We start from the raw sequence: 72,089 nt of genomic DNA on the forward strand, positions 1-72,089 counted from the left end.
AATGAAAATCTCAATTGACCAACCCTTAAAACTATACAGAGGGTGGTATATATAGGGCAAAACTCTCTGCAGAGTTTCCTTTATTACATTTTGACCTAATTAGGTCATAAAAATGACTACTTGACCTAATCCTATCTAGAAATGAATGCAAAGAATGTCTCGGGCCGTGCTCAGGGCCGATGTGTCAAAACTGAATGAATAATGTTGTCCTCGGTGGCTTGCTGCAGTGCTTTCTGCAATAAATGGGTATGGGTCTCTGCTTCCTTGCTGTCCTGGTGTCTTGAATGTCTTGACGGTGATTTGAAAGCAAGGATGGGCTGATGCTTATCGATTTGATTTTTCTGGGGGCTTCATCAATGTTCAGGTGCCTCGAGCCCCTAAAAAATCATGACTGATTCTTTCTAGCGTCCTTTCTTCCACTGATACTCTCTCACAAAATATGGGCTGCTGATCTGCTGTGCTGCGTGTCTAATCACTAGTAAATGGCCGCTGTTCGGCCTCTGTATCATCTGGAATTGTCTTCTGATCATTTTGGTATGCTATGTGAAGAAAACGGATCATTTCTGCGCCTTTTCGGGCTTCCTGGGGCCGCATGGGGCGAAGATTCCTTAAAGATTCCCTGAAGATTCTCCATTCTGGCCCAAAAAATCCTGCGATGAGGTGCAAATCGCTCATCAAAAACTGCCTCAGAATTCGATTCCGGGGCTCTGAAGTGCGATTTTCGCGCCTCTGCGTCCAAAAAAGGCTGATGACGTCAGCATTGTACGGCGGGTGACGTCAGCATGGCGACGTGGCGGGATGACGTCAGCATGACGTCATCACATACAGACGATGACGTGGCATGTACGGTGGCGGGACACGTGGCAGTGACGTGGCAGGAGGCCACACAGGCGGGTGACTCATCTGATGACTGTACAGGGGGGTGACGTGGGCTGTTGACTGTGCAGGGGTGACGTGGGCTGGTGACGTCACCGGGCGGTAAGCGGTATGTGGCGCACCGCTTATGGGGGATGGCGGTTTAGGGGGAAGGGGCTCCGCCACAGCCCGGCGCTTGACGCGTGGCGGGAGTACGACGGCAAAACCGCCGAACTCCCGGACGTTAAAGGCCGGGCGCGTCGGGGATGAGGATGCCTGCCAGCCGTTGATCTGTGGGGCTGTTGATCGGACGGCTGGTGGCGAACGCGACGGGACAGGGGGTTAACGAGCGGGAATATTCGCAGGAATATTCCGAGTTTAATGTGCGCGGCGGGTGGGTTAGAACTTAGGGAAACGAGTTTCAAGGGGTTTTTACAGTGGTGGGGTGAAGTTTTACAAGGGGGAAGGTGAAAACATGGGTTTTTGGGGTTAAGGGAGAGGTTACTAGCTGACCAGATGTCGAACTAGCTCCTCAATGACGCGGATGGGCTAAAAACAGTCCCAGATGGACTGAGATTTCCCGGACTTAGTAGAAAGTATGGCTATAGTGCCAGGAAGGGGTATTTACATAGGGGGATTTATATACATGGTTTTAATAGGGGGAGGGAAAAACTAATAGGGAGTTACATAATAAAAAAGAAAGATGTTAGTGAACTCCAGCCTGAGTACCTCCAACTGAAAAACTGCCTCAAAGCAAAAATGGATTGCTTTATCAAAACTGGAACACAGCAGTGGCCTTTAGACCAGCCTACTCTCATGGATACTTTTTGGCCATCTGTAGCAAATATGGAGCATTGCAGCATGCATAGCACGACATATTTGGCATGTAAAACTGTCGATCATGAAAGATGATTAACCTGCTGCAGCAGGAGGCTAACAGTGGCTCCACTTGGGGATGGCTTTTCCTTGTGAAAAGTCAAGAACAACAGGTCAGACTGCCTTGTATTCAATTGTTACTGTGTTCTGCAAATTTCTCTTGGCTGGCTGCCTTATTAATCCTACCTACCTACCTACCCTAACCAGCACTTACTTTGCTGTTAGGTGAAGTGAAATAACCAATGCAACCACTTAAGTAATAATATCATGAGTGGGCTTTGCGGCTTATGCTTGCTAGTGACATCAACCGCGATTTTGTAATTTGCTATGGCTTTGTCAATCTTTGAGAAGATCAGGAAGCTACTGACCTCCTTTGCGGTGCTTAAATACTGTACAAAACTGTCCTGCAACATATATATACAATTTTTTGGCTGAATTAAAGAACTGTACAAAGGTTCAGGATCACTACCATGCCTTGGAGTCGGGAGATCATTGTCAACTCGATACTGAGCCTTGCAGCCTGCTGATGGCGATGTGCACTGATTCCTTTCATTATTCTGCCTGCCAGCGGATAGGTCATTCGGTACTTGCAGAGGTGCTTGTAATTTATTACAATCTGGCTCGAATAGGGCCGGACTGATCTGTGCGGGCTGCTGGTCTTCTTCTTCTTCGAATAGTTCAAACGACCGAAAACAAAGAGGCAGGGGATCCACTTGGATCATCTGGTCATATGCTTCTGCTTCTGGGTCCTCCTCAATCTGATATTCAATGGCTCTTTGGGGCTGCAAAACTAGAGGCGATACCTTTGGAACAGTATCTTGATTAACCTCCAGACGGTCAATAGCAACAGGTGGTGACACTTGATCATATATAGCATGATAGTTATCCTTAATAAATTGAAAAGATTCAAAACAAAACGGTAAAGTTCCTTCACTGAAATCGGCACACTCTGCGTCTTCCTTCTTTTCTTCATAGCTGAGATGGGCACGCTGATCATTAGGTTCAGGTTGCTGAACCTGAATACTACTTCCTGCCAAAATAGGATCTGATTCCTCTGCAAGGCTGATTTGACCATTAGGCTCATAATCCTCATCATACAGATCGTACTTGGGCAGACAGTTGAAAGAAGAGGAGCTGTTATATTCACACAGTATATCAGGAGACTGCTCCATCATGTATGGCTGGATGAATATGTCATCTGTTTTGTGGCAGGTTTGTTCGTGAATGTCACTACTTTCCTGTTGTGAAACAGATCTGTTCTGGTGCTCTGAACTTTCTATTTTCCTTGTGATCAGCTGCATCATTTCCTCTGTCTTTTGTAACACGCTATGAAATCTTTCTTCTTGTTGTGCTTTGCGCTGTTCCTCCCTTCTTTTTAGATTTGCCTCCACGTCCACAGCTATGTCCTGCATCTGTTTCAAAGTGGACGGGCATCTTTCTCTCAAACAGAATTCCATTTCTGTGTCAAATGCTCTAGGATATTGCAATAGAGCTAAATCAAGGGGAGGTCTTACATTTAGAGGCATGGCTTGATAAACTTGATTGAATCTGTCTGAAAACTGCTGAACAGATTCATCTGGATGCCTTTCTAAATGATTGTATTCTTCGATCAGCAAGAAGAGATTACCTCTGATCACCCATCTATCAAGGAAAATCTTGGCACACTGCTGAAACATAGAGATGCTCACCTCAGGCAACGCTTTAAACCAAGTCCTAGCTTCGCTTTGCAAAGAAAGGGCAAATAGTCTAAGACTGACATCTTCATCTTCCACTTCAAATGTATTAAGATAATCTTCAAAAGCCTGGATATGTTTCTGGGCAGTAGCGCCATTCTCTCCATCAAATCTAGGGAGATATTCAGGATGATTCGCCGGCAGGGGACCAAGCACAGGAGGAAAAATGAGTGGCTTATATCTTTCAGGAACTTTACGAGGCACGGGAGTATGTACAGGAACTAGAAGACTGGACTCTATTTTTGGTTCCTCCCTAACTGTATGATGATCTTCAACAGCATCTGAAAGCTGCTGCTCTGATGTGGAAGGATGCTTTTCAACAATCTCTTCCAAAGGAAAAACACAAAAATTTGACATAAATTCGCTTTTAAAATACAATATGCACAACAAAATTTGGTGCAAGAGAAAGAACATGGTCTCTTGGATGATCATCCAAGTCGAGAGCCTAATCTGCTTATACAATTCCTTCGGGTTCATTTCTCCAGTGGAGTCTTTATTATGGGGATGATGTGGAGTCGCCAGGTGGATGATGTGACCTTAAAATGCCTGATCTCTGTCCACCATCACAGATCAGAGCTGAACATGAAAAACCCTGAAGAAAAGGAACACTTTCTCCAGAAAACGAGGCGAATTGGTCAAAATTGAGGATTTGCACTAATATACACATGATTCATGTCCCCAGTGGAGTCGCCATTATGTTATCACTCAGGTTGTCCCTTTTGACTCCCAAAGGGATACGACTGAGGTAACCACAAACCAACTTTGGACTGCAGGCCCTAGCCTGCCTGCAGTCAGAGAGGGCTCTCTCTTTATGATTTAGCTTTGTTGAAAGGGGTGATTTAGGCTAGATATGATGCACAGGGTTTTGATTGAGTTTTGGCGGGAAAACTGACACTTTCAGGTAGAGAGGCTGGGTATAGTCTGAATGTTTCAAACCATTGGGCGTGGAGTCGAGGAGGGGAACTGCTGGTGTTTTTCTTTAATAACAGTGAGGGGAAAATGGAGCGAGATAACTGGGGCAGAAGCAACTTTCAGGTTCAAGGGATGGCAAGAATGCTAAAGAAAGAGAGGCAGTTAAGAATCTCTCCAACAGATTAGCAGAGGAAACAACAAGGCGCTACCTAGGAGCAGTTAAGAATCCCTAGATAATTGGCCAGCACAGGTGAATTGGGGTAAACATGAGCCAGAAGGAATTCAATGTTCATAACCAATTCGTTCAAAAGAAAACATCAAGAAACAACAGGAATTGAGCATAGAGAGTAGTTAACTAATTCTAGGCTATTCTTTCTTCCTGCTATTTAGATAATGGCAAACACATAAACAGAGATAAGAGGCACTTATTGCTTCAGGCCGTAGCGCAGGAATTCCATCTCCAACTATTCGACACATTCATCAACAACAGATAGGTCGCTCTCCAAGCTTTAAGCAATCTTTGATTACAGAAACGTTCAGGTATACACAGCAAGTCTCTAATGAAAATCTCAATTGACCAACCCTTAAAACTATACAGAGGGTGGTATATATAGGGCACAACTCTCTGCAAAGTTTCCTTTATTACATTTTGACCTAATTAGGTCATAAAAATGACTACTTGACCTAATCCTATCTAGAAATGAATGCAAAGAATGTCTCGGGCCGTGCTCAGGGCCGATGTGTCAAAACTGAATGAATAATGTTGTCCTCGGTGGCTTGCTGCAGTGCTTTCTGCAATAAATGGGTATGGGTCTCTGCTTCCTTGCTGTCCTGGTGTCTTGAATGTCTTGACGGTGATTTGAAAGCAAGGATGGGCTGATGCTTATCGATTTGATTTTTCTGGGGGCTTCATCAATGTTCAGGTGCCTCGAGCCCCTAAAAAATCATGACTGATTCTTTCTGGCATCCTTTCTTCCACTGATACTCTCTGACAAAATCTGGGCTGCTGATCTGCTGTGCTGCGTGTCTAATCACCAGTAAATGGCCGCTGTTCGGCCTCTGTATCATCTGGAATTGTCTTCTGATCATTTTGGTATGCTCTGTGAAGAAAACGGATCATTTATGCGCCTTTTCGGGCTTCCTGGGGCTGCATGGGGCGAAGATTCCTTAAAGATTCCCTGAAGATTCTCCATTCAGGCCCAAAAAATCCTGCGATGAGGCACAAATCGCTCATCAAAAACTGCCTCAGAATTCGATTCCGGGGCTCCGAAGTGCGATTTTCGCGCCTCTGCGTCAAAAAAAGGCTGATGACGTCAGCATTGTACGGCGGGTGACGTCAGCATGGCGATGTGGCGGGATGACGTCAACATGACATCATCACGTACGGACGATGACGTGGCAGGTACGGTGGTGGGACACGTGGCAGTGACGTGGCAGGAGGCCACGCAGGCGGGTGACTCATCGGATGACTGTACAAGGGGGTGACGTGGGCTGTTGACTGTGCAGGGGTGACGTGGGCTGGTGACGTCACCGGGCGGTAAGCGGTATGTGGCGCACCGCTTATGGGGGATGGCGGTTTCGGAGGAAGGGGCTCCGCCACAGCCCGGCGCTTGACGCGTGGCGGGAGTACGGCGGCAAAACCGCCGAACTCCCGGACGTTAAAGGCCAGGCGCGTCGGGGATGAGGATGCCCGCCAGCCGTTGATCTGCGGGGCTGTGGATCGGACGGCTGGCGGCGAACGCGACGGGACAGGGGGTTAACGGGCGGGAATATTCGCAGGAATATTCCGAGTTTAATGTGCGCGACAGGTGGGTTAGAACTTAGGGAAACGGGTTTCAAGGGGTTTTTACAGCGGTGGGGTGAAGTTTTACAAGGGGGAAGGTGAAAACATGGGTTTTTGGGGTTAAGGGAGAGGTTACTAGCTGACCAGATGTCGAACTAGCTCCTCAATGACGCGGATGGGCTAAAAACAGTCCCAGATGGACTGAGATTTCCCGGACTTAGTAGAAAGTATGGCTATAGTGCCAGGAAGGGGTATTTACATAGGGGGATTTATATACATGGTTTTAATAGGGGGAGGGAAAAACTAATAGGGAGTTACATAATAAAAAAGAGAGATGTTAGTGAACTCCAGCCTGATGAGTACCTCCAACTGAAAAAATGCCTCAAAGCAAAAATGGATTGCTTTATCAAAATTGGAACACAACAGTGGCCTTTAGACCAGCCTACTCTCATGGATACTGTTTGGCCATCTGTAGCAAATATGGAGCATTGCAGCATGCATAGCACGACATATTTGGCATGTAAAACTGTCGATCATGAAAGATGATTAACCTGCTGCAGCAGGAGGCTAACACATAGTACCAAGCTTGGCATCAGTACGTCACCGAGGAGCATCATGTGGAGGTTGTCGAGTTGGTCTTTCCCCAAAATATTGAGTCATAGTGTTTTGTCTTGTTAGGCTGTCTCTAGCCTATTTTGGCTCACACGTGTACATGTGGAAAATGTATATTATTTGTAAATATGTTGTAAGTGAAATTCCAAGTGTCATTAGTGGAATGTGAACAATGACTATGTAGTGTAATGAGTTATTTGTAAAGAAGTTGAAGAGCCACGAGGGTAGTCAAAGAGTCACAAAGGGGAATTCCAAGGGTCACCCCATCCTTTGTTATAAATAGAACTTCATACCTCATAGAAATAGCTTTTGGGAGCTAAGATTTTGGCTAGGCTTAGGCTTAGAGAAGGCTTGAGAGTATTGTGACGAGCCTTGGCTTCTCCACAATGTAAAGCGAGTATACTTCTTTGGAGGAGCAAGTGTTCTTGATTGTAATGCTCCACTATTGGGGCTAGTGGCTGTAAATGGTGTATGTATGGATGGAACTTTCACTTATAATAATAATAACAAAGCCATCATGCTTTTGATGCATATGTTGTTATTTTAGTTGGAATTTTCTATTTGCTTTAGCAATGTATGTTGTTTAACTCATGCATTTGCTTATGAACTACTTTGTACGCAATTGTATGAATCTTGTTGAATGTGTGTTGTTGGATTAACCTGTCACTTTGGTTTACGAACTATTATGCATTTTAGCTTTTGATGTCATTTCTCTCATGTGTTCATTTCAATATGCATACTATTACATGCTTCTAAGGGGCACACTTCCTTTTCCCCTTTGTGTGTTAGAACTCCCATGCATCTCACTTGACTCGCTGCAAGGTCACACACTTGCTTCCACCCAAAGTCATCATACTTATCTCTATATGCTACTGCGATCAACGCACTACATTACCACCCATTGCTAGGACTCCTACTCCAAACGGTCTGAGGTGTTGGGACTTCTTACTGGGGAGATCCCCTAAATGTTCGCAAGTCCAACGTCGTAAACACAACCGTAACCTTGAAGACAACACTCTGATACCAGCTTGTAGTATCATATATGATCCAAAGAGAGCACAAGCTACTCTGATACCACCCTATAACATCGCCTCCTCTCACATATACCCACTTTAACCGACTTACCGGGGGTAAAAATGAGATGAGGGGTTACTTCCTTAAGGTTCCATAGGACCTCCCGGAGTAACCCAACCCCTCTAGGTGTCCAACCCTTGAGACAACTCACCTTTTCCCTGACCTAGAGCCCCAATCACTCCCTTGACAAGGCCTCCATGTGACTATGGGTTCCCAGTCGCTCCCATAGGCTTGTATCGGTGCTTCTGTGGCCCTTTTTTTCCAGTGCTGTGCCAACGAATGCGGGAATTAAGGCTATTTTCCAGGGCTGGGGCTTAAGCTCTATCCATAAATCTATTAAACTTCTATAACTCATAAAATACATGAAGACAATGTTTGTAAACCAAAAACTGGAAACATGACTTGACTTGACCATTCCCACTGGGATTGATGTTTTGTCAAACACGTGGTAGATATGCCACCTATAGGTCATGAATGCAAGTCTAAACATAAGGGACTGAAAACTTATCTGAGGTTTAACAAAAAGGGTCTCTACCTTCTCACATTAGTTGTCATAACATCAATTAGGTATTGCATTCATTATTTATTCAGTTATGAGTGAAAACATGAAAAGAGCCATGACTGAGATCTGTCATAAAACCATGCTTATAACCAACATATAACTAGATAAATAACCATAAGAGAACAACCATTAAAGCCACATAATAACCAGTACATTTCCTTACCAAAAGCAAGAGAAACTTAGCTTTTATTAACCATAGGCAATTACCAACCGGGTTCGGGACTTCCACGTTCCACTCGACCATAGATTGGTTGAAATAGACCTTTCTTTAGCCAATCACCCTCCTACCATATTCCAAGCATGAATGTGGCATCTCATGGGATAAACCAATCCAAAGACAACCAAGGGAATCCAGAAGTTAAACCACCTCCACCCTCTCCATACTGTGATCACACCTAAACCGTCGCAAAGATCACAAAACATAACCAAGCTTGGATGCCTGAGAATTTCTTCACCATCCTTGAGGAATTTTCCAGTCTCCACCCTTAGGATTTACCGTGTATCCCAAAGTGACTGGTCAAGGGATTCCTAGGCCTTTGGAAATTTTTCTATCTCCACCCTCAGGCTTTACCATGTATCTCGCCATTATTGGTCAAGGGATTCCTAGGCCTTTGGAATTTTTCGAGACCACCTCACCTCGGATTCCAAAACCATATGACAATCCAAAGCTCAAATCGAGAACAATGCCATCACACCATGGCTACCCAGAAATGGCAAGGCTAGGATAAAATCCATTGCCAAATCCCGACAAAATCCATGCCAATGACAAAAAAAACCATATACCAACATGCAAATATCATGCATGTCAAAATCAGCTAGGAAATCACACATGCAATCTGTTACCTGCAAGTATTCCCGCTGAAGTTGCTTGATCCTTTCCTTCCTTTGATTTCCTTGTCCTTTCTTGCTTTTCCTTTCCTTTCCTTGTTTTTTTCCTTTCCTCTCATTAGTTGCTTGCTTTCTTTCTCCTCTTGGTGCTCTTCCTCTTTGAGACAAATTCTAACACTAAACTGATAAATGGTTGAAAAAGAGCTACCAAATGATGCTCTGAGGTATTTTTATTGATGAGGTCTCTAATTTCTTCAATTTTCCATCATTTTCCTTAATTTTCCTCCTCACTTGCAACTTGTGACCTTTCACCTTCCTTTTCTCCTAATTTCCATTATTTTCATAAATAATGTGCTAAAAATGCCTTGTTGCCTTTCCAAAGCCTTAGCCATTTCCTTTTCCAATTTCCCCTTAGCCATAAAACACAACAAGTAATGCCCAATAGAATAGTTTGCCTAACATTCAGCTTGGAATAAGTGTCCCTTGCCCGTGGTCTTATTTTACCTCTATTAACTTTTATTACATGAAATTTGAAGTTGAGGTTGTTATACTCTTCATTTTGACCCTCTTTAGGGGGAAGGTCCTGACAGACGACAATATTAGAAAGTGCAACATTTAGGGCCCTTCAAGATGCCCCTTCTGCATGAACGTTGAGGAAACAATCCATAGTTTGTTCCTCTCCTGAACCTTCTTTCAAATGCACTAGAAGGCTTTGTTCCATCCCCTCCCTGTTCATCCAAATTTTGAGTTGAACATTGCCGAATTATTTTCACAATGGAACTCAAGTTATCCCTACACCCTCAAAAACAAAAAACAAAAAATGTTAAAGCACTTCTAGCTAAGCACTCCAACATTTCTTTGCTGGTAGCTCTGGTTAGTAAGGAATAAAAGCATCTTTCACTCCAAGAAGCCAAAGCTAAGGAAGATTGTGGTCAAAGTGTGGGGACTCACAACCAAAACCATTATATCAAAGGCAACAACAAATTTGATCAATAGAGTTTGCAGGTGGACGAAACATCATGGTTTCGATCTGTCTTGGAAAATATCCTCATATCGCTCACAATCCTCCTAGAATCCTTCTTACTCTCAAATGGAAAATCAGGTTGAAAGATAGGGATTCTAAGATCTATTTAAAATAGAAAAATCGGGTCTATCTCTTCTTTGATGGTGCCTCAAAAAATAATCCAAGAAGAGCAGGGGAAGGGGGAGTCATAATAGATTCAGAAGAGAAAGAAAAAAATTCTTACGAATGGGGTCTTGACTATGAATACAACAATAAAGCATAATCTTATGGTCTTCTCTTGGGATTGATAACTCTTCGTGACCTTTGAATTCAGAATCCCATGGTGTTATGGGACTCTTCTTTGCTCATTCATTTGTTAGTCTAAGTTTCCCCCAAAAACATTGATATTTGTCAAATTATAACCCGTGTCTGACATCACCTAGCTCACTTGGGGATGTATCTTTCTACAATGTTTTAAGAGATAACAATGTAAGCAACATATCGCCTAGCAAAACAATCCTGCCACCGATCCCAAGGAGAGGCATGATTAAATGATGATCTCCAATTTATTCACATCCCCTAATTGTGTACTTAGATCACAACTTCCTTATGTATATAGTCTCATCCTCCTCTGAAGCTAAGACAGGTTCTCACATCAAATCTGGCATCGATAATACCTTTGATAATACAAGGTCCCTTCAACGTCGTATCTCATCCTTTTCTGCATATTTGAGCACCCTTATAAGGCGATTCATTCAGAGGATAATCCCTTCTACATCATTACTTTCGATATGATGCAGAGATACCAATCTCTCGATCCACTCATTGCTTTATGGTTGTATTCATTTAAATCCCCCATTACGATTGCATCTCACAATCAAATTCCCATCTACTCTCACATTCTTCTTACTTCTCTGATCCCCTACAATCCTTTTTTCCTCCCTGATAGTATCACAATGGCCTCCAATACGTCTTGCAAACAATACGCCTCCCTCAAAGCCGAGCTAGATCAAGTCAAGGAGTTACAATAGAAGTTGAATGAAGAGTGTCAAACTGATATCAATTGTTTTCATGCCGGAACAAACTCAATTAGAGAGGTGATCAATAGAACAAATCAACATTGTCTTCACATTGAGAAGGTGATACTCACCCTACACAAAGCCATCGATGCACATAACAATCACATCGAAAGTCTATAGCAACACATATCGATCTAGGAAAGAAAATTTGCAAAGAACTCATGCTCAAACAATCAGAACTTCAATCAATCCCCGACAGAGGAGGACTCCATCAACCAGGCTCAGTAAGACTGAGCAAAGATCCATTTTAAAGATGCACCAACAATCAACTAATTTTCATGTAATGACTAATAAAGTGCATATATAGTCTTCTAGTTTACCATTTTGTAAGAATTTACACAATTAGTGCAATAGGAATTAATGGATACAATATTCTCTCTATAGATGTTAGGAAGTATGTATTGGGAGCTCATGTAATAGAGTTTCCCCTTCTCTCTGCAACTATGTAAAAAGGCATTTTAGACACAAATTGTTTTGAATTAATACAAAAGATAACTGTCTCTGTGAAAAAGAACATGGAATCTTTAAAAGAGAAAAATTAATGAAGTTCATTGCTTTAAACAAAAAAGTTAGTCTTTAGTTGGTTATGATAACAACCATGGGGCTTGAGTTTTTCTATCACCCAATGTCTGTATACATGTGTTCATCATCTCTCTTGTAAATTAGCATTGCTTTATTGTCCATGGGCATCCATAGCCCCACGAAGATGCATTAGTATCATACAAGTATTGATCCACTACTAGCAAGACTCCATAGCCTTGATGGGTTTACTTGTACATTGTTTTTTCAACTTCCATATTTTTTTATAATTTTCACACTTTCTTATATGTGTCAAAATATTGCAAATGTAGTGGGTGTAATAGAAGTGGGGAGATATGTGAGTTATTTTGACTAGCATAAATTTGGTGTATAAAAACCTAGGCAATAGTTTTTTTCCCCTGCTTTCTTAACTATTACTAATGTTGACTTTAATAGTGTGAAGTGGATGGAGCTCTTATAAAAATAATAGATAAACATCTTTCCTTGCATTATATACTATAAGTATATCATATATCAAGTATATGAAAACTATTAACATTAGGAGCTACTACTTTAAGCAATTAAGATTTAAATAATTATCCACATGAGTCAAAACCCTTACTAATTTATAATATATTACAATATCTTCCAATAAGACGTTAGAATGAAATGAATACCAACTTTAGAAAGTTGGAAATATAAAAAGAAAAAGTATAAATATAAAGTCACTTATAAATTACCAATTACCAACATATCAAAGAAATATTAGAGAAAATAAATAAAATGAAAGAAATAAACAATATAAACATAATGAAATAAACAAAAATAATAAGGATAAAACAACATAGAATGAACAATATAATCTAGAACAATATTTACAACAATAAAAGTAATTCAAGGAAATTATTTCTTCAAAATCTGGCCATTCATGGGGAGGTTTTCAATCTCCCTTTCTGTTAGGCCCCTATACTACTAGTGTAACCCCTTATTGTTATTAATATAACCCACTTATTATATTGATGTACCCATGTAGTGCCCATATTGTTACTATTGTGCCCCACAGAAGCCCACTATTGTTATTATTGTGCCCTTACATTATTATTGTTATGTCGGCTCTAATTATGTTATGACCCCTTAGGCTCCTATATATAGAAAGGAGGTCTTTTCATTTGTATCATCCAAGAATTGTTCATTTATGTAATGTAAAGGAGGTTTCCCCCTCGAAGAGGCTAAATTCTAAGGCGTTGACCTATCTTTTCTATCTTTTCTTGAGCCGGTTTCATAACATTTGGTATCAGAGCTTTGGATTCTAGGGTTTCGCTGCTCCAAACATGTCATCGTGGAATTTTCGCTATAACTTTTTTTCTGCGATGTTTCAGAAGTTGAAAAAAAACCCATTTTAGAAGAAATGGTGCTGAACCTCGGGTCCAAATTTCAGAGCTTTTTGCGATATATTTGCGGAGATATGATCTGAGGAAGTTGGTCTTTTTGCAGACTCCTGAATTACATTCCAAACAGGTGACCTCGGGAAAATAGTCATAACTTTCTCTCTGAGCATTGGATTGAAATTTCGTAAGAAGGTACAGAAAGAGGACGGACTGTAGTTTCTTGTATATATTTTTCAGAGCCAAAGGTCGAAAAATTGACACGTGACACTTCATACAAGTTCGCTCTTCTAGAAAGGTCTATAATTAGGTCATCTTGGGAGATTGTGCATAACTTTTTTTTGGAGAATCCAATTTGGATCAGACTGGTGGCATTGGAAAGAGGACACAGAGGGCTACTACAGGTAGCAATTTCAGAACTTAAATATCCACAAGTACAGAGTTACAGTCATTTCAAGATCAAGGTCCTAAAATCAAGAAAAAGCAAGATGAGGAAGTTTGATGGCAAGGATCCGGTAAATTGGATACTTCAGGTGGAGCAATATTTTGATCTACATGGTGTACCACTGTTACAAAAGGTATGTATTGCATCTTCATATTTAGAACCAGATCAATTTTTATGGTATAAAGGGTTTTGTTCTCGTAAACAACTTGTTACGTGGTCAATTCTCACGGAGGAAATAATAGCACATTATGAGGATACAAAGAGCAACACCTTCTTTAGAGCAACACCACAACAATTGGAAAGAGTAAAAGGGCTTTGTGACATAGTGGAAAGCAAAATTATGGAAACCAGGAAGTGTACCCCTCACAACTATAAAGATGGAAGTGTTGTTTCTCCTAGCCTTCCACAACCTACAAGGGTTACACCACAACAATTGGAAGAAAAAAGAGAAAAAGGGCTTTGTTACAGTTGTGATAGCAAATGCACTAAAGGTCATAAGTGTGCTGAGAAGAAATTATTTTACATAGAATATGAAGAGGAGGAAGAAAAGGATCAAGAAACAACAAAAGAAGAAGATATACGCCAGGACCCCACCCCAGAGAAAGAAGAAATGAATAAGACCATATCTTGTAAAGCATTGGCAAGAATTACCACTCCTCAAACTCTCAAGATAGAAGGACATATCAAGAAGAAAAAGGTGCAAGAAGTGAAAGATCACATCGAGAAAGAAGAAATGAATCCAACCATATCTTGTAATTCATTGTTCGAAATTACCACTCCTCAAACTATCAAGATAGAAGGACATATAAAGAAGAAAAATGTTCAAGAAGTGAAAGATCACATCGAGCATCAAGAAATGAATCCGACCATATCTTGTAAAGGATTGGAAGAAATTACCACTCCTCAAACTCTAGAGATAGAAGGACATATCAAGAAGAAAAAGGTTCAAGCAGTGAAAGATCACATCGAGCATCAACAACAAGTTCTCCAACTTTTAAAGGATAACGCCACTTCGATGCAAAATCAAACAAAACCACAGGTAGATCAACATCGTAGTGAAAAATGTTTTGATGTAGGTGATTGGGTATTTTTACTGCTACATCTCAAGCAAGCTATTTATGAGAAGGAAATGTTGGCAATACTACATGCACTTAAAAAATGGCGACCTTACCGAATGAGAAGACTCTTCAAGGATGAGGATGTGGAAGCATTGTTTTGTGCTATTTATATTATCCAACCAGATTGGATAAACGAAGCAAGGGATGAATGGAAGAAGGACGAAGAAGTATGACCACTTATTCAAAAGTTGCAAAAGATCCCAATTCAAACAATATTGCCAGAAATTAAAGAGGAAGGGAAAATCATATTGGAACCTGGAGTAGTCACAGAAACAAGAACCCGACAGCTACGAAATCGATCAATTTCAGAGTATCTCATCAAGTGGAAGAACTTACCTGCTGAATATTCCACATGGGAGGACAAGAATTTTATACAGAAGCATCAAGAACTACTCAAGCGTTGAGGACAACGCTTTTTGAAGGAGAGGGGCATGATAGGCCCCTATACTACTAGTGTAACCCCTTATTGTTATTAGTATAACCCACTTATTATATTGATGTACCCATGTAGTGCCCATATTGTTACTATTGTGCCCCACAGAAGCCCACTATTGTTATTATTGTGCCCTTACATTATTATTGTTATGTCGGCTCTGATTATGTTATGACCCCTTAGACTCCTATATATAGAAAGGAGGTCTTTTCATTTGTATGATCCAAGAATTGTTCATTTATGTAATGTAAAGGAGGTTGCCCCCTCGAAGAGGCTGAATTCTAAGGTGTTGACCTATCTTTTCTATCTTTTCTTGAGCTGGTTTCATAACACTTTCCAATGATTGTAAAATATATGTTGAAGGGCCAAGTTTCTTAGAAACTTGAAATGGTCAAAGCTAAAGGTGTTGGAAGTTTGAGTGCTTCCTTTTCCTCATGGGCTTTGTCCCATTTCAATATTAGCCCACCAACTAAAATATCATACTTATCAAACCAGTGTTTGATACTTAGTTGATGTTTATGAAATTTAGACTTATTTTTTCTCATTCGTCTTCTAGGTTAAGTAATGTATCAATTCTTGTTTACATAATGGGAGATGAATTTTTCCTACTTGAGTAGGCTAGTTGTCAAGTTGGAAGAAAAAATTGGGAGGAGGAATGGCTTCCTTGCGATTAACAAGAAAGTGTGGGGATTTTCCTAATGGTTTCTTTCATTTTATTATATCTACCCATAAAGCATTATGAAGTTGGTCATGCCAATTTATCTAGTGTTAACAAGTCTTTTAAGAATATAGGTTTAAAAAAAATTGTTTATTTAGCTAAACCATTTCCCTAAGGATACTAGTTTGCAAAACATTCATTTGTGTTGAAATTCGATTACAAGTTGAATTTCAAATCATGATAATTACTCGTGAGATGCCATTAAGAAATTATACATTCAATTATGTAAGTACAAATAAAGTAGAGATCACAATGAAAAAGAGACAACACAAGTTTACCTTGGAAAATCCCACAAGAGAGATATCCAAGTCATAGACAAACTGAATAGTAGACGAATTATCCAAGTGCTAAGTCAGCCCTCCATGAACACATCCTTCAACACTCATAAGAAATATGCCATAAATCTACCCAAGATATGCCACATGTTTGTCTCAATAGGGTCGAAATTATGCATGTAGTCCAGGCTAAGTCCTCATCCTAGTGCCATAGAAAACTTATCCTTGATCACAAAAGAATATGCCTCAGGTAGCTGAAATTTCTTAGAATAATAGTGCCTCATGCATCTCTAAATTTCCTCACTGAAGATGAAGTGTGAATTGGTTGCGAAATGGTGGAGTAATGATGCCAATATATAATTGTTTCCTCATCCAAAAATGTGCCTATAAAGGTTGAGATTACTTGAATTTTGGAGGTCCAACTTGGTCAACTTGGAGACACAAAAACATACTTTCAAAAATTCAAATTTTCTTTCTTTTAAATGCCCAAATGAGACATGATAAAATAATTTTATTTTGACTCTTTATGTAATCATAATGGTAAAATATACATTATGAAGGATGAAACTAATTACAATTTCAACACTCCCTCTTAATTAGGGAGGTATTCATAATGACTCATCGAGATATTCTAAATTGAAATATTCTATAAGAAAAGATTTAGATTGATAAGCATCAACATGATAACATCATCATAACCAACATTTTCAAATTACCAAGGCCTTTCCAAGTATGCTCTATCTCTCCACTAGATCATAGCACAATGTTGGGAGGCATTCAACAGGGCACCACACACTGCCTCTCCAAGGCACATACTCCACCTAGGTTCCTTAGAGTATGTCCCCCACATGACTATTTTCAAATTCGGTGTCACAATACTTAACTTAGGGGTGCCACTCCTAACTAGTAACAGTACTTAACACAAGGAAATGTCGGTCCACCGAACCATTCTTAAATTGGGTCAATGTACTTGACTTACGGTGTTAATCCTAATCAGTAACAATACATGACATAAGAATGTCAGTCCATGATGCTTATCCAATCTACCATTCTCCTTATCCAGGTATATGTACTTGACTTAGGGTGTTAATCCTAATTAGTCATAATACATGGCATATAGAGAAACTAGGTGTCCATCCTTACTCCCTCTCAACCTGGGAGGATATATCCACAAGCCCAAATCTTGTCTCATTAGCTACCTATTCATCCAAGGAGATCTAAAGCAGTTTCTCAACACCTACCAACTCCATATCTCAAATAGTGGTACTTAATCATAATGTGCTTCGACCTTCCATGAAAAATCGGGTTTTCTGACAATATTCATATAGCTTATTACAAAGTATCATGGTCAAGTCATGCATGCCATCAAACGATTCATCAAACATTTTACGGAGCCAAAATGTTTCATAGCTAACTCCACAAGCTACCATATATTTTGTCTCTGTAGTGCCTAGTGCAACAAAATCCTACTTCCTGCTCTTCCAAGAAACCATAGTAGATCCTAAGCAGAAACAACCACTAGTAGTACTTTTTCTCATCATAAGCACTTCTAGCCTAGTAATTGAATCAAATACATCAGAGAACCAATGAACTACTGGTACAATGATGGATCAACAAGATTTGAATCAGAATTCCTCAACTTCTTCAAATTGGTTTGCCATGGGTTTATAATCCATCATCCAAACTCCATGGGGATCTTGATCACATGTTCCTCAAGTCCCAAGTAGTAGTGTATCAATCCAAGATCCTTCATGTCAAATTATGCTTCCAGCTCCCTCTGAACGCAATACTTTTTCCTCTTGCTTCACGAGTCCCCATTTCATTAGAATCAACTTATTGAGATCATTCTTGCTCTAATCAATCAATCTCAAAGTATAATATCTTCTTCAATCATGAGACTCCTTTTTCATGTCCTTCAAAAATATGGGGTAACTCTTCCAACTAAGGAAAATGTCTTATCATGAACCTCTTCCTTTTACTGGGAGAACCTTCTTGCTTCTATACTTCCATATTTTGCATACTAGATCTTGACTTCTCTTAGGCAACTAATCAAGGCATACTCTAAATTGCTCGCTCCCTCTGAACTTGATTCTTCTTCTAGTACTCATCAGAAAAGTCCTCATGCTTTTCTTCATTCTTCCAGTTCTTTCATCTACAACCAATGCCTAGGAAGCCCTAACCATTTTCCTACAATCCTCTACGAGAGGATATGAAAGAACGATTACAACTAAGTAAAGGATATATAGACAATATACTAAATAAAAATGAATAACAATAGCTTTAATCAAAGAGGAAAGTTATAGAATACTTATCTTTTGAGTAAAGTCAGCTCCCTCTTAACCTTGGAGCTTTATTAATTTTCACCATCTTTGTTATCACATCAACACGATGTCATTTTTTTCATTCCTAAGAGCTAGGGCTTCTTCTTCAACAAAACCCATTAGTTCTAGGTTTTTTTCTACAAACCCTACAATTTTCTTATTCAAACCTTTGCTAAGGTTTACAAACCCTAGATTCTTCAATATTTGAAGTCTTCAAAACAATTTTTTAGATTTTCAAGTTCTACAAGTATACATATGTGCTTTCTGCATACCCTATAATCGTCATTGACATACAATGCATACTTGATATGAAGTTTATCAATGTCTCGATCACTGATTGTCTACCTTTGATTGTACCACATAAACTTAAGAAAAAGGGTCCAAGCACCTATCACATCAATTGTGTATTTGCCCTCAAGAGAGAGGACACAACCTCTTATACAATGCATCTTTACATACCCTTTCATGGTACATCAGGTGTTAACAATTTCTTTCAATGGAGGATAAGATTGGTTGCTCACACTTCATGTTGTTTCCCATCTTGAAAATACGTATTGTGATTCCTTCATAACATAGTAGATCTAGTATTCCATGAGTTGAATTGATTCAACCTTCGAAGAGTACAAATCTTTGAAGAACTTAGGGGTCATTGTTTCAAGAGAACTTTGAAACTTACAATTTTAGACCTAGAATTTGAGATATAAGGACAAATGATTATACATACCTCAATATTTCACCCTTACTTATTTGGTGCCAAAACACAATTTATTTGGGCTGCTTCAAAGAGGTAATAGGTTGACGCTTAGCAATGTCTTTTGCCTTCACCAAGTTACCTTTAAATGCTATCTGGATGCTACGAAGATTTGCAAATTCTTTTGTTGTAGTTTTTGTCGGACCTTCTATAGACCTCAGATAGGCTATAGTCCGGACTTAAATATAGACCTCATGCTTGTCAATTTATAAATCACAGAGATGTAGCTTGGACTTTGATGGAAAACTTGTATTGTAATCAATAAAATTTTGATTTCTCTCACTAAGTCTCAGATTTGACCATTCTCCTTAAGCTTGGAATTTTTTTCAAAGGGAGGCACAATTAAGTTACTGTTGCACAAAGGTTCAGATTCATCACAGTTTCACAAAGGTATGAAATGGTTCCACATAGGCTCATATTCCTAAGGTCTGCGGACTTCCTGAATTTCTTGTAAGATAATTTGGACCTGATATAATAACTAATCTTAAACAACAATTTGTATAAGGACTTCAAGAGGCTTTGATCAACACCATAGTTTAGGCTTAGTACCACAAGGATAACTCACTTTCTCCTTTAGGATTATGTCACAAAAAATTGTATTTCTTTATAGATTAGAGTTGCTTAGAAATTCGACTATGCTACAAACATATGCCATAGAGAGTTTGGATGCTCTTCAATCCTTTTCTTATCCTTTTAGTTTATGGACCTTGGTCATCTTCAAAAGGTGATTTAGTGTTTCATATTTTCTCCAAAAGCTCTTTCAACCATAAGCTCTAATACCATGTTGAAATTCGATATATGTATTTTATTTTTAGCATTCACTTCATTCATTTATGTCATCAAGCATTTATACATTCAATTATGCAAGTATAAATAAAGTAGAGATCAAAATGACAAAGAGACAACACAAGTTTACCTTGGGAAAACCCATAGTGGGGAAAAACCCAACAATCCTTTCCTTATAGAATCATTGTCAACATGAGAGATATCCAAGTCATAGACAAACTGACCAGTAGACCAATTATCCAAGTGCCAAGTCAACCCTACATCAACAACAATAACCTTAAACAATCATAAGAAATATGCCATAATTCTGACCAAGATATGCCACATGTTTATTGTCAATAGGGCTAAAATTCTACCTATAGTCCAGGCTCATTCCTCGTCTTAGTGCCATAGAAAACTCGTCCTTGATCACAAAAGAATATGCCTTAGGTAGCTCACATTTCTTAGAAGAATAGTGCCTCAAACATCTCTGAATTTCCTCACCATAGATGAAGTGTGAATTGGTTGCCAAATGGTGGAGTAATGATGCCAATATATAGTTGTTTCCTCATCTAAAAAGGTGCCTCTAAAGGCTGGGCTGAATTGGCTTCTGGAGGGCCGACTTGGTCAACTTGGAGACATAAAAGCATACTTTTAAAATTTAAAATTTTGATTCTTTTAAATTTTCAAATGGGACATGATAAAATAATTTTCTTTTGACTCAAATAAATTATTTTTGACTCTTTACAAAATCATAATGATAAAATATACATTATGAAGGTTGAACCTAGTTACAATTTCAACAATTTGTGATCCCTTTCTCTAAAAAATATTCAATTAAATTCAAAAAGGAAAAGTAGGATGCATTATGTAAAACCAAGGAAGTGGGGATATTGAACCTAGAAATAATGAAATGGTCAAGGTAATAGACAACCTTATCATTATTGACCTTTTTGAGAGGAATGACCTTGCTCCACCTTGTGAAATGATCTGTGGCAATTAAGATGTAGTTATGGAGTTGTGAAGAGTTAGGATTAATTTCTCCAATAATATCCAACCCCTATTTTTCAAAAGGCCTCTCCACCTCAACTAGTTGTATTGGTAGGACAAGCGTTTTATGTTTTCCTAAAGAATCTGATACTGTGTAAATTTTTTGGCATAAACATAAGTGTCTATGACCAATGTAGACCAAAAATATCTAGCTATAATATTTTTTTGTGTAATTGTTTCTCCACCAAAATGTCCTTTAGTTGGTCCATCATGCAATTTAGCCAACACTCTATTTGCATCAAATTTTTGAAGACATCTAAATAAAATATTATCGTAATTTCTTTTGAATAATACTTCATTTATTCACTAATATTTAACAACTTATAATCTTAATGCTTTTCCCTTTTTAGGTTCTAGGTATTCAGAAGAAATACCATGGGTTAATTAATACTTGATTTCATTACACCATGAATTTACTTTGGTTGGAATATGTAAACATCAAAATTACTTACCTCTTGTTCATTTTTCCAACCTTCCTCATTACTTACTTGTGAACCTTCTCATTCCGCAATTAACTTACACAAACCTTGTCCTCTAATAATTTTAGCTAGCTTGATTTCAAGGTCGTACTCTTCGAGTGCAGTCATCCAATTAGATCTTTTATCCCCCAAGTTCTTATGAACCAACAAATTCCAAGTGGAAGCATGGGGTACAATGATTTTTGTAACTTAAGAAGAAACGGTTTGAAGTGTTTTACTATTTTAAAAATATCATAGGCATGTTTGTCTATTTAAATGTAATTAAACTCTACACCTTGAAGTCTTAAACTCATTAGTGATATTGGTACTTCAAAATCTTCAAAACATTTCTCTGGAAGCATAATGGATTAAGCCTAATGTTGAATGCAAAAGTATACAAGATAAACTCTTTCTCAAAATTATGACTCATTAAAGTAAGAGCTTGTGTTATTGATTCTTTGATGGACTTGAATGAATTCTTTTCTTTTTCATCCCACTTAAACAAATCAATCGTTAAATCATCTCCTACAATTATGTTATTATCTCAACAAAATTAGGGACAAATCTCCTTCCAAAATTCATTTTCCCTAGGAAAGATTGCATAGTTTTTTTATTACTTAGAAAATAAATTTGAGAAATAGATTTAATAAAGGACAAAAGATATTTCTCAAAATTTTCCTTTCAAAGAAATTTGAGAGGCTATTTATAATTCCCAACTTTGAAACAATAAATCCTAACAATTTTCCTTCAATAATAGCAAATATTGTCTTCTTTGGATTCAAATAGATCCCATATTTTCTACATTGTTCAAAAATTTATCGTAAATGCTCAACATTCTCAATTTTGTCTCATGAATAGGCCGTGATGTTATCAAAATAAACAACCATGGATTTATTTATTAGGCCTTTAAATGGATTATCCATTTCTCTTTTGAATCCCCCCTTGAATTGATTAATCCAAAAGGAATATTTCTGTATGTATAGGTGCCCCCTTTGGTTCTGAAAGTGGTTTCAATTTTATCTAGTTGTAAGACTAAGATTTGATTATAACTAAATAAGCCTCCAAAAGAGAAAACATTCCAAAACTAGATACACATTTGTTCCACATATGGAACATGGTAATTATCTTGTCTTGAACCTTGTTCAAATTATGAAATTCAATAGAAATTCGAATGTCCCCACTCTTTTTCCTAATTGGAACTAAATTTGAAACCTACTGGGAATGCTTGGTGGGAAAACAAAAACTTAGCCTTTAATAATTTGTTTAGCTCTTTCTCAATTTGAGGCTCAAATTTAGATTGAATTTTCCTTAACTTTTGCTATACATGCTTGCCATCTCTTTTAATTGAATGACGCGTATAATTTTAATGTCATAGGATTTCAGGTCATCATAAGTCCATGCAAAAATGTCTTTAAGTCCCTTTAAAAGCTTGATACAAGCATAATGTGAGAGGAAAAACAATTAATTCCCAAAGTAACGTTTTGAGGATTTTGAGCAGTTGCTAAATTAATTACCTCATATTGCATAGAGGAATTGTTGGACTTACAATTGTGTTATAGACAATTTTGTGCCTTACAGCAACAAGCATGAATTGTCAATAATCCAAGGGATCCAAAGTTCCCTAAACATGATGTTCCTACCCCTAGAGGAACAAGGTCAGCAAACCAACAGCTCTCAGATCAGTTCTCCACCTGAAAACACTCAAAAACAAGCAATCCTGAAATCAAAGCAGGTGCTCCACTAGGCTTCTGCGCTGAAACACAACTGCTCCATGGTGTACCTACGTTGCAAAGCAGGTAGAACAAAGCCCACCTGCGTTGAGCGAGTTTGGACATGTGGCACACTGAGTCATTGCTCTGGAATCTTCCAAAAATGACACTTGGATCAGGGATTTCGCCTTGTGATGAGTCAGAGGCTTTGTTTCTCCAAGTGGAAGCAAGGTTCACCAAGTGGACTCAAGAACTGAAGATCAACTAAAGATTAACTGAAGAGAGAGAGGACACAAGGCAGCTACACATCAGTTGCAAGCTGACTCATCCTTTCTCAATTCATCTATATATTGAGCTCTCTCCTATGAGCTCAGGAGGCTGGAATTTTGTGCAAAGTAATGATATGCTGTTGGTTTCACTATTGAGTTATTGGGTGATTGTTTGAGAGAGGTGAAGAAGAGCAATTCTTTCTGCTGGTAGGTGTTGCTGGGTTGGAGCCTTCAATGGTTGTAATACTCTCAGAACCTTTATTTCTTCATTAATAAAAGCTATTGAGGTTCTTCTATGTGCTCTTGTTTCAATTATATATTGTGGTGATTGCATGTTTGGTTTACACTAATCCATGAACCAGTTATGATTGCATGCCTCTTGTAGTTTCCTTCTTTGTTATTTTGCAGGATCTCATCGTAGCTGGGCGAGCAGAAGAACAAAGAGCTAGGAGCAAGCGGCCAAAGATAAGAGTTTGGATTCGACATTAAGCGCAAGGCAACGGTTAGTGCTTTCTCCATTCTCTTTTGCTTTCATAAAGAAGTAAACCTTAAGTAGTTTGTTTTACAGTTGTTGCTAAGGAACTGTCACCCTTAGAGTGGGATAGGGTCATCCGAGTCGGATACTTTTCCCTACAACAAACTGGCGACTCCGCTGGGGATCGTATCCATTTGATTGTGTTTGTAGTATTTTGCTATTCATTTCCTGAACAAAAGAGTACCAAATCGAAAAGCTTTTGACTATATCAAAAGCGAAGTAGAGGGCAGCTACTCTAGCTCATTTCTGAGCAAGTTCATGATTTGAAGAGCTGATCTACAAGGATCCTTGTAAGCTCTTAGTGATAGCTTTTCACCTTCCTAATCATCCCTTTGAGTATGCTTGACTGATTGTTTCTGATTTGAGCAAAAACTGTGCATTTTTGAGAAAATTATGACCCGGAAACTGTGAAAACGCAAGTTTCGTTTTCCAAAGCAGGTAGTACACAGGCTACCTGCTTTGCAACGCAGGTCCCGAAGGGGCTACCTGCGCTGAGAGCCAGACTGGCTGTGCAGCACCTGCATTGGCCCAATTTTGCCTAGTGCTGTTGGGGTTTCCTCTTTTTCTCTTGCCTGTTTTCACTATTGATTTGGCTGCCAGTTACCAGTCTTGCACCTGTTCTGAAACCAATATTACTTGCCATCATTCTGCCTCTGTTATATAACGAAATTGTACTTGTTCTTTGTATTTCTTACTCATTTACAATTTCCCATAACGAAGAGTAAACTAGTCTTGCTTTTGGCCTCTTAGATCTGAACCTGTGTTAGGCGTTTTGCTGGTCTAAAGAGTTAGCTTGTTTGCTGTCCATAGCTGATTAGTCATTTTTACTTTCGTCAGTATGGTTTGATTTCATGTATTTCCAGTGATTAAGCAAGTAAATCTTAAGGTGTCTTTTGATTTTGGACAAACTTGTTTGTTTTCGCTCTAAATCGAAATCAAAGTTATATAACCACTTTCTTTTTGTAATCCATCAACATTAAGAAAGGGAAAAGAAAATACATGCATTGTGCATTTTGCATTTGAAAAAGTTTGCATGATGATTTAGGAGAAAGTGCATTAGTTTGTGCTGTAAGAACTGTGTGAAAAGAATTTGCCTTTCTTCTCTCTCAGTAGTTAAGATTTTCATCAGTCAAAAAGATTTGAAAAAGCTTGCTTCTCATCTTAGGCTGCATTTAGGAATTTGTCATATACATCTCGTGGTGAACCTTGAAAGGCAAACTTTTAAAAAGATCAACTTAAAATATACTGAATGAACCTAACAATGCATTTGAAACATAACGCAAACATCTAGAGGTCTAGGTAGAGACGTGTTCCGGCGTCGTTAAACATAGTGACTATCGATCTCTACGAAGGTGGGTGATTCCTCCTGAGAGTCGGTGGCACTAATACGGATTTGTGCTCCCACGTACCGTCGCGTATATATTGGGAGACCCCTATAGGCAATTATCCTTTATCCATAGGAAGCTGTGTCGGCCGCCCTACTGATCGCGATGCAGTGAACACAGCATTCACGAAGATCGACCACCCGTACCGTAAAACGTATTCTGTGGTTTCGCGAAAAGTTTGGCACACCCTCTGCCTAGATCTCCAGAGTAGTTTCTTTTGGCCTTTTTCAAACTCTATAACTGAAAAGGTCCATCCGAGCATTTGTCACTTCGGGCTCGTTAATACATCGAAGGAGACTAGAGTCATCTTTCGCTTTTTCTCGACTCTTAAAACATGAAAAAGCAAAGTTATGTTTAAAAGCGTCTAATAAAATTCATTCAAATCGGAAACACAAATTTTCCCCTTTATATTTTAGTTGATCGAGTAATCCGCAATCGTGGAAGAAAGTCAATTGAATATCCGCCGTTCTCGGAGGCTTGCGAGTCAACCGTCTTTGTCTCCGGAATCGAAAACAATCCGGACAAAGCGAGCTCGTCGAACTAGTTCAAAATCTCCTTTAAAAGTTAGAACAAGTGTTCCAACAACATCTGAGATTCTGGTCACTCCAAACATTTCCGGAAACCCTGCCTCCATAGAAGAAGTTCAACCGCCACAGAGGGACAGTAACACTGATCCTAGTCTGGGGGCAAATACTTGTATGACTGAACCAGTTCCATCTGTAACCGGTCCAGAGAGTTTTGTTCCTCAAACATCTGTCGCTGTCGATACAACCCCTTCTTCGGCACCGGAAATCTTTTACGGACCTGACGGTCTTCCTCTTCCACCTGGTCTGATTGCGATAGAGGAAATTATAGAGGAACCGCAAGTATCCACTCCGATTCAATTTGGAGTAGGGGTCACTCTATTTCCTGCTACAACAGAAGTTTGTCCATCACCAGTGGAAGTTCCTGTAGAATCACTAAACGATCAATTGGATAGACTAAAAATGACTGAACAACCGTCGACATCTAGGACTGTGTCAAATGACACGGCGACGGCAGAATTACCTGCTGCAAATCCAACAATGTTCGCCGGCATACCATCTGTCCCAACTAGCTCTCAGTCGCTAGAAGGAGTCCACCAAGAGACTATCTCGACAGTATGGTCTGTTCCTGTTTGTTCCGGAGTAATGTCTGGTAACTCTCATGGTGAGACTCATCAAATTGACCCTTTTGGGAATCTAATTAGGCCATCCAGTCCTCCAGGACAATCAATTGCCTTGAGTTCTGGATTGCTACCGTATGGGGGGCAGTATGCCCTTTCATTACCCCCTCCGGGAGGGTACCCATACGGGAGTTCTCAACCTTATTCAAGTTATGGCGGAATTGCAACGAGTAGTTGGGTACCTATGCTATCCCAGCCACCAAGAGTTGTATATTCTATGCAACAGTGTGTACCTGTGACAAACATCCCAACTACACCGGCTATTGTGACCGTGTCGCAAGTTCAAACAATGCCTGTTGTGTGTCAACCTCAGATTTCTCAGGTTCTCATGCAACAGCCCCTTGACCCTGCGACCCAACCACAATCGCCTACTGGTGGGGCAACACAAGTACAGTCGGGTACAACTACCCCACATCTTGGTCCAATGGTTAGTATAGCGCAACAACCCATGGTGTCGCAACCGTGGATAGTGCAATACCAACAGCCGCAATTCCAACAAGTGTACCAGGGTTCTGAACAGCAAATCTTTGCGAATACGGGACAGCCATATATTCAAAATGGTCAAAATCAACCACTTTATAGTGGTCAAGTCCATCAACCGTATCAATCATACCAACATCAACTCCATTATGCTGGTATGCAAAGACCAACTGTTCAGGCGATTCCATCGTATCCTGGTTACGCTTCACCTAACTTGAATCAACAGTTACCATTCGTGGCGACTTTAGAGTTGCCTGATTTACATCGGTTAACCAATGATCCAATTGCTTACGCCCCATGGTGGCCAGTGATTCCGCACAAACTTCCATCCGACATTCCTAAATTCAATGGAAATCCAGGTGAAGACCCGTCGAATCATGTGATGACATTTCATCTATGGTGTTCGTCGAACACTTTGAATGACGATTCGATAAGGCTTTGCCTCTTTCAGAGGACATTGACAGGTCCAGCGACAAAATGGTATATAGAATTGCCTAGAGCTTCGTTCGACAATTTTAGCTCCCTTGCCACGACATTCTTAACCCACTTTCAATTACCAATAAGGTATGAAACGGGAACAGAACTCCTTACCAACTTCAAACAGACAACGGCCACTCACATATCTGATCATATACATGAGTGGCGACGTCGTCGTAGGATGGTGAAAACTTACGTTCCCGATCAGCTGTTAGCTGAATGGTTTATAAAGTCGTTACTTCCGGCTATAACGGAAGATGTGGCCAAGGGAGGAGTCGTAACAGAGGAGCAAGTCATTGCTCGTGCTCAATACTTAGACTTAGTATATACTTAGTCGGGCACGCTCTACGACAAAATACCTGACGCCCCTAGACCTGAATTTTCAATTCCTCCCCCTCCTGAATCAAATACTAACTCTCACGCCAGTAATGGCGTGACTGGCAAACGCAAAATTTCTAGTCAAAATGCAAATGAGGAACTTCTTGCCTCAGAAGTAAATGCCATGTCGACCGACAAGGGCAAACAACTGAAGCAACCAGGGGGCAAGAAGATAAAGAAAAGGAAAGGGAGACCCCCGACAGGGTGTCATATATGCGATGAGGATCATTGGACGAAAGATTGTCCACATATACCTGAAGTTAAGAAACTCTTCAAGAGTTCAAAAACCCCAGCAGTATTGACTGATCCATTCCCTAATCCAAGCCAAAATCTGGTTGCCAATCAAAATGCTTCCCGATCCCAAGTGCTTATGTTGTCCACCTCAAAGCAGCAGAATAATGCTTTGACAAGGAATAAAGGTTACCGGAATCCACATCGGTCGAATAACAAGGCTGATAAACAACCTAGTAGTTCGACAACAACTTTGAACGAAGTTGTGCCGCCCATCGTTCCTAAGCCAATAATAAACTCGCCAAAGGGAGTAGTACATAAATCGACATTTAATCCTCGTGCAAAAGTAACACAGGATTATAATATAATAGAGGACCTGGCTCAATCATCGTCCGCTATGTCGACACCTGAGGTAGTGCAAAATTGCACCTCCCAAGAGCAAGCTTTATTATCAGCTATAGGTGAGATTGGCCCAATGGATTCCAATCTTGTGGCCTTTGATCATAAAGGATATGACCCTAAGTTACCAGCTCAACAAGCTTTCCTTATTAAAGTGAAAGCCCTCAACAAAACTGTTCATCGAACAATTATTGATGAGGGGGCATCTACATGTCTTATGTCGATGAGTTGCTGGAAAAATTTAGGCTCACCACCCTTGTCGAAATCGTCAACGACGTTAAAAGCATTTGATGGACGATCATACACTCCTTACGGGATTTTAACTAACTTGCAAGTTGAACTGGGGGGCAAAACAGTAGAAGTTGATGTTGAAGTAATCGACGGAAATCTCGATTACAACATCCTACTGGGAAGGCCGTGGATATATGCCATGGCCGCAGTTGTGTCGACCTACTACAGGAGAATTGTATTTCCTTTTCAAGGAAAAATTACAATCGTCGACCAACAAACATTTCTCCCCAACAGTTCGCAAGTTACGGGAAGCAGCACAATGATCCATGAAAGTAATCAATCACTCCAAAATATTGGAGTAGGTCTCCCAAAAGACCCCGCCTTAATGGGTACTTTTGCCCTACCGCAGGCAGGTAATCTGGCGGAAGTAGCCACAGTGGAAACCTACGATATGAAATCTTCTATATCCAACGGATTCAGAAGATTCCTAAATATTTTGTCAGCATGGATCGTCGCCCTAATGGAAATACTGTAAATACAGTGGGCTCCGAGGACGGTTCTTATCTCGTGTCAACCTCGTTAAAAAATGAAACAAGGAATCATGAGGATAGTTCTTTTACTGTGTCAACCTCATAAAAAATGAAGCAAATCCCCTTTTCAAAATTCAAAGGTAAACCTTCATTCCAACCACCAAGTTGAATGCAATGAAGCTTGGGGGGCACCCTCCTTTGACATGCGTTATTATGATGCTGGGGGCATGCAAAATCGAGCAGTTTTTGTGCAAAGTTCATGCTCGTTAAAAAATAAACATAATTTGTGAGCAATCTTTCCCTGGCAGTTCAAGCTCACCCAGAAAAAATGAACCGGTAAACAACCTCGAGAAATGTAACCTTTGAAAGCCATATTAAAAGCCCTTGGTCGTGTTTATATGCCATCACCTCCATCCGTTCATTTGGCCAATCGTTCACCTCCATATGTTTGTTTACCCATTTTGAGGAACAGCTGCGAAGAGTGATTTCACTTAGCCATCCTTGTGACACTGCCGTGATTGGAGAATTCCAACCTGTACCTGGAATCTGCTGCTATCCCTGTTCATCACTCGTTCCTCAAAAGACGAGTCTTCTTTGAGCTCTTTTCACTGACTCGTAAAATATGAAAAGTTTGCCGAGTTTTGGCCTTCCAGCTCGTTAAAGCGACCGGAAAGCTATCCCTCCTCTAGATTTTAATCTTTTTGGACCTGAGGGATTATTGCACAAAAAGATCGAGTGCTTGTTTTGTTCGGCTCGTTAAAGCAACCGAAAATTCATCCCTTCTGTATTGTTTTATACTTTTTCGGACTTAAGGGATTAGATGACGAAAAAGGAATTTTGGAGTTAACTTTTCGTACCTTTTCAGACTCTCTAAAAATGAAAAGGACCGAGTTTTCTTTGTCGTTAGACTCGTTAAAATGATTAAATAGCGACAAACTTGTCTTTAGACGAGAACGAGTTTCCCTATCGCTAGGCTCGTTAAAACATAGCGATGGGCTTGCCCGAAGGGCAAGTTATAGAACAAGCATATGTTATCCTCCTCAAGCTTGACAAAAATAAAGAGGTACTGGTCAGCAATGACTGGGGAAAAATTGGGAGAACCTCACAGCATTAATGGTAGCAAGTCGCTCTTGAACATGACACTTTGTCCTCCGTACCGCATCGGGTTGGGTTGTTTCATTCACCGGTCGCAGAACCATGGTCCTCGCCACACCGTCCACAATTGGGGTAATGCTACCAATCCATCACATCAGTGTCGTTATATGTTCAAGAGATGTGGTTCTGTAAAGAGTCAACCGTGTTCCACCCACTGCCATACATTATCCTTCATCCACTTCATGACCGCCACCCTGAATCATACATCACAGTTTGTTTTCACCTCATCACAATCACTAGCTCCGTTCCGTGTCACTGATGTGGGATTCATTAAGGCCCTCCTTTGACGGATCGCTCCTTGTCGACATCAGCTCATTATCCAAGGAGTTGATCTAGGAACACCCCCCTCAGTACTTTGAAGCTTGCATGCTTCAATGGCAAGTTTCTCACTTCCGGCGACAGGTATACATCAATGACCTTCGACCAGAAGATTTTGCATGGTGGTCGACGCCAAGTCCTTTATTCCCACCATGTGGATTGTACTGCCGTACCTTGAGGGTCATCATCCTTATCGGTGATTCCTCTCGTGCTTGTTAACGGTTTACATCATTGATCGGTAATCAAGCGATGTCTTTCCATGTTCGACTTCAAGAAATTCTCACATGGATCGACTTGTACATCGAGTGAAGATCGGAAGAGATTGAAGACCCCGGATCTAGTTTCATCCATCCGGGCTGCGATATATATTCAGGACATAAAGACATTTGATATGTACATCATTACAGCAGATGATCATCCTTTTCAAAGGATGATAAATTCGGCAGAGAATTATCAGTCTACAATCAGACGATCGTCTGTTCTATGTACCAAAATGTATTTATAAAGCTGAGCATGGGAATGCCCGCCTCAGCTAGATCATGAAAAATGTATGAAAAATAATGTATTGTATTGTATCTTATTACAGGACACTTCTCAGCAGATTGAATGAACTTCGGATCCTCTCAATAAAGCATTTCACCCGATGAACGACCTCATACTTTAGGGGGCCTCTGTTATAGACAATTTTGTGCCTTACAACAACAAGCATGAATTGTCAATAATCCAAGGGATCCAAAGTTCCCTAAACATGATGTTCCTACCCCTAGAGGAACAAGGTCAGCAAACCAACAGCTCTCAGATCAGTTCTCCACCTGAAAACACTCAAAAACAAGCAATCCTGAAATCAAAGCAGGTGCTCCACTAGGCTTCTGCGCTGAAACACAACTGCTCCATGGTGTACCTGCGTTGCAAAGCAGGTAGAACAAAGCCCACCTGCGTTGAGCGAGTTTGGACATGTGGCACACTGAGTCATTGCTCTGGAATCTTCCAAAAATGACACTTGGATCAGGGATTTCGCCTTGTGATGAGTCAGAGGCTTTGTTTCTCCAAGTGGAAGCAAGGTTCACCAAGTGGACTCAAGAACTGAAGATCAACTAAAGATTAACTGAAGAGAGAGAGGACACAAGGCAGCTACACATCAGTTGCAAGCTGACTCATCCTTTCTCAATTCATCTATATATTGAGCTCTCTCCTATGAGCTCAGGAGGCTGGAATTTTGTGCAAAGTAATGATATGCTGTTGGTTTCACTATTGAGTTATTGGGTGATTGTTTGAGAGAGGTGAAGAAGAGCAATTCTTTCTGCTGGGAGGTGTTGCTGGGTTGGAGCCTTCAATGGTTGTAATACTCTCAGAACCTTTATTTCTTCATTAATAAAAGCTATTGAGGTTCTTCTATGTGCTCTTGTTTCAATTATATATTGTGATGATTGCATGTTTGGTTTACACTAATCCATGAACCAGTTATGATTGCATGCCTCTTGTAGTTTCCTTCTTTGTTATTTTGCAGGATCTCATCGTAGTTGGGCGAGCAGAAGAACAAAGAGCTAGGAGCAAGCGGCCAAAGAGAAGAGTTTGGATTCGACATTAAGCGCAAGGCAATGGTTAGTGCTTTCTCCATTCTCTTTTGCTTTCATAAAGAAGTAAACCTTAAGTAGTTTGTTTTACAGTTGTTGCTAAGGAACTGTCACCCTTAGAGTGGGATAGGGTCATCCGAGTCGGATACTTTTCCCTACAACAAATTGGTCAAACTTTTGAACTTATGTTGTAAATCATAATATTTTTAGAATTGAACAACTAACTTAGGAATATAATTTTATATATCAAGTTGAACTTCTAGAGAGGAGTCATGAATTTCATTTATCATGATGATATTCATGAATGACAAACTATTTAAAAGTGTTAGCATGAGTGAGGAAGTTAAAAATTTGGTCATCATCATTTAAAAAAAGACCGATTTATAACATTTAAGGGATTGTGGGTCTAAATATTAATTTCACAGAAAATTTGTCATGAGAATTTTTTTCTATAAGAACTAACTTGGAAGCAACATTTTCTAACAAAACAACATTTGAATTTTTGTAGTGAGGTGTAGAAACAATTTCAAAATTATGTAGTAAGTTCCAAATCTCAAATTGCAAACTCATTTAACAATTATTTATGAGTCACCAATTGTTTTCAAATTTATGACTTTTAATTCAATTACTTTTTTTAATCCCTGCAACAAGGCCTCTTACTCAACAATATTATTTGTACACTGAGATTCTAATCTACATGATAACATTATTTTATTATCATGTGGGATTTTAAGTATGCATCCAACACTTGCAACCTCGTTGGATTTAGAACAATTAAAAATAAAAACAAAAATAAAAACCACATTGTTTTTTCCCAAGTAAGGTTAATCTATTGATATAATACAAAAAGTAGTTACAAAGTTTCCCGGCCACAGATGGACTCGGCCTTAATCAGCACGCAACCATGAAAATTGTCTGAGACTGCCCCAACAAAGGGGAAACTAGTCCAAATGAGAAATGTCCAAAATACAACCAAAGTTAACCCACAGTTTTCCTAATGAGACCACCCAGAAAGCAACATCAAAAACCACCATCAAAACCAACATAAAAAACCACCCAGAAAGCAACAGTTTGTCCTAACTGGACCAACCAACCAGCAAGTTACCCTGAGGACACATAAGCAAGATAGAACGAGACCAAGAACTAAAAGAAATGCCACCTGGTAGATGTGACACACGCCTCAAAGTCATCCGGAGCAGGTTCCTCCACAATTGGACACACCCAATCATCCGGGTTGTTTGCCTCGCCACGTCCCGCTGCCTGATGTCCTCCCTCCCTGCTTCCAGCCTCAACCGGCGGGCCTGACGTGTCCTCCAGACGGCTTTCCACGGCCCGCGTGTCACTTTGAACGCCCAAGTCATCATGCGAGCTGCCAGCAATGGCTTTCCCATGCCTTCTGTTCCGACTGCCATTACCTTCCTGCTCATCATTGTTGCCCCTGTTCTGACTTGGGCCAGCACCGTGCGTCTCCTCCATGGAAATGGTCATGGGGATGTGCTGCTCAGGCTCTTCAGTAATGGAGATGGAGACGGTAGCAACAATTACCAGGCAATTCAATGAGCTACAGAACCGAAACTGCATCGTGTGAGGAACCTGATGCGGAGGCAGAGGAGAGGTTGCAGTGTGTACTGCCGCTTCTTCGCGTCTTGAGCAGTAGAGGCAGGCTCTGCCTCTGCCACTTCTGGTATTCGGATATTGACCTGCAAGACTATACTGGCGGGGATTTTCAGCAGAGGAGGCAGGGGAAGCCGAATTATGGCTATGCATAGCAGGGGAGCGAGAGCTTCCGCCTCGCGTGCCACCGTGTTGGCTACGCATACGGTGGCGGACCATGGTGGAAATAGGAGCAGTTGCAGAGTAAGGGGGGGCGGAAAAAGAATTGACAGAAGAAATTTGCGTAGAGGTTACAGAGTTCTGGGGGACAAGAGTCGAATTGCAGAGGTTTGTTTGGGAGTGGTGGAAGCCATTACTTGAGTCAAGACAACACACAATCCAGCATCTGCGCCCAGTACTGGTTCGCTCAGTCGGCTCTCCCGCCTGTGGAGGGCAAGCACAGTGAAACAGGGGCAGAATGACTGAAATGTTCTCCGGCTCCATGGTTATGCAAGTAATGGCCTTACCTCGACTGGAGCAGGCATTAAATGCCGCCTGCGAGGTGCCATGAATATCAGTCAGATTGATCTTGGGATGGTTGCAGAGGGCCATGTGGCCGCCCCACCCGCCGTTGCCCCGTCTTATCATCATAATCACCTTAATTAACACCCGCATCCGGGGAAAAACCACAATTTATTATTTACAAGACTATATTCTAAATATATGCAGTTTAGTGAAGATATTTATGTACATTGAAGAACTTCACATTTTAAACTTGAATCTAAAAATGGTGTAGAATCAACAGTAAAGTTACCAAAATATGAGTCAAAAGAAGAATTTCCAAGAATAGAATTGTTGAACATAATTGGTACATTGTAGTCATTCAAATTAATCATAGTATGTTTCATATGCTTCTCACATTCAATTTTAATCTTATTTGGTTGTCCATTATGTGACAACCACAAATGTTACCAATAAGTGGAAAAGTATCCATTCAATTTTTCTGACTATTTCTACTCAAAAGCAATCCATAAGCCTCAGGGATGTCAACACCAACAATGTCAATTATCTAATGAATTCTTGGATTCAAACCTAATATTATTAATACATATTTTACTTCTGACAAACCTTTGAAATTTGACCTATCCAAATGTACAATCTATGTAGTAGATTTTGAGGTTCCATGTTCAGTATTTTACAAATAGAATATGGCATCATGTTAAATGATGCACATGAATAACCAAACAATTATGAACATTTTTTTTTTTTCAAAAGTCAAGAGAAAAGGGGGTGTGTGGGAACTGGACTTCACTCCTATTAAAAGTACAATTTTGAATATTTTTCCCTTTATCTTTTCCCCTATAGAGGTTGATCGATTCTTAGGAGAAGTTGCTTCTAAACCTTTAATAAAATTTTCTCTCCGACATTTTAAGTTAGATAACTCATATATCAAGATATTCTTCTTTTTGTCTTTTTCATATCTTTCACCAAGTTTTAGCCCAAAATATCTGAATTAACCACAAGTTTATTGGAACTAGAAGACAATCTATCTATGGATGAAGATTTATTTGCTAGGGTAGGAATAATGGGTCCTGTAGAAGTATACAGGTGTGATTTGATTTTAATTTTTACAACATTTATTTCTTCAACTTATTCTTCCTCATTGACATCAATATTTCCTAAATAAATATACCATATTATATTAATTGATTATTTAGAATATTCTTCACCTTCTAGTTCATTTTCATTAGCCTATGTCTCTTCTTCCTTAACCTAAATTTTCTCATTAGAAGGTTTATTAGGAGGGGGTGATTTATTTATGCTAAAGGATTGTCTCCAATTTTTTTAAAAGATGTAGCGTCCCCTAAATATTTCTTGAGGTCTGTGATATCCTTAGAAAGTTTTTTAGTGACTCTCTCAAGACTCTCCATATCAATAATTTTTTATTCTTTTTTGTCAATTATCTAATGAATTCTTGGATTCAAAGCTAATATGATTAATACATATTTTACTTCTCCCAAACCTTTTAAATTTGACCTATCCAAATGTACAATCTATGTAGTAGATTTTGAGGTTCCATGTTCACTTTTTTACAAATAGAATTTGGCATCATGTTAAATGATGCAACTAAATAACCAAACAATTATGAACATTTTTTTTGAAATTTCAAAAGTCAAGAGAAATGGGGGTGTATGGGAACTTGATTCCTATTAAAAGCAAAATTTTGAATATTTTTCCCTCTAGTTTTTTCTCCTATAGAGGTTGATCAATTCTTAGGAGAAGTTGCTTCTAAAGCTTTAATCAAATTTTCTCTCAGCCGTTTTAATTTAGATAACTCATATAACAAGATTTTTTGTTTGTTTGTTTGTCTTTTTCATATCTTTCACCAGGTTTTAGCCCAAAATATATGAATTAACCACAAGTTTATTTGAACTAGAAGACAATCTATCTATGGATGAAGATTTATGTGCCAGGGTAGGAATAATGGGTCCTGTAGAAGTATACAGGTGTGGTTTGCTTTTGATTTTTACAACATTTATTTCTTCAACTTCTTCTTCCTCCTTGACATCAATATTTCCTAAATAAATATCCCATATTATATTAATTGATTATTTATAATGTTATTCACCTTCTCGTTCATTTTCGTTAGCTTATGTCTCTTCTTCCTTAATCTAATTTTTCTCATTAGAAGGTTGATTAGGAGGGGGTGAGTTATTTCTGCTAAAGGGTCATCTCCAATTTTTATTAAAATATGTAGCCTCCCCTAAATATTTCTTGAGGTCTATGATATCCTTAGAATTTTTTTTAGTGACTCTTTGGAGACTCTCCATATCAATATATTTTTTTTTGATTACTTGTCTTCTAATAAGAAGAGAAGCTCTATTTTCTTCAGATGATGACTTGATTGCTATACTCCTCATCTCCTTTTCTATGTTTAATGTTTCCTCAAAAGTTTTAGGTGAGGTAGTTTTACAAGCCCATTTTACAAAAAACACGATAGAATATGGGAGGATTGTGGTAGAAAACTTAGTCATGACATTGTCAACTTGTTTGGAATCAACATGTATCTTATTCATTAGAGTAAAACATATCTAATTAAAATCTCCAATCTTCTCTTTATGATTCATTTTAATCCTAGATAACTCTAACACTAAAATTGTTGGAGACTTATCATCACCAAATTTATTGAGAAATGTAGTTTCTAAAGTTTTCTAACTAGTAATAGACCTTGTTGGTAATGCAAAATACTAGGTTAAAACTATATTTTCAAATGTAGAGAGGGAAAACCTACAAACCACATCTTCATGCTCAAACATTCATCAGGTTTATAGAAAGCATGAATTTACTAATATGATACTTTGGGGATTCTTGTTATCGGGGTCAAAGTCGGGCATAAGTTTCTTTATATGCCTAGGTAAATCATGTTGGATTCAATGAACATAAAGTACTCCTAATGAAAACAATGGTATTATATGGTTCTAAAATCTAATCATATGTACAGACATAGGCTTTCCAGGAGTTCCTTGAGAGGAAGATAACTTTGAATGAGACCCTAAGAGGTCGTGAGGAGGAATACCTGGAGGTGCAGGTGATTTACGAGAGGCTAAAAGGGATTCAATCTCAATGTTATCACCTTCTTGCTAATAATATACCCAATTAAATACTTCATTAGTTTCAGTAGAAAAATGGGAACCAATTGGATCTTCAATTTGATTTATTTTCCCTTTTGCAGGTATATAATACACTCAATTGGCTATTGGGTAATATAGTACTATGTGCTCTAGTTGACACTCCCAGATATTGAAATTGAGGAGGAATATCTAGAACAAATTTCCTAGTAATGCCATAATATAATATTTCTTGTTTTAAAATTAGATTTGGTTAAAAGATTATGTCAGTGAAGGTTGTTTAGGTAAATCTAAAACTTGAGATTCTTCAACAAGAACAAGGGATGGATAAACTAAGTCTAGTGATGTTTGAGTATACTGAGAAGCTTCACTAGGAAATGTATCTACAAGTTGTGATGGGGGTGACTCTGATCTATATGAATGAGTTGGATTAGATTTACGTGAAGCTTTTCCTACCATTCATTTTCCAAGTCCCTCCTTTTAGCGCCAAATTATTGATAGCTGGGAATACCCCTCCATCAACTAGAGGAAAACTACCCAATGGTAGGTCCCAATCAGACTTGCTATCATTTGGGATAGTAGTTTTCTACTAACATGTTGGATGGGTTAGTAGGTGAAAATAAGTGGAAATAAATCCAAATCCTTTGAATAGGAGAAAATTTGATCTAATATTCTACTTAAAACTCTTAAAACTAATTAGAAACAACCTATATTAATTACTTATCCCAACCATATGCATAACACTATTTTAATAAGCAAATATAAGAGAAAAATAGGATATTGAAGCTATAGAAAAAGTTCATAAACTCGACAACATGCTAGGTGCATAAATGTTATCTATTAACCATAAAGAATTATTTAGATAGAATGCATGTAATACCATATCTTACTCATGCACTATTGATAAATCAGAATAGACTTATGGAAAATAATTTTTCATAAAAATGAATAAATGAAAGTCTCATACAACTCACAAAAAAAATGTTACATAATGTATCATTCAAGCATGTATAGATTCACTAGAAAGGGCTTGGTATTCTGAAATTATATTCAAAGCCAATTGTAGTATACAATCTTGAGTACAAAATTTTCCATCCATTTCAACTAATGAAAAGGTTCTTGATGTACTAATTACAACTAAAAATAAGGCTTGTCTTTAGTTTTTCTTCAACTAACATGTAAAAATAAAAAATAAACTCATACATGTTAATCATGAAGAAATACCTTCCATTACTTCATTGGATTCACTATTGAAATTTCTCTCCTTTTATTCCAAATATGATTATCATAAAGAGATAATGTTCAATGATTGAGTGATGAGTGGAGGTCTCAGAATTTCCATATTGATTTGACACTGATATAAGCTTGGAGATATTTTAACATACCCTTTTTTAACCTTGCTAATAAAGGAAGTAATTGAGATTGAACATTCCTCAGGGTTGGAGATGAGTTTTTGAATCAAGTTGTTGTCTTGTGTCTTGAGCTTATTAATTTTCTCCATTCTATCATCCTTTAATTGTTTAACATTACTAAGACAAGTTGCTAATGGAACTGTTTGTCCCATAAATTACACATTTGGCATCATATATTCCTTAATGATATCCGGTGCACCAACCCATGCTTTTGTGCAATTTTTGTTTGTATTCATAATTATTTCCTGTGAATATTCACAATTACCCAACCAATTATCCAAGGGGACCTAGTAATGAATCTTATCTTCATTAGTTCACCATGGAACATTTTTAGGAACATCTTTATTATACCTCCCAAACCTTGCAGTTTTCAAAATATATTTTAGATTCTTTCTATTCTATTAATTAAGACTTAATTCGATCAAAGAATTCACTTAACTTATCATGTTGTTATTCAATCTCATTTAGACTTTTGTAAAAATCCTACTTAAATCAAAGAATTTGTTATTAATTGTTAGAGTCTTGGCTTTCAAGAACTCAAAATTTCGTTGCTTTGCCTTTAAGTCTTTAACCCGTGTTTCTAGAGTATTAATTTGCTCTTCGTATTTACCTAATGTCCCTTTTAGTTGTGCATCTAATTTTATTTGGAGGTCAATGAGCCTTTTAGAATGCTCTTCTTTGCTAGAATGTATCTCCATTCCATGGATATCCTTTTCCATTATAACATCTGCATTGTATTTTTCAATGAGTTGACCCACTTGTTGCTTATATCCTTCATATAATTCCATTTCTTTGTTCTTGAATTAAATTTTTATCTCCAAGACTTATTATTTCTCCTTCTTCATTTTAGTCGTAAGTTTGCTTATTGAACATTTGTTTGCATTTGCAAAAGAACCTGAGGCATCAATTGTTTCTTCAAAAAACTCCTAGTCTTTTAGATCTGCAACATTCCATAGCATGATTGACTCCTAGGATAATTCTTCAAGTTGTTCCATTTTATTTTCTTACTTCTTTCCTTAGAAATGGTTTTATTTTTAATATTGAACACATAACTACTTAGAGGAATCATAATATCCTATACATGTGGTAGATTGTCTAAGCCCAAAATAGTAGATAATAACTTATTATGGATAACACTGATCAGGGTAATATCAACTACGGAGGATGTAATTAGAGTTGTTGAACTTGTAATTCCTATACATGGAGTAGACTCCCTTGTAATATCTATTTGAGTTGGTTTAAAATAAGTATGTTGACTTGCATCCTTTTGAATATCATTAGATATATCTTTACTTTATTTGTTCTGTTAACCTTGGTTCACATCCTTTGTGTTTTTATCCTATGCATGTTCATTATGCACCTACTCATTCTCTTTCTCTACATTTTCCTTTTCTTACTTTTCCCGCTCTTTCTTTTGTACTTGGTCTTTATCTTATTACTCCTTACTTATCCCACTTTTTCTTAAGCTCCTATTCCTCTTCTTGTTGTTGCTCTGTTGTTTATTGTTTCCATTTTTTTCTTTATTTTGCTTACCATTTATTTGTTGATCTGTTTGTTTTCTTTGAGAGGCAATTGTTAGGATATTCCGACACATAGGAAATAGTTAAGTACAACTTGGTCTAGTTTAGAGTTAGGTAAAGTGTGTTTCTTTACCGTTGTACATATTGTAACTTACAATCTGACGGTCACGATATGTAGTGATCCGACGGTTCATTCTCTCCTCGGTATTACCGACACTTGATCCGTGGCTTGACACCCGATTGGTCCATGAGTTCTATTTAAAGCGCATGGAGGGTCATTGTTCGGGTAATCCGTGCATGAGAGAAGCTTATGTAAATTTTCATTCTTTGATTAATAAATTGCCTGTAGTAGCCACGTTGGCGCAGGCCGTGGATTGTTTCCCTCTTTGAGGGTTTTAACTACGTCAAAAATACTGGTGTATTGATCTGTGATCTGGTTGTGAGCGGTGTCCTTTTGGTGTTCTTTCTGAGGAACTTACCCTGTAAATTCCTACATGGTATCAGAGCTATTTGAGGGCCGCGTCCGTTGGTGATCCAAATCTGAAGCCGGTAGAACTGCATGCGGCTGTCGTTTCCTAGATCTGCTGTTTCTGACTGCTTTCGGGCCAAGAGGACTGCTCTGTTGCGTTCGAAGCATCTGTTCCAGTGAGGAACCCCTTTCGTTTCACGCGAAAAGGTTTCCGGTAGCCCTAGCTGCGTCATTTTTCAGATCGGGAGGTATACAGTGTTTTTGCAGTTTAATGTTATTTTCTCTTTGCTTATTTCGGTTTCGGTTTATTTACCCCTTTTTTTTAACCGGATCTATACCTTTCATTTCTGCGTATGCTCTTTGCCCTGCGACTCTGTGCGATCTGGGCAAATCAGAAACAGAAAGGAAGGATTTTTCTCATGCGTATGCTCTTTTCCCTGCACCTTAGTGTGATCTCGGAAAATCAGAAACATTGAGAAAAATATTTAGTTTTTCGGCTAAAGCTAACTTTGAGATTTTTTTTAAAAAATATCTAGTTTTTTGGCTAAAGCTAACTTCGAGCCGCAAGGTTCGTTTTTCTTTGCATATTCGTGCTGGGTTTTGGTGTTTTGTGTTTTGTAGGGAAAAAGAGCTTTCTCAAGGCAAGCACGCAAACCGAGCCCCCCCCCCCCCTCTCTCTCTCTCTCTCTCTCTCTCAAATTTTTTGTATAGATCAATTGGTTCAAAGCTATTTTAAGAGAGTAGAGGTCTTGGGTTCAAGTCTCCATTTTGTGGGGGCGGATTTTTTTCATTCCCGCTCATTCGCGCACTTTGCCGGCAACTTCAACAATTTTTTTTCAAAAAGCCATAACTTCTTCATCCGGAAGCCTTTTTCAGAGCCGTTTTTTTAAAACAGCCTAATTTTTCGAGATCTATCCATTGGAACACTTACTTTCAGCATCTTCAGCTTCAATTTAAAAAAAAAAAAAAAGGAAAGTCCATGCCAAGTCATTCTTGACAGCACTAACTACTTCCAATGGATAGCCTACATGGAAGATTTACTTAGAAGTAAAGGTCTCTACAGAATAGCCACAGACCAAGAGAAGAAACCAAAAGATGAAGACAAGGCTGCAAAATGGGAAAATAGACAAGATCAAGCACGTGGTTTGATAGGGATGTCTATTTCTCCTGATCTTAGATTCCATATTGCAGAACTTGAGACTCCTCATGAAGCATTGGAAAAAATCGCTAAAGTCTTTGGGATTAAAAATGAAATTAGAGCCCATCAACTTGAAAATGAGTTGCTTACTTTGGATACTAATAATTTTTCTTGCATTGAAGATTTCTTGTCCAAATTCAAGACCCTTAGATATCTCTTGGAAGGTGTTAAGGTTAAGAAAGAAGATGGTAACCTTATTTATTCCATCCTTACTAAGTTGGGACCAGCCTACTCTGTATTTGTTTCCACTTTCCATTCTACAAGGGAAGCTTTCATTTGTCAAGGAAAAGACTACAAGGCCCCTTCCTTTGACTCCTTTTGTGATTCCTTAATAAGAGAACAAGAAAAACTCTTACACCTTGGTCTTCTTAATCTTGGAAACTCTTCCACGAAAGCGTTAGCCGCCCAGCAGCAACCAAATTCAAAGAATCCTAAGAAGTCATATCCTCAAAAGAATGGTCCTAAACCAACTCAGCCTCAAAATGAAAGATCATTTCAGCAAAATGATAAGACCAATAAAAACAAATGGAAGAAGACTGATAGACATTGTAACTTTTGTAATCGAGATGGCCACTTAGAATCTAAATGCTTTAAGAAGATGGAAGCCTTGGAAGCCGCAATGAAGAAACATAACATCCATGTGGAGCCTACTTCAACTTCAACTTCCGGAATGGCACTTTCTGCATGTCGTTGTCAATCATCTCAGTCTGGTTATGCATTAAATGTATCTTCTGTTATAGACAATTTTGTGCCTTACAGCAACAGGCATGAATTGTCAATAATCCAAGGGATCCAAAGTCCCTAAACATGATGTTCCTACCCCTAGAGGAACAAGGTCAGCAAACCAACAGCTCTCAGATCAGTTCTCCACCTGAAAACACTCAAAAACAAGCAATCCTGAAATCAAAGCAGGTGCTCCACTAGGCTTCTGCGCTGAAACTCAACTCCTCCATGGTGTACCTGCGTTGCAAAGCAAGTGGAACAAAGGCCACCTGCGCTGAGCGAGATGGGACAAGTGGCACACTGAGTCATTGCTCTGGAATCTTCCAAAAATGACACTTGGATCAGGGATTTCGCCTTGTGATGAGTCAGAGGCTCTGTTTCTCCAAGTGGAAGCAAGGTTCTCCAAGTGGACTCAAGAACTGAAGATCAACTGAAGAGAGAGAGGACACAAGGCAGCTACACATCAGTTGCAAGCTGACTCATCCTTTCTCAATTCATCTATATATTGAGCTCTCTCCTATGAGCTCAGGAGGCTGGAATTTTGTGCAAAGTGATTATATGCTGTTGGTTTCACTATAGAGCTATTGGGTGATTGCTTGAAGGAGGTGAAGAGGAGAAATTCTTTCTGCTGGGAGGTGTTGCTGGATTGGGGCCTTCAATGGTTGTAACCTTCTCAGAACTTTACTTCTTCATTAATAAAAGCTATTGAGGTTCTTCTATATGCACTTGTTTCAATGATATATTGTGATAATTGTATATTTGATTTATGCTAATCCTTGAATCAGTTATGATTGCATGCTTCTTGTAGTTTCCTTCTTTGTTATTTTGCAGGATCTCATTGTAGCTGGGCCAGCAAAAGAGCAAGGAGCTGGGAGCAAGCAAGCAAAGAGAAGAGTTTGGGTTTGACATTAAGCGCAAGGCAACGGTTAGTGCATTTCTTCATTCTCCTTTGCTTTCATAAAGAAGTAAACCTTAAGTAGTTTTCTTTACAGTTGTTGTTGAGGTACTATCACCCTTAGAGTGGGATAGGGTCATCCGAATCGGATACTTTTCCCTACAACAAAATGGCGACTCCGCTGGGGATCGTATCTGTTTGATTGTTTGTAGTATTTTGCTATTCATTTCCTGAACAAAGAGTACCAAATCGAAAAGCTTTTGACTATATCAAAAGCGAAGTAGAGGGCAGCTACTCTGGCTCATTTCTGAGCATGTTCATGATTTGAAGAGCTGATCTACAAGGATCCTTGTAAGCTCTTAGTGATAGCTTTTCATCCTCCTAATCATCCCTTTGTGTGTGCTTGACTGATTGCTTCTGATTTGAGCAAAAACTGTGCATTTTTGAGAAAATTGTGACCCGGAAACTGTGAAAACGCAACTTTCGTTTTCCAATGCAGGTAGTACACAGGCTACCTGCTTTGCAACGCAGGTCCCGAAGGGGCTACCTGCGCTGAGAGCCAGACTGGCTGAGCAGCACCTGCGTTGGCCCAATTTTGCCTAGTGCAGTTGGGGTTTCCTCCCTTTTTCTTGCCTGTTTTCACTATAGTTTTTGCAGCAAGTTGTCTTTCTTGTACCTGTTCTGAAACCAACCTTACTTGCCATCATTCCGCCTCTGTTATATAACGAAATTGTATTTGTTCTTTTGTATTTCTTACTTCATTTACAATTTCCCATAACGAAGAGTAAACTAGTCTTGCTTTGGCCTCTTAGATCTGAACCTGTGTTAGGCATTTTGCTGGTCTAAAGAGTTAGCTTGTTTGCTGTCCATAGCTGATTAGTCTTTTTTACTTTCGTCATTATGGTTTGATTTCATGTATTTCCAGTGATTAAACAAGTAAATCTTAAGGTGTCTTTTGATTTTGGACTAGCTTGTTTACTTTCGCTTTAAATCGAAATCAAAGTTATATAACAACTTTCTTTTTGTAACACATCAACATTAAGAAAGGGAAAAGAAAATACATGCATTGTGCATTTTGCATTTGACTGTTTGCATGATGATTTAGGAAATTTTGCATTAGTGTGTGCTCTATGATCTGTGTGAAAAGATTTGCCTTTCTTCTCCTCAGTAGTTAAGATTTTCAAAGTTGAAAGATTGAAAAGTTTGCTTCTCATCTTAGACTGCATTCAGGAATTTGTTACATACATCTCGTGGTGATCCTTAAAGGCAAACTGCTAAGCAAGATCAACATTAAAATAAATTCAATTTACATAACAACTCTTTGTAACATAACGCAAACACATAGAGGTCTAGGTAGAGACGTGTTCCGGCGTCGTTAAACGTAGTGACTGTCGATCTCTACGAAGGTGGGTGATTCCTCTTGAGAGTCGGTGGCACTAATACGGACTTGTGCTCCCACGTACCGTCGCGTATATATTGGGAGACCCCTATAGGAACAAAGCCTTTATCCATGGGAAGCCGTGTCGGCCGCCCTACTGATCGCGATGCAGTGAACACAGCATTCACGAAGATCGACCACCCGTACCGTAAAACGTATTCTGTGGTTTCGCGAAAAGTTTGGCACACCCTCTGCCTAGAACTCCAGAGTAGTTTGTTTTGGCCTTTTTCAAACTCTATAACTGAAAAAGTCCATCCGAGCATTTGTCACTTCGGGCTCGTTAAAACATCGAAGGAGACTAGAGTCATCTTTAGCTTTTTCTCGACTCTTAAAACATGAAAAAGCAAAGTTGTGTCTAAAGTGTCGTTAATAAAATTTATTTTAATCGGAACATAATCACCTATTATTCCCGCGTTGATCTTTCAGTTGAAAAGTATGGAGCCCACCAACCAAGGAAGTCACCTTGGCGGAAGTCCCAATCCCTTCTCCTCTTGGGGAGATGTTGGTGCGCCTCATATGGCCACATTGTCACTTCCAGGATTGACAATTGGCCTACCTGTATGGCTCTTTTCAACTAATGTAGTTCAAATCACCACTAATCCTGAGCAGTCGAATCAACAGTCAGACCAGTCTAGAGCTACCCACCAGCCTTCCACTTCTTACAATTCTTCCTCTGATCCTTCATCTTCGCAAGGTAGAGCCGGCAAAAGTCAGCCTCCCACGGAGAAGAAGGAAAAGAAGAAGAAAGAAAAGAAGCAGAAGGGGCCTATGGCGAAGGCGACTGGGGGCAAGCAAAAGACATCTGACAAAAATCCACACACTGCACCGACCGGGCCTAAATCGCCATGTGTCATTTGCAAAGGGACCCACTTCCATCGTGATTGTCCTTGTATTCCCCGGATACTAAGGGACTGGTCCCCCAGGTTGCACAATCCGGTAGCATCAACCTCTGGTAGTCATGTTGATTGCAGTTCGTCAACTAGCGAGAGTGAAGGACGAAAAGGGAGACCAAGATCACCCTGTATGTTGTGTGAAGGCGATCACGCCATCCACCGATGTCCATTCTTAGATGAGGCGAAGAGAGTTTTGGAAGATCGTCCGGTATCACCGTTACGACTTCCTCTTGGATACCAAAAACTCGTGCCTAATCCCTCGATAGTTGAAAATCCAGCTGGCCCGCTCAAGTGGTCAGCTGAAGTGTCAGTCATTGAGAATGAACCTGCTGAATCCAGACCAGACGAAAGTCTAAAGGTCGAAACGGCAGTTGACCCGGTTCTTCCTTCAGAGGTCTCATCCTCAAATGACGCCGTCATTGAAGATTCATCTTCAAATGACACCCTCACTGAAGAGGATAAGGATGACACCGTCCATATTCTTTTCATCAACACAGACTCTGATGAGCATCAGGGCAATGCGCCCATTCCTTTATCGCAGGAAGGAACATCGTCAGGGTCGTATCCGGCCGTGTATTCGGTCCCACCACCAAGCAACCTGGTTGTGTCCTTTGATTGGAATCAACTAGGCAGACCCCGATTACCAGCCGGTATCCCATTCAGAATCATCGTCCAAATCTACAGAATGGTGATGGCTGGAACTATCATTGATGAAGGGGCATCTGTGAGTATCCTTTCCTCTATTGCTTGGAAAGCTCTGGGTTCCCCGGCGCTTTTACCTGAGATGAGAAATCTATCAGGTTTTGATAAAGGAACCAGTCACCCGTTAGGGATTCTCCCCAATGTTCCAGTTACATTGAAAGGGAAGACAGTTCATATGAACATCATGGTCGTCCAGGGACCCTTGGTTTATAACTTACTCCTTGGACGAGACTATATATATTGCATGGAGGCGATAGTGTCCTCACTCTTTAGAGTTATGTGTTTTCCACACGAAGGAAGAATGGTCAAGCTCGTAGACCAACTTTCATTTCCAGGATCACGCATCGCAAATAGTCAAATACCATCCCTTAACGGTTTATTCACTCAAGGAATGCCTCCACCCCCGGTTCTACTTCCCGATGAATGCGAGTGATTCGGAAGAAAGAACTGGGACCCAGGGGGCATGCACCCTGGCCTGCCTTGGGCAGAGGAAACCTTGGGTATAAAGTTAATTTCCGCAGAAGAATATGACTAGTCCGTACCCCGTCCGAAAGAAGGAAAAGAGGGTTGTTCTAGGATAAAATTCTTTTGTCAAAGTTATGTGAGCAAAATAATCGGCTCCCTTTGTCTAGAAATTAGGCTCTCCTGAGGAAGGAGATCCATTTGTGGCGGCAAGTAGCCACCATCTTTAGAGTTCAAGCCTCACCCATTAAAACATATGTTTTAAAGGATAAGTAGGGGCAGCCTCCAAAGAAAGAGATGAAATTGCTGCAACAAGTAGTCACCATCCTTAGCAACCTAGTAATAGACATCGCCGGAAAAAGAGTTTAGTTTGCGGCAGCAAATAAAACCATTTTTCGGATAATAAGTAAGAGGCAAACCTCCGTCCGTAACGCCAATGTTTTATCTGTTGCGATCTTGCAAAAATCAAAAAGTGAACTGATGGGAAGACAAGTACCGTCGGCACCGAAAAATAACGAGAAGACAAGTATCGTTAAAAATATAGCAAGACGACAAGTAGAAAAACAGAAGTGGGACAGAGGAGGGGCAGCCTTGAAATTATACTTTATACCTGGGGGCATGCGAACCTTTTGGAATGCAAGCACGGGACGACTATTTATTTTTTAAATTTTTAGGTCCTCCCTTTAAACCTGTAGGTCTAACCCGTTAAACTCGTAGGATTAGCCGTTTCCAGCTTGCATAAAGAAGGGATGTGGGGCAAAAGTTAAAACTTGCCAAATCGGAGTAACTAGTGAGGTATAGCTCCTTAAATATAACTACCTCACCTGAGGCGTTCCTTGTATTATGACTGGTATAATCGAGCAGTTTTAGCAATGTTCATGCTCGTTAAAAAATAAACGCAAGATCCGAGCAGTTTTAATACATAATTCATGCTCGTTAAAAAATAAACATAAGTTGTGAGCAATCTTCCCCTAGAGTTCAAGCTCACCCAGAAAAAATGAACCGGTAAATAACCTTGAGAAATGTAACCTTTGACTGCCATATTAAAAGCCGTTGGTCGTGTTTATATGCCATCACCTCCATCCGTTCATTTGGCCAATCGTTCATCTCCATATGTTTGTTTACCCATTTTGAGGAACAGCTGCGAAGAGTGATTTCACTTAGCCATCCTTGTGACACTGCCGTGATTGGAAAATTCCAACCTGTACCTGGAATCTGCTGCTATCCCTGTTTATCACTCGTTCCTCAAAAGACGAGTCTTCTTTGAGCTCTTTTCTCTTGACTCGTAAAATATGAAAAGTTTGCCGAGTTTTGGCCTTCCAGCTCGTTAAACGACCGGAAGAGCTATCCCTCCTCTAGATTTTAATCTTTTTGGACCTGAGGGATTATTGCACAAAAAGATCGAGCGCTTGTTTTGTTCGGCTCGTTAAAGCAATCGAAAATTCATCCCTTCTGTATTGTTTTATACTTTTTCGGACTTAAGGGATTAGATGACGAAAAAGGAATTTTGGAGTTGACTTTATGTACCTTTTCAGACTCTCTAAAAATGAAAAGGACCGAGTTATCCTTGTCGTTAGACTCGTTAAATTCATTAAATAGCGACAAACTTGTCTTTAGACGAGAACGAGTTTCCCTATCGCTAGGCTCGTTAAAACATAGCGATGGGCTTGCCCGAAGGGCAGGTTATAGAACAAGCATATGTTATCCTCCTCAAGCTTGATAAAAATAAAGAGGTACTGGTCAGCAATGACTGGGGAAAAATTGGGAGAACCTCACAGCTTTAATGGTAGCAAGTCGCTCTTGAACATGACACTTTGTCCTCCGTATCACATCGGGTTGGGTTGTTTCATTCACCGGTCTCATCACCATGGTCCTCGCCACACCATCCACATTTGGGGTAATGCTACCAATTCATCACATCAGTGTCGTTATATGTTCAAGAGATGTTGTTCTGCAAAGAGTCAACCGTGTCCCATCCACTGCCATACATTGTCCTTCATCCATTTCATGACCGCCACCCTGAATCATACATCACAGTTTGTTTTCACCTCATCACAATCACTAGCTCCGTTCCGTGTCACTGATGTGGGATTCATTAAGGCCCTCCTTTGACGGATCGCTCCTTGTCGACATCAGCTCATTATCCAAGGAGTTGATCTAGGAACAACCCCTTCAGTACTTTGAAGCTTGCATGCCTCAATGGCAAGTTTCTCACTTCCGGCGACAGGTATACATCAATGACCTTCGACCAGAAGATTTTGCATGTTGGTCGACGCCAAGTCCTTTATTCGCACTATGTGAATTGTACTGCCGTACCTTGAGGGTCATCATCCTTATCGGTGATTCCTCTCGCGCTTGTTAACGGTTTACATCATTGACCGGTAATCAAGCGATGTCTTTCCGTGTTCGACTTCAAGAAATTCTCACATGGATTGACTTGTACATCGAGTGAAGATCGGAAGAGATTGAAGACCCCGGATCTAGTTTCATCCATCTGGGCTGCGATATATATTCAGGACATAAAGACATTTGATATGTACATCATTGCAGCAGATGATCATCCTTCTCAAAGGATGATAATTTCAGCAGAGAATTATCAGTCTATCATCAGACGATCGTCTGTTCTATGTACCAAAATGTATTTATAAAGCTGAGCATGGGAATGCCCGCCTCGGCTAGATCATGAAAAAGAATGAAAAATAATGTATTGTATTGTATCTTATTACAGGACACTTCTCAGCAGATTGAATGAACTTCGGATCCTCCTAATAAAGCATTTCACCCGATAAACGACCTCATACTTTAGGGGGCATCTGTTATAGACAATTTTGTGCCTTACAGCAACAGGCATGAATTGTCAATAATCCAAGGGATCCAAAGTCCCTAAACATGATGTTCCTACCCCTAGAGGAACAAGGTCAGCAAACCAACAGCTCTCAGATCAGTTCTCCACCTGAAAACACTCAAAAACAAGCAATCCTGAAATCAAAGCAGGTGCTCCACTAGGCTTCTGCGCTGAAACTCAACTCCTCCATGGTGTACCTGCGTTGCAAAGCAAGTGGAACAAAGGCCACCTGCGCTGAGCGAGATGGGACAAGTGGCACACTGAGTCATTGCTCTGGAATCTTCCAAAAATGACACTTGGATCAGGGATTTCGCCTTGTGATGAGTCAGAGGCTCTGTTTCTCCAAGTGGAAGCAAGGTTCTCCAAGTGGACTCAAGAACTGAAGATCAACTAAAGAGAGAGAGGACACAAGGCAGCTACACATCAGTTGCAAGCTGACTCATCCTTTCTCAATTCATCTATATATTGAGCTCTCTCCTATGAGCTCAGGAGGCTGGAATTTTGTGCAAAGTAATTATATGCTGTTGGTTTCACTATAGAGCTATTGGGTGATTGCTTGAAGGAGGTGAAGAGGAGAAATTCTTTCTGCTGGGAGGTGTTGCTGGATTGGGGCCTTCAATGGTTGTAACCTTCTCAGAACTTTACTTCTTCATTAATAAAAGCTATTGAGGTTCTTCTATATGCACTTGTTTCAATGATATATTGTGATAATTGTATATTTGATTTATGCTAATCCTTGAATCAGTTATGATTGCATGCTTCTTGTAGTTTCCTTCTTTGTTATTTTGCAGGATCTCATTGTAGCTGGGCCAGCAAAAGAGCAAGGAGCTGGGAGCAAGCAAGCAAAGAGAAGAGTTTGGGTTTGACATTAAGCGTAAGGCAACGGTTAGTGCATTTCTTCATTCTCCTTTGCTTTCATAAAGAAGTAAACCTTAAGTAGTTTTCTTTACAGTTGTTGCTGAGGTACTATCACCCTTAGAGTGGGATAGGGTCATCCGAATCGGATACTTTTCCCTACAACATCTTCTTCCTCTCCTTCTCATGAGTGGCTCATTGATTCTGGAGCCTCTTATCACATGGCCAAAAACCAAGCCATGTTTTCTTCTTTAAATGATTATAACACCAAAAATATATATGTTGGTGATGATAGATCTCTTAATGTCGTCGGGACTGGAACTGTTCATCTAGACAATGGTCAGTTTAATGATGTATTATGTGTTCCAACCTTATCCTGCAACCTTCTATCTGTATATCAGATAACTCATTCAGGTGAAGGTAAAATTGTTGAATTTTCACCTCATGATGTTGTAATCAAGGATCTAAGAGATCCTAAACAGATTCTAGCTACTGGTATTGCTGATGATTCCACAAGGTTGTATAAGTTTCACAACTTTGGGTCATCAAATCTTCCCTCAGTATTTGTTGCTCATAATGATGAAGTGAGCAAACTTTGGCATGAGCAATTTGGTCACTTAAAATATCGCTCCCTTCAGCATCTATGTAAAGAAAATATGGTGACAGGTCTTCCTATGGTATCTTGCAGAGATGGTGTTTGTTCCGGATGTGTACTCGGAAAACATCATCGGGACAGTTTTGACAAACGTGCCTCTTGGCACGCCTCAGCCCCTTTACAGCTTGTGCACAGTGATTTATGTGGTCCTCTTCCTGTTGCTTCATTCTCTGGCTGCAAGTATTTCTTAACTTTCATTGATGATTTCTCCAGACGCACTTGGGTATACTTCTTAAAACTCAAGAGCGAAGTATTTAACACATTTTTGGCCTTCAAAGCCTTTGTTGAAAAACAATCTGGACATCAAATTCTTAAGCTAAGAACTGATAATGGTGGAGAATATGTTAAAAACACATTCATCAACTTTTGCACCGAAAATGGAATTCAAATGCAACATACTGTTCCATACACTCCACAACAAAATGGTGTAGCTGAAAGAAAAAATCGCACCTTAAAGGAAATGGCTAATTGTATGCTGCAATCTAAAGGACTCAGTCTTAGTTTTTGGGCCGAAGCAATTAATTGTGCAAATTATATGATCAATCGCACTCCTACTAAGGTTCTAGAGAATATCACTCCAGAAGAAGCTTGGAGTTCCATTAAACCAGATGTAAGTCACTTTCGTGTTTTTAGAAGTGAAGCATGGGCCCATATTCCAGATGAAAAGCATAAAGCTTTAGAACCTAAGAGTGAGAAATGTACTTTTGTTGGATATTCTGAAGATGTAAAAGGTTATAGACTTATTCCATTTAAGTCCAAAAATGTTATCATTAGAAGAGATGTAAAATTTGATGAAAATAAATCGGCCTGCGAGCCTAGTCCGGCGGATGTGCCACCTCTTCCTATCTCTTCTACTTTTGAAAACATTTCTTCTTCAGATGATGAAAGTGAGGATGATAATCCTCCCCCACCTTCTTAGGATCCTCAACTTCCAAGATGGGTCCGTGCTACTCGGGATGCAGCAGGTGATCTTGCCGGTGATCCTACAGATCAGCGACGTACACGTTCTCAGTTTGAAAGAGCCTCTTCTTTACTGGCTCAAGCTCCAGTAAATCATGATCCTGACACTTTTGCAGAAGCTTCAGGCCATCCACATTGGGAAGCAGCTATGAATGAAGAATATCATTCATTGTTGGCAAATGATACATGGGATCTTGTTCCTCTACCAAAGGGACGCAAACTTGTTAGATGTAAATGGGTTTACAGAACCAAGTATGGACCAGATGGGAAAGTTGATAAACATAAAGCTCGTCTTGTTGCTAAGGGCTTTTCACAGGTTGAAGGCATTGACTACACTGAAACCTTCTCCCCTGTTGCCAAAATGAACTCTATCCGCCTTGTTCTTTCCCTTGCTGCCTCTTTAAAATGGGAAGTCCATCAGATGGATGTTAAATTTGCCTTCTTGCATGGGGACTTGCAGGAAGAAATCTATATGGAACAACCCATTGGCTTCATACAAACAGACTCCAGCCTTGTTTGTCGACTTAAGAAATCCCTTTATGGTCTCAAGCAAGCTCCTCGGGCTTGGTATGCCAAAATGGATAGCTTTTTTTTAGAATCTGGCTTTTCTAGGTGTTATTCTGACAATACTGTCTACACCAAGAAAGTGGGCAACTCTCTTATCATCCTTGTTCTTTATGTTGATGATCTTATTCTTACTGGTAGTGATCCCAACCTTATAAACCATGTGAAGTCCAGCCTTAAAAAGAAATTTGAAATGACAGACTTAGGACACTTACACTATTTTCTCGGTCTTCAAGTCTTGCAATCCAAGGAGGGTATTTTCCTTTCCCAGTCCAAGTATGCTTGTGATATTCTTCGTCATTTTCACATGGAAGACTGTAAGCCAGCCCCTTCTCCCTTTCATTCTGGAGTCAAACTTTCAGTCTCTTGTACTTCTCCTGAAGTTGATGCTACCTTATACCGTCAAATTGTAGGAAAAATCTTGTATTTAACCCATACTTGTCCTGACCTTTCCTTTGTTGTTGGCCTTGTTGCTCGTTTTATGCAAAACCCCCGTGAAAGTCATTGGAAAGCAGCTAAAAGAATACTTCGTTATGTTCGAGGTACAGTACAGTTTGGGATTCATTACAGTGCCAAAGCAGCTCCTCTATTAGTCGGTTTCACTGATTCTGATTGGGCTGGTGACCCTGATGATCGAAAGTCTACTGCTGGTTATGTCTTCACTCTTGGTTCAGGACCTATTACATGGGCTTGTAAGAAACAGGCTGCCATTTCTCTTTCGTCAGCAGAAGCAGAGTATCGTGGTGCCGTGGAAGCTAGTAAGGAAGCCTTGTGGCTTCGTCAGATCCTATCAGAGTTTGGATTTGAGCAGCAGCATCCAACCACACTTTGGTGCGATAATCAAAGTGCCATTCAACTATGCAAAGATCCAGTCCAGCATCAGCGCAACAAACACATTGAACTACACATGCACTTCATCAGAAAGCTCATTCATGACCATGTTCTTGAAGTGTAATATTGTTCAACAGATGATCAGGTTGCAGACATCTTCACAAAGGCTCTCACAGAGGCGAAGTTCACTAAACTTCGATATATGCTTGGAGTTCAGGAAGTTGTCACTAAGGGGGGATAGGCTCTAGTGCCTCCTTCCTTCTCCTATTGTGTCATATTTGTAAATCCTTCAATCCTATCCCAAGTTGTTCTTAAGGGGGGATGTTAGGATATTCCGACACATAGGAAATAGTTAAGTACAACTTGGTCTAGTTTAGAGTTAGGTATAGAGTTAGGTAAAGTGTGTTTCTTTACCGTTGTACATATTGTAACTTACAATCCGACGGTCACGATATGTAGTGATCTGACGGTTCATTCTCTCCTCGGTATTACCGACACTTGATCCGTGGCTTGACACCCGATTGGTCCATGAGTTCTATTTAAAGCGCATGGAGGGTCATTGTTCGGGTAATCCGTGCATGAGAGAAACTTATGTAAATTTTCATTCTTTGATTAATAAATTGCCTGTAGTAGCCACATTGGCGCAGGCCGTGGACTGTTTCCCTCTTTGAGGGTTTTAACCATGTCAAAAATACTGGTGTATTGATCTGTGATCTGGTTGTGAGCGGTGTCCTTTTGGTGTTCTTTCTGAGGAACTTACCCTGTAAATTCCTACAGCAATGTCTTTCGCTAGCCCTAATTCTTCTTGATCAATAACAAAATCTAGAGTATATCCTTGTGCTCTAGCACTCTCTTTTAGAAAGGTATTTTTTCTATTCTTCCAAAATGTGAAAAACTTAGAGGCTTTTGATGAACCTTGGATTTCCTCAAACCTTTAATAATTTCTTCATAGCTCCGAGCCCCTTCAAAAATTATAGCAAAATAAGAATGTTCATGAATATAAGTTCTGAATTTCATTACAGAACAATGTTTTTGATTATCCCTTTTGGATCATGTCCCTCTAGTGTCCCTTGAGCTAACCTGATATTCTCAAGTTGTTCTACCTCCTTCATGGCATGTTCAATTTTTGAAAATGAATAAACTTCAATTGGAAGAGGAAAAGTGGGCCAAATCCTTTTTCTGATTTTTTGCTAAGATGGATTTAGTACCAATGACCAAATTTTGATAAGCAATCTCCTTTAGAACTAACCCCTTTGGTACGTATTTAGGAAGAAGGTGACAAGCTGCCTCACAACCATATATTATGACATAGGACAATTCTTTATCACTAAAGTAGTCTCCAATTTCTCTAATTCCATTTGTTGAGTCTCTAAGTAAATTTGGGAGGTGGTTGGTTTTTTAGAATGAAGTTTAAAGGAATTGTAAAGTTGTTACATATTTCATAAGAGAAATTATGGCATTTTATCACCAACAATTTTTGAATAAATATAAATGTATGGGCTATTAAGTTGGAGACAAATGCCATTTCATTAGTAGAAAATGAGTCATGTAGCATATTGAATCTATAAGGTATGATGACATAAAGAGCTATAAAAAATGTCCTGATGATACCTCTTGAGACCTTCTTACTTCTCTTTGGAGATTGGCTAAAAGATAATGAGCATAATTAAACCTAATTCCTTCCTTAATGACTTGGTGAATTTTTGGTACCTATTCCAACCTAAACTGTATTAGCTTCTCCATACAATCGACATAACATAGTAGCAAAAAACATATGAGGCCTTTTCAACTCTTAAACAAGATATAGTTTATCATTTCTGGTTTTGAAAGAATCAAAATCATACCACCAATCTCTTAATTTAGACTATGGTTTCTGCTTCGACTATGTCTTTGGCTACAAATATGTCATGAAATTGCTTTTCTAAACTTTTTTTTGATGGGTATAATTTATACATAGTGTAAATATCTTTAGGTCTAAATGAACCTACAATGCATTAAGAAGAATTGACAGTCACATGTGTTTTATCATCAACATTGGAAATTATGCACCATACCATGTCATAACAAGGAAGAGAAATTGGTTGAGAATTAATCTTCTGCGTGGTTGAGCACTTAACATCTTCAAAATTTTCAAAATATTCATTAGATACATCTTAAAGATTGCCTTTCTCTAGACATTTATAATTTTTTCTCTATTCTAGGTAGTTTATTGGATTTTTGAATATCAGGACCTCATGACGTCTATTAGCTAACGAGGCTATCATCAATATTTAAGGTAGTTGGAGTATTAGGAGTTTGGGTATCATTTTTCGGTGATCTTCCCGATACTCACAAAACTCAATAATATTCATTGTTTATTGAAAGTTTTCTAGTCTCATGCCATAAAGTTGCATGTTATAATTTTATCGATATTTCAGGAGTGAGAGTATTGGGTCGTTTGTGAATAACAAACATTGTGTAATTCCTAGACGCTAATGAAAAGAATTAGGATGTTGACTAATGGGCCCATTCACTTGTTTTTTTTAACATGAAAGCCTTAGATAACTTTAAAGGAATATTGAGGTTTCTAGGCATTTGACCCTTAGGATTTATTATTAACACCTAAATAAGTATGAAAGTAAATTATAAATAATAAAAAGGCCCTAAACAAGAAAACTTCTAAAATAAAATATTTATTGACTTGAATAGGAAATTACGAGACAAACTTTAGCTCCCCATTATTTTATTAAGTATATACAATAATTAGATGTTGTTGTGTAAGCCACAACAAGAGGTTAGGAATGATTCTCAGGTTAATATTAGATCTGATGTTATGGTAAGTTATAAGGGATTTGTTTCAACCAAAGGATTTGGTTGATGTGTTCAGGCATCAAGGTTTCTATACCCTTAATCATGAAGAGTGGTCTAATTGTTACCATTTTTTTCTCTCAAGGCTTATTATAAGTTAAGCATATGATGTTGGTGGGTTTGTAAGTTTAAACCTATGAAGTGAAACAATGCATATATATTTCTAAGAAAAATAGAAAAAAAATCAATGGATACCCACAATACAAAGAGATTTACCCTAGAACCTTAATTGGGAAAATCAACAAACCTTTGAGCCACACCTTTCCCTTCTTCTTCTTATTATCTTTAACATTCATAATATGCATCCAACACCCTAATCCATTTACTTGGATTAGATTGCTACCCTTATTCCTTAATCATAATTAAATTACAATGGGATAAAAACCGCAAGCTAAAAATTACAAAAAAAACAACCCAATTTCTTTTTCTTAGGGAGTGAAACCCTTAGATTGAGGGGCTTGAACTGACCTTCACTATGATCCCTATGGCATGCATGAATAGTATCTAGGGATAGGCATGCAAATACATTCAACTCATTCACAACATTCTCCCAATTATTGTTTTCTTTGCAAACTAGGGGGGTTGGGATTTATAAGATCGACAATTCAAAGCCATAATGCAAATTTCTTTTCTACACCATGAAAGCTTCTCAATATTAAAAAAAACTTCATTAATGAGTTAGTGAAATTATTTAAAATTTCAACCTTCATTGATATCATCTTCTGGTCTTGAACCATGCCTCTCACAAGGTGGTACTAAACATCAATATGCTTTGTTTTAGAATGAAAAAATAGGTTATTTGATAAAAGGATTACACTCTAACCATCACATTGTAGCCTTACAACTTGCTATTACAAACCCACTACCTAAACACAACCTTTGCAACCATACAATTCCTTGCTTGAATCAGGGATTTTCATGTATTTAGTTTATGTAGTTGGGAGTGTAACTAAACCTTGTCTATAACTCATATAGTCAATTGCTTATATAAATTAGTTAAACAGATACCCACCTATAAATATTTCATGATATAGATCTCTAGACCAACCTGCATCAATAAATTCATGTATATCTACCATTATATCTGGTCAAGGTGTAGCACCACACAAATTCCTAAAAACCATCTTTACAATTGTCTAATGCTCCTTCTCTAGTTTTAATATATACATGCTCAAAACTACCAATGCATGGGAAATGTTTATTCTAGTACAAATGATCTAGATTGGATCATTATAGTTTTAAATCTATCTTGATGCTTTCAAAGTGGATAAAGAGGAGGAATAAGCTTGCATGGTCATTTTTACCGACATGTCCCCATTTAGAGAATTGAGGTCTCAAACCTTCCGAAGGAATTTTGAGGCCTTAAACAAAGTTTCTAGTGTTCAAAATTATTTTTTTTAACACCTTGGTGTTATTCTACACTCAAAGGTGTTTCCAATGATGCAAGAAACATGATATATGAAGTCCATATGTAAAATTTATGCTTCTCACAAGTACAATGTTGACAACCATGGTATGAGTGGATCCCACATTACTCATGCATACGAATATAGCCACATTGGACATTGAAGACGAATCTCTAAGGTTCCAAATTGCAACTCCAGTTGAGAGTTGAGGAAGTCAAACCTCAACTCCAATTAGCTATCAGGCTATGTTATATATTGGGCCACTATGTGGAGTAGGGTTTCCATTCTATGCTATTCTATTATGTTACATGAAGAGCAAAGCAACTGGGAGTGGGAAATTGATCCAAAATTAAACAAGAATGCAAAAAATTATAGATATAACCATAAATATAGAGATGCAACATAAATAAAACTTCATTTCATTAATATCAAAATACTGAAATATGCTTACAAATAAAATGGAAATAAACTAGCTCAAGCGATGGTAGGTTATCTTTGAGAAGAGATGTGGCGGCTACATGCCTTTGAACTGTGTTACAATGAGGCTCAAGGGTCTATTTATTATTGAACAACAAGGGAAAACCATAAACAACCAAAACCATAACCCCGGGAGATGGAACACCAAGAGTTTGTGGGCCCCGTTGGGTAGCCATCTTCCTGAGGTCGTAACTTGGTCATATCTCTGTTTGGTGCGCGTACGATACCTTGTTTGAAAGGTCTCTTCGAGTACTACAATATTTTCAACAAGCCCGTACCTATGGAATCATGGTTGCTGCAGACATGGAAAAAATACCGTTTAGGGGGTCAAAACTGCTCCAGAAGTTCAAGACCCGAAAAACTGCTAAAATTAATAAATGCAGAAATAAACAAGGAAATAGATGAAACTGGATGGAGGTCTACGTGGAATAAGTGGGTGGCCACCAATATCCACCTAGATCAATCCTCCCTCCTTAGGAAGCAATGGTCCCCATTGCTTACAAAGCCTCCATGAGGTGAGGAAATTTCTATTGAACCTGTTCCTCGGTGAAGGAGTTGGCTTGCTTTGACAACTCGATATAGCTGGATCATATTTTGGCGAGTGTTCTTGATATGCGTGTCCATGAGTTGATTAGTTGTGGCTTGTACCATGCAGTCTGGCTTTAGATTTGTTGGTGTGAGTTGTTCTACAATGTCAGATGTGTCCAGTAATGGTGGAAAGTATGACCGAAGGCAGTCTACATTGAACAGCGGGTGCAAACCAAGGAATAGTGGGATGCTGAGCTCAAAGGATTTATCCCCTATGGCCTTGGTGATGGTGTATGGCCCATATCAGAGAGGGCGAAGCTTGTTGTGGGGTCCAACGAGGCGCTCCTTCTGCAAATGTAGCTAAACTTTAACGCCCACCTCGAACTTGTGCGACACTCGATGCTAATCATGGAACTGCTTGTACTTAGCATTAGATATGTCTAATATATCATGGACATGCTGGTGGATGTGTTGAATGTGATCAATGAAGCTGTTAGCCATGTCGGCTTTGGATTTGACGTGAGCCGAATCTGCTTATGTAGCTGCAAATGGTATAGCCACATCAATGGGACATAATGGTTGGAATCCCAACCCTACCTGAAAGGGGCTGTGACCGATTGAGATATGGAGAGATCTCTTGTAGCTGGGCTATGTGAAAATTTCAAAATAGAAATCCAACTATAGTGACTGATATTATTTCTTCTACTTATTAATTCAGAATAAGTTATTCACAGTTTTTTTATGATAAATATCAAAATAAATTCTACTACAGCCTTCACAATTAAAATAATGCGGAAAGAAAATGCAAAGAAAAATACTAGCACAAGTATAATCACAATGACACAACTATTTTTGGACAATCGTCCTCAGAAAAACCAAGTGTGGGAGAACCGATGTAGCAGATGAGTGTTTCTTTATCAATCTTCACAAAAATCTCATGTACAAGATGCAAATAGAAAAATAGAAAAGATATATGTGTGAGAATTTTACAGACAACTTTCTCACACTCCATGGTGAGATTCTGATCTAGGAGAGGACTTGCTTCCCCCTCTGTCACTCACTGCGTTAGCTTCTACGTAGGGACTATGCAGTCCTAGCCTCTCAGCTTCTGCATTGTTCCTCTGTGTTATAACATCTGCGTTGTCTCTTCTCTTCTCTGATTCTTTTGCTCATGCCTCTCGACTAGTGTTGATACCCTCTCTCCTCCTCACTTGCAACTCTCCTTTGAATCGATTTCCTCTTGCCGAAATTTGACCAGTGAGGAAAACAATCTTACTCGGGTAACTGAGTATCTACCTAGTGCATTTTCCAAATGCCCATAAAAGTTTTTCTTATAATCCTCCAGTTGAGTATTCAACGACCCATATTAGATTCTAATCAATGGCTCATATCATATTGACTTGATCATCATATTCTTCTAGAAGTTTCACCCACAGTTAGATTAATACCTGTTAATTATTTTAATTTCCTAAATTTAGACTTAGGCACTCATTAAAAATAGTTAATTATTTTAATAAAATTGTCTGCTGGTAGAATTTCCCAAAATGATTTCTAGGTATTGAGGAATACATGTGTCTAGGCCTCCCTAAAAATTTGAGACTTGCAGCACATCCGATGCTACTAGAAATCAAAACTCCCTCATAGCGAGGAATGTGCTCTAGCAATACAACCTGTTGAAGCATCATCTTGTTCTGTAACATATCCCTTTGCGCTGCTGATGTATGACATCACTACCCACTGACTATTGCACAAATGTTGCATCTGTATTGCTGCTGACCCTGCCACTTCCAACACTGCATCTGTACTGCAACTCCCTCTCATTTCCTGTCGCTGTCACTAAGAAATCACCTGTTTCCGCTATTGAAATGAATTCTCTACCATACCCATCTGCTCTCTGAATTGAATGAACTTAGCTCTTCCTAGAGCCTTTGTAAGTATGTCTGCTACATGATCTCCCATGGGGACATACTGTAGTTGTACTACCCCACGCTGAACATAGTCTTTGATAAAGTGACATGTGATATCAATATGTTTCAACCAATCATGAAGTACAAGATTCTGAGAGAGTTTGATACAAGTCTGATAAATCTTGGTTGCTTCCACCCTTTTTTCTAAACAAACCCACAAGTAGTTTTCTAAACCATATAGCTTCACAGGTAGCTATGCTTGCTGCCATATATTCAATTTCTGCTGAGCTCAAAGCTATCGACTTCTGTTTCCTGTTGCACCAAGAGATCATTCCCGACCAACACTGAAGTCGTACCCACAGGTACTTTTCTAGTCTACTGAACTACCTGCCCAATCTGCATATGTGAATCCATCCAACCTGACGTCATCTCCTCGGGAGTATTTCAACCCATATCCGAGTGTTCCACGTACATACCTAAGAATGTGCCTAGTTGCTGCCCAATGCACCCTTTTCGGTTCCACCATGAACTGACTAAGGCTGTTGAAAATGAAGCAATTGTCTGGCCTAGTGTTGACCAGATACATGAGCGACCCAATGAGTTGTCTGTACAAGGTTGGGTCCACCTCCTTATCTCCTAATGCATCTATTTTCTTCTAGTTGGTGATCACGGGTGTAGCCATGGGTCGATAATCTTGCATTCTGAATCTCTTCATAATCTCTGTAGCATATCTTCCTTGCCCAAGGAAGATCTCCCCATTCTTCTGACGAACTTATAATCCTAGAAAATAATGTATCAACCCCATATCCTTCATGTTGAATTCTGCTTCGAGATTCTTCTTGCAGTCCTGTATGAGCCTAGATGACCCTATTAGAAACAAGTCATCCACATATAATACTAGAATAAGTGGCTCATTCTCTACCATTAAATAGTAGAGATTGGGATCAACCTCACTCTTGACGAATCTTGACTGCTGCAAGTAACTAACAATTTGACCATACCATGCTATGGGTGCCTGCTTGAGCCCATATAGGGATTTATTTAATCTGCATGCATGAGTTCTCTTTTCATGAATTTCGAAGCCTTTGGGCTATTCTATATACAGCTCTTCTTCTATCACCCCATTGAAGAATTATGTCTTGACATCCATCTGGTGAATCTCCCATCCCATTTGAGCTGCTAGGGATATAACGCATCTAATAGAGGTATATCGGGCTACTAGGGTGAAGGTCTCTTCATAGTCTATTCCTTCTTTCTGTGCGCACCCCTTTGCCACGAAGCGTTGCACTTCTCTATACTACCATCTGCAACATACTTGATCTTATAGATCCGCCTTGAACCTACAACCGATCTATCCCCTGGTCTAGCTACTACTTCCCAGAAATCATTCGTCATAATAAAAATGTACTCTTCTACCATGGCATCCACCCAAAATTGGTGTTGAGCAACTTCCTGAAATCTAGAGGGTTCTTCAACTTGTGTTACCAGGGCCTGGTACATGTTAGGCTGTCTACACTGCCTCTTCTCGGTTCTAGGAGCTCCAACAAACTCCTCTGCGTCCCTCAATGTTTGTCATACTTCCCTGGTGGTTCTACCACTGGTGGTGGGAGGCTCAATCAACTCCTCCTTCTCATCCTGTCATTCCATCTGATGAGAACTATCTAGATTTCCTTCCTTTGAGGAAATAGTGGTACTGGTCACTATACTCGATCTAGGTGTCTTTCCTCCTACCTGTTCTCCTTGCTACCCCTGCTGCTACTGGACTAATGGAACATCTACTGACCAACCTTCTATTGGCATCTCTCGAGATTTCCTAAAAGCTCTATCCTCCATGAAATTCACATCCTGTCTCAATACAATCTTCCTACTGCTAGGAATGTAGATTCTGTATGCCTTTGAAGTCTCACTATATCATACGAGGTACCACTTTTCTGTAGTTTTACCTAGTTTGCTGCACTTCTCATTTGGAATGTGACAATATACCATGCTTCCAAATATCCTGAGATGACTTACTTCCAATTTCTTCCCTGTGAAGACTCCTTCAAGAGTTTTCTTCCCCAATGCTCTGTGAGGATTTCTATTTTGGATATACACCGCCATGTTGCAAGCTTCTTCTCATAAGAGCTTAGGTAGATCCTGATCATACAACATAGCCTTTTCTGCTCCAACAATAGTTCTATTCTACACTTTGCAACTTCATTCTACTCCGGACTATAAGGAGTTTTCCATTCTCTTTTGATGCCCTCCTTTGCACATAAATATGTGAAGTCTTTGTCCTTATATTCTCCACCATTATGTGAACGCAATACCTTTATATTTTTCCCTATCATGTTCTCAACGAGAGCCTTAAACTCTCTGAACCGATCAAAGACTTCATCCTTGGTCTTTAAGAAATAGATCCAGGTTTTTCTGGAGTGACCATCAATAAAGGTGACGAAGTATTCACCACCACCAAGAGCTCTTGTGGACATTGGACCATAGATATCTGAGTGTATCAATCCCAATATGCCTTCCACTCTGTTTTTACTCCTGGGAAAAGTTGCTTTAGCGTACTTACCTAGTACACATCCTCTGCATATATCATCCTGCTCAGTACTAAGGACTGGAACTCCTGTTTTACTCTCTCTAAGAATCCTCAGTGCTCCATGGTGTAAGTTTCCTATTTGCCCATGCCATAGCTCATTCAGTTCCTTTTCACCATTAATATTGTTTCCTATCAGTTCCATTGGAGACTCGAGCTGCAATCTATACAATCTATTTCTTCGAGCTCCAATTTGTCTCTTCTTCTTCCATCTTGGATGTTTGACATATACTTTCCTTCCAATGAAGTATACATAGTATCCCTTGTCCTGTAACTGGGACACTGAAATCATATTCATTCCTAACCCAAGCACATCCAAAACATTAGTGACTCGGACGCTGGTTCTTGCTTCCATCTGAAATGCTATGGTGCCTCTCCTGATTGGAGTACACTTCGTTCTATTTCCTATAGTAATTTGGATATCCATTTGTTCTTATTGATAACTCGAGAAACATTCTCGTACTCAAGTCATATGAGCTGAAGCCCCGCTATCAATGTACCAAATATCTACTGAACTTGAGAAACATGCGAATTCCTCTTCTAATCTAGAAGAAAATATGGAGACATCTTGATTTTCCATCCTTCTTAGTGTTATTTTCCTATCGATCTCTGACCTTTTTTTTGCCACAACAACTGTTGCAAAAAATACCACATCTTTACTTGAATACTAATCTCCGCTGAAGCTTTTGCGTTGCTCCCTCTATCACTTGCAATTTCAACCTGGAAATATTCCTCTTTGTGGACTCACTTAGAGAGGGATTTTCTAATGAAAAATTTGCCCCTCCAGGACTAATCTGCGCAATCCTTTGGGGTTTCGATTTTTTGCCTATGCAGTAATTTCGAATTCCCTTCTTCTCTCCAATGCTTGGCTCTTCCAGTCTGCGCTTATCTCCGCTTTGATACCATGTGAAAATTTCAAAATAGAAATCCAACTGCAGTGACTGATATTATTTCTTCTACTTATTAATTCATAATAAGTCATTCAAAGTGTTTCTACGACAAATATTGAAATAAATTCTACTACAACCTTCATAATTAAAATATTGCGTGAAGTAAATGTAAACAAAAATACTAGCACATGGATAATCACAGTGACACAATTATTTTTGGACAATCGTCCCCGGAAAAACCTAGTGTGGAAAAATCAGTGCAGTAAATGAGGGTTTCTTTATTAATCTTCAACAAAAATCTCATGTATGATGTAACTAGAAGAATAGAAAAGATATCTCTGTGATAATTTATGGACAACTTTCTTACACTCCTTGGTGAGATTCTGATCTAGGAGAGGACCTGTTGCCCCCTCTGTCGCTTACTGCATCAACTTCTGCGTAGGGACTGCGTAGTCCTAGCATCTAAGCTTCTACAATGTCCCTCTCTGTCACAGCTTCTACGTTGTCTCTTCTCTTCTCTGCTTCTTCTTCTCCAACCTCTCAATTGCTGCTGATACCCTCTCTCCTCCTCACCTGCAACTCTCCCTCTAAATCAATTTCCTCTTGCCGAACTTCGAATAGTCAGGAAATCGATTTTGCTTGGGTAACTGAGTATTTACCTGGTGTATTTTCCAAATTCCCATCAAAGTCCTTCTTATAATCCACCAGTTGAGTATTCAACGACCCATATTAGATTCTAATCAATGGTTTAGATCATATTGAATTGATCCTCGTCATCTTATAGAAGTTTTACCCACAGTTAGATTAATACCCTTTAATTATTTTTAATTTCCTAAGTTTAGACTTAGGCACTCATGAAAAACAATTAATTATTTTAATAAAACTGTCTCCAGGTGGAATTTCCCAAAACGATTTCTGGGTATTGTGGAATAAATGTGTCTAAGCCTCCCTGCAAAATTTGAGACTTAGAGCACATATGATGCTACTAGAAATCAACATGCTCGACATAGGGGAGGCTTTCAACCCATGTGCGTGGATGCTTCGAGTTGTAGATGCACAAAATGTGTACGATCATCTTGTTGACAACCTCTGTTTGACCATCATTTTGGGGGTGGAACGTCATGGAATTAGTAAGTTTGGTATCCAGAATTGACCATAGACTTGACCAAAATACACTTAGGAATTTGTTGTCCCAATTAGAGATAATGGATAGGGGGATCAGTGGCCTCTGCTGTGATACTTTTCTTGCAAGTCGCCATGATGTCCATCTTAGAGAATCTGTCCATGACCACGAAAACGTAGTTGTTATCATGCTTAATAGAAGGAAGGCATGACATGTAATCTATGGAGATGGATTCCCAATGTCGACTAGGAGTAGGTAGAGGAGTATATAGGCTTTGCTTCTTGATGGTTGGTTTGGTAGTGGTGTAGGCAGTGCAGGATCTAACGTACTTCCAAACATCCTGACAAATTTTTTGCCAATAAAAATACTTCTGCAGTACCACCATTGTTTTCTCTACTCCGAAATGTCTAGCGACCCGACTATAGTGAGCCTCCCAAATCATTTTGCCATGCTCACTTGAAGGAACACAAATGCGTCCCAGGTGGCATAATAGTGCATCGTGGAGGTGAAAATTTGGAACTTACTTCTCTTCCAAGAGTGTATGGTATGTGTTGCCAAATTCTGGATCAATCTTGTAAAGATGTGGCCACCACAAAGTTTCGTGCCTACAGGAGTCGAGCACAGTGATTAGCACTATGAATGGTGGTCGACTTAGGCAGTTTGAAAAATGATTGGTGCTTCCCTTCTTGTACTTAATTTTTAAATAGAACTATTGCAGGTATGTGGACCATTTCTAATGGCGATCGTTCTACAACTTCCCTTGTGACTGTATGAACTGCAGAGGTCAGTGGTCTATGTGGATGACCATTTCCTTCCCCAAAACGTAATGCTTCCATTGACGGGAGACCTGCATAATGGAATACATTTCTTTGTCGTAAGTGGGATACTTTCAGAGTGTGTCTGAAAGTGTCTCACTGTGGTAAGCCACTGGATGTCCCTGCTGAGTAAGAACTGCACGAATAACATAATCAAAGGCATCTGTCTCAATCTCAAATGGTTGCTGCAGGTCCAGTAATGTGAGCATTGGTGCAGAGTAGAGGCAATGCTTCAACTTGGAAAATGCCTTATGTTGGGTTTCAGACCAATTTATTTATTTTTATTCATTTATTTATTTTTATTTTTATTTATTTATATTTATATTATATTATATTTTATTATTATTATTATTATTATTATTTTTATTTAATTAATTTATTAATTTATTTATTTTTCGCTTCGCCCTTGGTGATTTGACATAAAGGCCAAGTGATATGAGAGAACCCCAAAATGAACCTACAGTAGAAATTGTCGAGACCCAGAAAGCTGCGGAGCTCTGTTAGAGTGTTTGGGGATGGACAATCCCAAATGAATTGTATCTTGGATGGGTCCACATGCATACCCTTCTCATCAATGATGTACCATAGATATTGAACCTGGGTCATACCAAAAGTGCATTTCTCCAAATTGGCACATAACTTGTGTTGTCACAAGGTTTGAAGGACCTGTTGAATATGGTGGAGGTACTCTTCCCAACTCTGGCTGAAGATCAAGGTGTCATCTAAATACACCACCATGAATGCATTGGTGAAGGGTCGCAAGATGTCGTCTATCAATATTATGAAGGTTTCGGGGGCATTCGTTAACCCGAAAGGTATGACCAACCATTTGAAAGCCCTCCTTGGATTTGAAGGCAATCTTCCACAAATCAAAGGGTTTGATATGCACCTGGTGATAACTAGATTTCAAGTCAATCTTGCTGAAATATTCCCCCACATTGAGATGGTCCAGAAGGTCATCAATCTATTGGATTGGGTTACTAATCTGAACAATGATCTTGTTTATAGCCCGATAGTCAATACAAAGTCTCCATGTCTCATCCTTCTTTTGTACCAATACAATTGGGCTCCCACAGGGTGATGAGCTTGGCATGATGTTCCATTTCTGCAACAACTCCTAAATATGCCTCTTGATCTCAACGTTCTCTAGAATAGAGTATCGATAGATCGGTCCATTGGGTAGTGGCGCACACGGGGTTAGATCGATGGAGTGCTTGACCTAACAGTGCAGAGGTACCCCTGTAGGTGAGGCGAAAATGTCCCTGTACTCCTTCATGACGTTGTCCATTTGTTGCTGCTGTGCGGAGGAGACCTGTCTAGAAGTTGTGGACACAACCCTCTTTTTTCCTTGAGGGTGAATCATAAGGAAAACAAATTTTATGGTATGGGAAATGATCTTACTACATTTCTTTGCAGTGATCAAAGAGATGACAGTAGGCGGGGCTACCTCCGGTATCCTGTACAACTTATTTCCCAAAGTAATAATGACAGAGCGTGGTCTAGAATCATATACAACATGTCGCTTCCACAATTATGGTTGTCCTAATAATACATCAGAAAATTCAAGAGGAGCAACATCACACAATACCTGATCTGTGAAGGGCTTGATGTTATAGGGAAGGCAACACTACTAGCTGGCGCGGAGATCTCGTCCTTAGTGAAGCCACCCGATGGTGTACAGATGTGGATATGCTGTCATCGGTAAGCCCAACCACTTTACAACCTCTATTGAAATGAGGTTCTTTTGGCTTCCACTTTCTACAATGAAGTAAAACAGAGAACCCTTCACCAACATTTGTGAGTGGAAGAGGCGTTCCCTGTCCTTTGGATCTTTAGGCTCATTCTTCTAGATCTTGGTGGTGAACATGGTGGCACTAGGCACCACGTCAATGATCTGCTTCCCTTTGTCATTCCCCTTATCGGGTTTTGAATCAGAGCCAGAACATGCATATGATTCAGAAGCCTTCAGCTCAGCCACTAGTGACTTCTTGGCCCGACACTCACTTATGTTAAGAGTGGAGCTCTTATGGAACTCACACCATTTTCCCTTGTCCTTATTTGTCTTCATGGTGTTTTTCTTTGCTTGGGGCTTTAGCGGGTTGTCCTGGGCCACCCCACCTTGGCTTTGGCCCTTTCTATGTGGTTTGGGGGCGCCTTTTCCTTACTTCGGATTCGTAGATGCAAAGTCTCGCTTCTTCTGTTTAAACTTTTGTTCAATATTGACAACGTACTGGTATGCCATACTGAGCAAGGAGATGTCTAGGAACTTCATCTCATTCTTGGATGTACTCGTGTAGATAGTCGCGGTATTTGAGTACCAAATGCCGCTCAAAATCCTTTTCGTGCGGAGGGTATGGAAAACATTTGTGAACTCCAACACATTTTGGTCCTTTACCTATCGTATCGTGGTGCACTTTATGTATTTATCTGATAGGGTAATATTGTTCCTTGATTGCGTCTCAAAAATAATCCCAAGTGGGTGCGGCTGAAAATAGTGAGGATTCCCTCTCGTCCTTTTGTTCACAGTGTTGGCATTATGACACAGGTTTGGCACTGGCACAGGTGTTGTCCTTGATGGCAACTCACTCAGATGGCAGATCATAGTTCAAGCTCTCAGAATGGAAGGAAAATACATATATGTAGGTTCCTCTTGACCAGATCGCATATACACGCAGGATTGATGATCAAAAGTTGCGTATGCGTATGCACACACTTTCATGCATGGAAAAGCGCGTACACGTGGGAAAGCTTATTTTTGGGTCCATGGTATTTGGACCTATGGTTTTGGACCTTGGTATTGCGTCCGAAGTATTGAACCCAGGTAGTGGGTTCCTAGTATTGGTTCTCTATGGTTTTGGACCATGGTTTGAGTAAGGCCTTAGACTATAAAATGGAGGAGATCATTTGGCAAAGGCATTGACGGAAGTATTGAATATCTCATGAAGAGCAAGATCTAGAATGCTAGTGATTGATTTATGGTGCATAGCTGAATCTGAACCAAGGAGGAACCTGAGTGCAAGAAGATGGATAAGTTCTATTGAAGGGTCAAAACTCAAGTCTTGAATAGTAGTATCTTTGTGTGATTTTGATCTGTTATATTTGGCGCATGACTTGATCTATAAATTTGATAATCTGGGTATAAATGATGTCTGAATATTTGAAAGAGTGAATTATCTTTTATAGATCTGTATGCAGGTTCTACACATTAGAGGTGCGTATACACGCTGGTTCAGTTAATCAAAACAGCGTATACGCTGGTTGGCCTTGATACAGAAGCATATGCACACAGGTTTCTGCATATTGAAGTAGCGTACGTCTCTTGAAATATGTTTTAGCTACTTTTGTTTATTTCTGCAGTGTTCTGGGTTCAAAATTGGAGTCTGGTTACTGTTACTATTTTCTGGGTACAACATTCAGAGAAGTGATTATTTGATTCAGTTTGTTTGGTGCAAAGGAGATTGATTGACGTAGATATACTTGATGTTTGATTGATGTTATTTATGGATCCAGTCTGAAAGTTTATGAAACGTGGTCCCTGGAAGAAAAGAGAAGGTTGTAGCCTTCTGTAGGTCAGCACCTACGTACTAGTACCTCAGTTAGTACAAGAGCTAAGGGGGTTGTAGCTCCCTTCCAGGAGAAGCTGGAGAACAAGAGAAGGTTGTAGCCTTCTGTAGGTAGCCGCCTGCGTACTGGTATAATATTGCACCAGTATAGAATTATTGTAAAAATAAGTTTCTAATTAAAAGAAGATAGAGACGAATTGCAGCAGGTGGTTTTCACCCACATTGGGTTTCCACCTTACATCCTAGTGCTCATGCGTGTTGTGATTTGTTCCGCTTTACTGTACCTGTTTACTGTTCATATGGTTAATAATGTTCTGATTAAGAAGCAACTAACTGAATTATAAGTTTACTAGATATACACTTATTGCATTACACACAGTTGCGTATACACGCAGCTTTCCTTAACTGAAGTAGCGTATATGAATCTGAATTTGGAAATGAAAAATTATATTGATTAGATAATACTGATTCACCCCCCCATATCAGTATTATTTCCAACAATTGGTATCAGAGTAGGTCCTTCAGAAGAAGCGTGATCGCTTGAAGGAAGATCTATCATCATGAGCAACTACGAGAAAGAAGCATCGATTAGGCCACCAATTTTTGATGGGAGCAACTTCGTCTATTGGAAGGTAAGAATCACAACCTATCTTCAATCTCTTGGTACAGAAGTCTGGGATATCGTGGAAACAGGATACACATTTCCATCAGCAACTCCTACAGATACAGCTGGTAAGAAGTAGTATGAAACAAATGCAAAGGCTGTCAATACTCTATTAGGGAGTCTAATAAGAATTTGTCAAGGTTATGCAGCTCAAAACCACAAAAGAAATATGGGACAAGATCGTTTTGAGCTATGAAGGACATGATCAGGTAAAACGAGAAAAATTACAAACTTTCAGAATTCAATATGAAAATCTCAGAATGCACAATGATGAAAGTGTGGCTAACTATTTCCTACGTATAGATGAGATTGTTAATTGCATGAAAAACTTGGGTGAAGAAATAAAAGAAGTTGTTTTGGTTGAAAAGGTTCTAAGATCTTTGTCTTCTAAGTTTGAATCAAAAGTTTCTGCCATAGAAGAAAAATAGAATCTACAGAGCATTACCATGTCACAACTACACGAAATCCTAACCGCTTACGAAATTAGAAAAGGGGGACCATCAGAAAAGAGAGAAGCCACATTCAAGCCTCAGGAAAAGGAGATTACAATGACTCAGGACATATGTCAGAAGAAGAGGAAGAATCAAATTTTGTCAAGAACCTTCAATGGGGTTCTGGAAGATTTAGAGGTAAGCTACCTTTCAAATGTTTTGCTTGTGGATGGGTCGGTCACTATGCTGCCAAGTGTCCTCATAAAGATAATATTGACAAAGGTAAGGAACCAGTTAGATGGAACAAAAAACAGAATGTAAGTAAGAAGAGCTATTACACACATGAAGACAGTGATGGATTTTGAAATAGTGATGAAGATGAACTAGGCAATGATTATAGACTTTTGATGGCTTCTGAAGATGATGATTTCTTGGATGCTATAGATGAAGAAGGCCTTTCTGAAGAAATTTCTAAACTCAAAATTTGTTTAGAAGAAAAGAATATGATTATAGATACTTTGACATTCCAACTTGTTGAAAGGGAAAAGCACAATGAAAAGCTAGAATGTGAAATTGTGGGACTTAGAAAAGACATTGAGAAAACAAAAGCTCTTAATCTTAGATTTGCTAAAGGATCTGAAACTTTAGATGAGATTATCAAAGTGCATCGTTCTCCTCTAATCAAGACTAGTCTTGGGTATACCGAAGAAACATCTCAAGCACAGAATCCATCTACCTCCAAAAGTTATCTTGAAGCAGAAAGGAGAAATGAACAGGTTGACA

Source organism: Pinus tabuliformis, chromosome 7 (assembly GCF_031772625.1).
Source record: "Pinus tabuliformis cultivar Carrire ecotype Pingquan chromosome 7, CPIR1, whole genome shotgun sequence".
Lineage (NCBI taxonomy): Eukaryota > Viridiplantae > Streptophyta > Pinopsida > Pinales > Pinaceae > Pinus > Pinus tabuliformis.